The sequence below is a fragment of the Lissotriton helveticus genome, chromosome 3_2, assembly GCF_964261635.1.
Source record: "Lissotriton helveticus chromosome 3_2, aLisHel1.1, whole genome shotgun sequence".
Taxonomy (NCBI): Eukaryota; Metazoa; Chordata; class Amphibia; order Caudata; family Salamandridae; genus Lissotriton; species Lissotriton helveticus.
Window position 1 is genome coordinate 270825337 of NC_136062.1, and position 72089 is coordinate 270897425.

Sequence of the window (72089 nt, forward strand, 5' to 3'; positions counted from 1 at the left end):
GTGAACCCCAGCCCACTTAAAGCCCTGCTTGAAGGATTCCTACCGACCTGGTGTTGTTTCGGGTGTTGGATTACTTTTGTGCATGGTCATCCTAATGGCAATGCTATAGCACAAAAGAATCCTGTAATTGTATTATTAAATGTTAGGGCATATTATTCTGCGTACAATAACCCAGTATTTTTGCTTGCCAGCGAGTTGGAGCACCTCCTTTTCACAGGGGGCTCTACAACTGCGCTTCGGAATGGTGGGTGGGCGAGGCCATTGTTCGCCACTGCCTGAGCCTACTGGAACCTGCGTTTACATACTGCTAGATCCCCATCTACGCACCAAAGCACTTTTGGTGGTTGGAGATAAAATTTGTGCTTATTCTGTCGCTTTTAGTACTGGTTTCAGCTGCTTTTAGGTCAGTTCTATTTTTACAGCGAGAAGCTGACCTTGTGGGGAAATCCACTATCATGAAAGAAAACGCTGTTTCTAAGCAGAAAAATTAATACGTGGGGCGCTTTGTCTCCTGTCCCTCAATCCCAAAACTAGGCCTTGGGTAAGTTTTGGGCTAGAAAAAAATGTGGCTGCTATCACCTACGTGCCATGTGCTACTGGGCGGAGATAGAGGGGGTGGGGGGGTGTTAGAGGGGCTGACAACTGTTCGAAACGTTCTACACAGTATATTCATTACAAACGGAACAGCCGGTTGTAGCAACAAGCCCTCCACAGATCTCTGAGCATGTTTATACTCCGGCCTCAGATTGTAAATTCATCCCTGGAAATGAGGCCCGTGCAGATTTTCAAGAGGTTATTCTAAAGCAAATATTGCTCGCCGTTGTGAAACACGATTTAGAAAGTAGTTCCTAAAAAAGGCGTCTTATTACCCATTTCAGCAGCTTGAATTATTTAGCCAGAAGCCGGCCAAGTTTGGCAATAACACAAGAGAGACCGTTGTTTCTCTCTCGCGTTAGAAAGTTTATTTAGTCCATGTTATTTTTATTATTTTCAATCTGTTTTTCAGTGTCTCTCAATGCGTGGTAAATTAATTTCATGCAGATCTGGGATCATTATAATATTTTATCGTGGACATTTGGATGCAATTAAACTAACGTCATTGAGATTTGTGGTTAAGAATAAAACCAATGATAGTGGTGTCACATAAAGGGGTTCCCTCGGGTTTAGGGAGACGTGAGCGGCTTGCACGTGCATTCTTCTATTTTTCTTCTTAATAGAAATGAAATATTTAGGAAGGGCGAGCCACACTCACAGGGGGTGGGGTTCGGGGGGGGGGGGAATTCACGCAAGAATCAACGTGCAAGAACATGGACGTTTCTTTAGCATTTAAACTCTCTGGTTTTTACCTGGATGGCTGCACACAATTAGACGAGGATGATAATTAATAATTGCACACTCCAGTGGACTGCGTTTCTTTCACTTTCTCTTTGCAAAAATGGCATTGTTTGAGTTTTCCCTGGTTCAAACACTGAGATGACGGTGGGGGGTGAACGAGTGCCTGGGGCTCTTTTTTATCTGCTACACCAGTTGTGGTCTTAAAATAAACTCCATTCCTCGACCATATATGTCCAGGCGTCCAGCGCGGCCCTGGCAGGCGCAGAGCACTCCCAGCCGCACAGGCCGCAGACAGGCTGCTCCGGTGCAGCCCGTCCTTCGAGCTGGCACCGTCTGCACAGCAAGCCTCTCTCTTCCGTACAGACGCCTCTCCTCGCTTGGAGCCCTCACTGCTGTGCTCATACCCCGTCCTATAGGCCGGTCGCTGGTTTCTACAGGACTCCCTGCGCGCGCGGTACAGACTCCTCTTGGGTACCAGTACTCACTGCTCTGCACAGGCCTCTCTCTCTCTAGGCCGGTTTCTGCAGGCCTCACTTCCCTGTACAGACTTCTCTTCGAGGCCTCACTGCTCAGCACCTACCTCTCTCTAGGCCGATCTCGACTTTCCGGAGACCTCCCTGTTAGGTACAGGCTTCAGGCTGCGCTGCTCTTTACACACTCGGGTCTCTTAGTTCAACAGGCCTCTTCCTCATCCAGACCAGCTCTGCCTCCAAGCTGTGCCCCTTTTAGTGTCGCATTTGTCTTCGACCCTCCTTGCCACTCCAAACCTTCTGTGCCTCATGGTCTCGCCTTTTCTGGTTTAGCGCAATCTAAGGTAACACTTTCCACATAGCGCCTAGTGCTGTGTATATGCCTGGTCGATCACGCGCCTGCCCCGTTGAATGCTATAGATTGTTCAGCACAGCAGGGTTCGGGTCACTGGGTCAGGCCTGTCCCATCTCATTATAGGTCTTCCCCATCGTGGGGTTCTCCACAGGCCTGGTCTCCCTCACTCCCGCCTCGAGAGTGACTCGGCCCCATCCTCGTCCCGGCATCTCCTCTCGGCCCGGCCCCCCTCCGGGCCCATCTCCCGGGCCATGCTCGTCACTCAGCTGAACCGGGAGTGCCTCCTGCACGTGTTCTCCTTCCTGGACAAGGACAGCCGGCGGAGCCTGGCGCGCACCTGCCGGGACCTCCTGGACGTCTTCTCGGACCCCGCCCTGTGGCCGCTGCTGAATTTCAACTCCCCGGCGGAGCTGCAGAGGAACAACTTCGTGCTGGGGCCGGCTCTGAGGCACCTCAACATCCGCTGGCACTCGAGCCGGGTCAAGGTGTGCAACGTCGAGGACTGCATGAAGAGCGCCTTCCAGAGGAACATCTGCAGCCGGCACGAGCAGCTTGTCAACCGCTTCCTGGTGCGCGCGGCCCGCAGGTGAGCAGGCGGCGCTGACAGCAATTCATGATGTGTGCTAATGGATAACTTCCTAAATGTATCCTAAATAAATGTTATATATCTCGTCCCCATTTCACGAGCACAGGACATGCGCAATGCACGCGAGCATGCAATGCATTAATATAGGAACTATTTAATACACGAACCAGTTAATCCATAACCCCCTACTGCGGTGCACTGTCAGCTTCCTTAGTTGATGGTATTTGTTTACATTCCAGAGAATATGTGTTTAAATGCTAGAGATTATATTTTATGGCTAATTAATTTTTGTATCTTGTTGACCATTACCTGAATAAACTATATATTGTCAGTGTATTAACAGCTAGTTTATGCCATATATCATGTTTGTGTGAACCTATTTCACAATATTTGCAGAATGTTCTCTGCTCTTGAAGATCACTATTTCTACTCGGTTTCCTGCATGTGCATAGCGCCTAGAGGTGCTGCGTTCTGGCCTATGGTGCTCATAATGTACTCACTCCTATAAGACTTGTTACTGCTGTACCATAAGCAGAACCCCCTCTGAGGCTTTCTGGCTAAACAGGTGATCGTTCTTCTACAGTCGAGTTAGGAGCCGCATTTTCAGTTTTTGGGGAATGGTACTACCATGTGCCACGGGTGTTGGGGGAGGAGAGAGATTTACACACCCTTGGCCTACATTCTTGAAATCATCATTGTGCACCATACGGCCGTGGATTTCAATGAATATTCCTGGAAACAAGCCTTGGGGATTTCCAATTAGCCCCATGCGAAACCAGTTCCGCGTGCATCATTTTACATGGTGTACAACTACTCATACGATTAAAAAATGCATTTGCATTAGTGCAACTGCATTTATATTTTTGTTTTCAATGTTGGGGGGGTGTCCTGGAATAGTTTGTGAACACCATCATTTATGGGTGGCCACAAACTTTCCAGCATTTCCATGTAATTCAGTACCCCTGGTTAAACCTTTGCACATATTTAATACTACATCATTTGGGGGTGACATTATGCATGATTAAATCCATTTATGAGTGTAAATACACATTTTGTGTATTCCAAAAGTGAATTAGCACCTCTGTGTCAAGCCATTTGCAAGTGTAAGTTCTATCTGTAAGCATTAATGGCTTTGTGAATGGCTTGTCTTGAGTAATTGAGCTGTTAAGCAGCCTTCACATTTTTGAGCTTCTATGTGCTGATATATCGAGTAGATTTGGGTTTCAGAAAGAACTATTTTAGTACTTAGGCCCTCATTGCGAGAGGCCTCTCGATTCCGATTGGCTGGTAGTAGAAGTTATCGGCCCAGTCGTACTTAGGCAGTGCAATGCTAAATTCGTAATAGAGACCAAAGCTGTGCTGTGAAGCCCGCAGACGGCCTTTTAAATTTCAGCGCGTCAATTACCAAGGCTGCGCAGTCTTCGGTCCCCCTCCCGCCTCTTTATTCAAGTAGCAGACACCCCTGACCATTTCTTTAAGGCTATTGATTTCTTCTTTTGGGGGTGGGCGGGCAGAGCGGCCGGATTTCAGTACTTCGGAGTTCGAGCCTCTGCGTCCGCTCAATATCCTGTGATTCTCGGCAACTCACTTAATCTCCGAAGTTGGTCATGCACACGTGGCGGCCATTTTGTCAATTTATTTTTAATTTACCATTCCTAGATTGCAGTCAATTAAAATAAATATTCCCGGAGCAGTAAATTAAAAAATAAAGTATGTACACATCTCAATGGCAGTGTACACTTTTAAGCATCAGGAAAAAGCCTGAAGTCTTACCTATTTGGCTAGACAACATGCAGACCAACACTATTAGACCCCCAAATGGTGTGTGATAGATATTCTGGCTGTCAGTCACTCAGAAAACACAACTAGTAGATGCAGTAACTGACCAAATCCTTAAGCGGGGTGAGCATGGACGTCATTTAGGGGTCGAAGTTGCAACCCCTGCCTTGCCCCTTGTGACCCCTAGTACTGCCTTTGTGACCCCAGGCCTCGGATGTGGCAAAATCAGCGTCAGGAACATAGGGGCAGCTCGTCCTTAACGGCGCCCCACTTTCCTTGTTTTCAGTAATTTTTAGGTTGAGCCCTGAGCCAGCGCTGCTCTGGGGTTGATCTGTGGTCGTTCACTACGTGAGGGAGCCCCGCCCACTCCCTGCCCATCTTTTTCATTGGCTTGTTTCTTTGTCCTTCCTAAATGCTGCCTTCCAATTGGTTTATAGGCTTGTTAGTTCCTCCTTATGACGGCAATGTTGTCATTTGTATCCTTTTATGGCTCTTGGCCCCTTTACTTCAAGTATTGGATGGTATGTGTTATTTAGATTGTGAGCACTATTTTCTTTAATGAGATTCTCTTACTGCCCGTACATTCTACCCCCTCCCGCAGTCATGCCTTCTCGCCCCCTTTACTCCCGTTGTTCGTGCCTTCTCGCACCCCTGCCCAACTGCCCCCGCACTCCAAATGCATGTTTTATTTCACTAGTAGTGAATAGTATTACATTATTCACTGTTAGTATAATAAATAGTGGAGTGCAATTAGCTGGAATATGACCCTCCCTGACAGCTGAAATATGTAAATAAATGTATATTGTGGGCATGCTTGAGGGTGAGTGTGTTTATGTGAGAGTGTGTGTATATTTGAATGTATGTGTATGTATGAGCATGTGTGAGTGAAACTCAAAGGGTTTGTGATGTCACTTCTGCTACCCCAGGCATTTTGGTGAATTGACGTTCATGGGGGTGAGGGTTGTAAAATACATTGAACTCCAGACAGTCTCCAGAACAGAGCTCTTCTCAGGCCACTGCACAGTCTACCTTAGAAAGATGTATCTTTTCATCCTCTATTTCTCGCACTTAAGAACATTGCTCCAATCATGTCAAAAGCAAACTCCCCCTCCCTTTCTCTTAGAAAGCAACTACTTCAACGCTGACTCGCTAAGGGGTGTCACAGATATATAGAAACAAAACACAAACCCGTCATAGACACACTCTTCTAACCAGTGCATGTCACATCACCCCAGGTATCTTCATTCACTCCAGCCACGCAAGGATGGCCATAAAGTCACCCATCTCCACTCTCCAGCCTATCCAGACTCTCTCTGGGTAACGCTGCAGATGACGCCCTACTCCTGACTGACCCTACTGTAGCACCCACGCAGGAAAAATCTAGGCAGGCACTCTGCAACCACTAGTCCCAAATCCTACTGAAAAAGTCACTCGAACTTGATAGATTCCTTGGTCATCCATCTCAAATGATGAAAAATACATCCAGATGAAAAATACATCCACACGCTCACCACACTGACAACACTAGCCATCAGAATAGCTTGCTGCTGAACCTCACACTTGCTTGACAGTGGCTGATTCCTACATGGCACAACGTATAATTGATCCAAAACAAACAAAGAAACAAAAAAATCTAAATCCTTCCCTTCTAACCCTCCACTATCCTTTTCAATCCAAATAACAGACTAACGTATGCACCACTCAAATTAATTTCATATTCCAGTATACTAATTCACCACTAATTCTTTATGGGGTTCGGAGTAAAGTATTTAAAAGTGTGTAATCATCAACACTGAAAGAAAAATTGTGCCACTGGAATCAAAGTACCAAATGTCATGTGGACCATTAGCCTGATTCATCCAGTTATTTACCCAAATTCTCATATATCCGTGTTCTTAGGTAAGTACATCCCTAAGGTTAAGACCATATCACACAGATTTCAGCCTCTCCAATAGATGTTGTGTTTAACTAAGGATATAAAATTATTCCTTAAAAATCCACTCCTGGAAACACTCATGTTGGGAAACAAATCACTTAGCAATGGTTAATGACTTACTCCTAATGCGCCAGGTGGAGATCAAATATCTCGTTAATGCGAACACTAGCCATTTTGTAGTGTCTGATCTTAACACTTGTAGAGCTTCTGCTGGCCGCGTAAAAGATAAAAGACGACATGCCGGCATTATCAACTTTTTCCTAACCGGTGCATAGGAGGGACAGAAGAACATGAAATGGTCTACTGATTCAGAGCTAAGGGTGTATACAGGGCACAGTGGGGTTACAGTGGCCTGCTTCCATTTACTTCTACTGAAATTCAGAGGCAAGGTTCCGTACCTAAATTGTAAATAAAGTGCAAGTGCATGTGGAGGTTCGATCTCGTCCATAACAGCCTCAAATTAAAATATATATTTTGGAATCTTCCGGTTAGGGTACCCAGAACTACAGCATTAAAACAGGAATCCTTATTGTGGTCCCAAAACTTTGCCTTTTAAAGAGGTACTACTTCTTTCGTCAGAGATTTGGGGTCCTCCCACGTATACCTCAGCCTAAATCTCAACAACCATTGCCTAACCTTTCTGAACCACGTCACTCGTCTGGCTGCTTTATCAAGAATATGCACTTCAGTTACGGCTTCTTTGACTGGAATCTGAGTTTTACTATTCCATAGTCTAACCCACAATACTAGAGCCTTCAGCTCCCCTATATGCTTAATGCTCTTTAGCCCAAGATCTAGCCAGGCAGCGTAGTAGTGGGGTGGTAATTGGAAGATTTAGAAGTGATCTTATACATTTGTTTTCTACCAGCTCTAGGCTCTTCGTCTGTTCCATGCCCCACAACTCTGCACCATAAAAAGCAACGCCCAGTCTTCTAGCTCAATGTATTTCAGTCGCTCAGTTTTTTTACAACTGCGCTGTCAACGTGCTGAAGTTTAAGACTACTCTTTTTGATTTGGTCAGTCCATGTCTGGGGACTGTTCAATCTAACCCATAGGTAATAAAAAACCTTAACTTGTTCAAGGGTTTGAGTCCAGCCTCAACTTCCCTTTAAAATCTATGGGGGGTATAGGCCATAAATGTAGTCTTTGTGCAGTAGATCTCGAGGCTCAAATCGATACAAGCTGTTTCAAACCTATTTAATACAATCTGCATACCCATTGGTGTTTTTGCGATCAACAGCTCACCATCAGTAAACAGGAGTGAAGGAATTTGTCTGCCAGCAAGTTTGGGAGTGTCATCCCCACAGTCAAATAATGCATTGATTAGCCCATTCATATATAAAATAAATAGGGTTGGGGCTAGAACACAACCATGGCGGACTCCTTTTGCACACTTATCTAGCGAGTTCCCCAACTTAGTTCCACCGAACCAGAGTGTAATTATCTTAGTGCAAACGCACTATAAGTTGTAGCAAACCATTGGGCAGCCCTTGATCCCTCACAGTGACCCTGAGTTTGGTCCGAATTATTTATGAGTCAAATGCTTGTTTGAGATCTACAAACACAACGTAATGGTGACCCTTCCTGATAGTAACTTCCTTCTAAATGAGCAATGAAAAAAGGCACACCTGATCCAAGATGCTTGTGGATTCCCTAAAACGCACTAGCAAATGTGACAATATGTTATTATTATTAATCCAAGTGTGTAAATGTGTCAGGATCAGTTTGCAAAAAACTTTCTGTGCAGTATCTATAAGGCTGATTGACCTATAGTTGGAAAGGTCCCCTTTATCCATTTTCTTAAATATCGGGATGATTTTAGCGCCCTTCCAGGTGCATGGAATATCCTCCCATGAGCAATAGCATTAAACGCTGAGTGACATACAAATCCCCATATGATGGGCTCTGACTGATAGAGGTCTCCAGGTAGTCTATCAGGCCCTGGTGCTTTGCCCTTGTGTTTTGCGGATTGCAGACACGGTTACTTCCAGTGTAATAATGAACTTCTTTGGTAGCTTCTATTTAAATTGGCTGATTTGGCTCGACCTTAATAATCTCAGTATCTGTTTCACCTTTCTCCTTTGAATACAATTGGATAGAATGCTTTTCCAGACATGAATGAATAAAAAAAGTCCTCTTTTTTTTACCATATGCTCTGCTCGTTTGGCCAGTAAGTGCCAGAATAACTTGCAATCTTTCATTCTAGAAGCTTCAACTAGGATGCACCAATTTTCTTCATCCCATCTTTTCTTGACCTCTAACTGTGTCTTGCTGTAGGCTCTTCTTCTCTCAGCTATAGCAGTACTGTTTCCACATCCAATGTACCAGGGCGCGTCTTTCCACATAACACACATGCTTTGGGATTTTTTTTTACAGAAATAGCACTAAATGGCCTTGAGACGGTGGGAAAAACTAAACATAGTTCTTGAGTCAACGCAACCAAAATTACTCAAGATAAGGAGAGTTGAGACTACCTCGGAGTATATACTTTTGCCTAAGTGTTTTTGTACATTTAGGATGGGTACATATTTAGTCTATGAGACTTATTACTTTCTTGGATCAGATTTATTCACAGGCAAATTCACTGAATATAACAACGAATAACAATATCCAGTGACCTTCTCTTATCTTTAAAATGTGTTATTTGTTCAAAAGAATTCACAAAATGCTACACAGTGGTAGGGAAGACGCACTTACTGGTTGCTCTCAGACAAGTAGAAGTGACAGTCTCTGAGCTGCGATTTTAAGCTTCTGAGACTTTTTCCAGTAGCCACTGGCCAGTACCTGACCTAGGGTGTCTGGGAATCCCGGTCACTTCAAGGTAAATCTCGCATGTGAAAATTAAGAACACATTAGCAGGCTCGGGTCTTTGACATTTCTGGAATTATGTTGTGGATAGTCCAAAAAGGTCACCTAATGCAGAGGGGGAAAAAGGTCTCCCTTCACCCAGTTTCGCAGCTCTAACAATCAGCAACAGACGTCTCAGAATGCTCCTTCGTTTGATGATATCTGCTTGGGCTTTGAGACCTATGGTGATATTCATCGGATGGCCTCTTTAAGAAACAATTTTCATTTTAATCAGTCCGAGCCTAAGTGAAGGGCTGAAGTTTGGAGTAATCTGATTGCATGAATCTGCATTAATCTGTTGTAAAACTGGCACAGAGCGGTGCTGTACAAGACATCTGGGGTGAAGGTTCCACTGAGTAATGCTATTCAAGACTTCTGTTGTCAATGTGCCACCCAGTTGTGTTATATCCACGTGCCACACTGTGGTACTATGTCCACATGCCACACTGAGGTGCTATGTCCACGTGCCACACTGTGGTACTATGTCCACGTTCCAAACTATGGTGCTATGTCCACGTGGCACACTGTGGTGCTATAGCCATGTGCCACACTGTGGTGCCACGTGCACATGCCACACTGTGGTGCTATATCCACCTGCCACACAGTAGTGCTACACAAGATATGTACAATGAAAGCTATACAAGGCACATAATACATAAATCCCTGAGTATTTTTTGCAAGATACCTGTTCCAGAGGTTAAAGTACCACAGATAAGTGATACTAAGATAGCTACATAAAGAGTGAAAGTGATACAAAAGATCATACATGGTGAAAATAACTGTTCTGCATTGTGAACATGACACAGAGGACTCTTATATTAGCTTTCACACAAAGTGAATTACATACGGCAATATTGACCCAATTGTTGATGTAAATAGCACAAGTGGCACAGAGGCTTGTTAATCCTGGTGAAGGTGACACCGAGGGACTATGTTGTGTCATGCAGTTTTTATTAGGTCAAGCCTAGCGCAGGGCGCATGTGCTGCTCTAGGAGATTACCTTTTGGAATCGGTCTGCACTTTTTCAAACACTTGTGCTTGTGGCGGCATCCACCTTGCGGGAGTGAGCAGCGGCGCGCAAGGATCATCTGTTTCCAATTAGTGTGGCCGTGTGCGCTTGTTTACATTTCTCGACTCTCTCTCCCCTGACTGTCTCACCTTCGCCCTCCCTTGTCAACCGTCTCCTCCTAAACAAGTTTGTGGCTTGTTGATCTCCGTCTCCTCCTAAACAAGTTTGTGGCTTGTTTTTTTTTATCTGCCCCAAAGTCTGTTGGCTGGAATTCTGCTCCTTATTAGCACTTCAGTTCAGACAGAAAAGGGAACTTAATTCGCAAGGAGTTCACACAGGTTTGCCTGCCGGGGATTAAACACGTCCCCTAACTCAGGTCCAGTGTAGGGCTAGACCACAAGACCACATGCTGCTCCGCCCACATTGTGCAAACAGACCCGTGCAGCGGTCCATCGCCACTCCTCGCCGTTGTCGTCGCCAGACTCTGAAAGGTACGTGATTGCGCCACCAAGGCTGCCGACTTTGTAAAAGGAGAAAAAAAGCGGCTCTTTCCTGTTGGCATCGTCCTGCCCCTACATCACAGAATGGAAACTGAAAGAACTCGCAGAGTCAATTTTGGACATAGGACACTTAGAGGGACTTGTAGCTGTTCGAGGCACATTGAAGTAACCAAGGCGTCCGGGGCAGCACAGGAAGATTGAAAGAAGATTTGGCACAGAGGGAAAGCAGCTCAGCACAAGGCATGCAGTATGGCACAGACAACCTCCACAGTGCAGGGTTGGTTTTTGTACCCCCAGTCCCACTGCAAAATGTGTAACTACGTCCATAGAAGTGAGAAAGTAGCAGCGGAATAGTGGCGGAGAAGGTCATTGTTAATGTTGTGTAGGATTCTCAAGGCTAAAGCGGTGACATGATGGATTGCCAGACTGTTTCTTGTAGACATGATGCCGTGTTTTTGGTCTTGGACTTTTGCTTATTTGATGCATTTTGGAAGTGGCAGTCTTTCGGGTCTACTTGGTCACAGGGGGCAAATGTACACAGTGATAATGATTTCTTAATGGAACAAGCAAATGGTACGCGCGAAAGTGATCTTGAGCAAGAGGTGCGGTCGCGACCGAGAGTTGTGTGCGCGCACACGCGCAAAAAGGAAAAAAAAGAAAAAACCACAGGCTGGCGAGTGGTGTGCATGCACCATGACAAGAGAGGAAAGCCATATGGCACGCTCTATGCCTGCCAAAAGAGTGTGGTAGGACGTTTAAAATCCCACACACTAAATGTCTTGCAGAGCAGCGCATGCGCTGGCTCAGGGACACCTAACAATAGCAGGGCCCCAAATTATTTCTTTAGCAATCTTCAACTTGCACTGCCCCCTTCCGCTACTGGCACTGCCCCCTCCTCCACCACTGGCACTGCCCTCTGCCTACAGAGACTTAAAGCTGGATTGCCACGAGAACCACCTATTTTCAGCTGAAGTTTGAAGGGATTCTCCCATGATAAAAAAATAAATAACACTGGCACACTGTCTCATCCAATAAACACATCTGCTTGACATTTACAACACCCATGGCCAAATTACATGACCCCATGGACAGAAGAAATCAGCATTCTTTAGGTGTACATTTCACAGCCTTAGTAACATGTTTATACTCCAACCCTCCCTTGGAACTGGCTGCTTATTGCAAGCACAGCCACGTTGTGATGTATGAAGTGGCTGGGAGTCTGAGATGGCGAGACACAAAGCAAGAACAAATAGAGGGCAGGGATTCTTAATGTTGAAAGAAACTAGTGCATCTCCTTACAGAAATAATCATGAAATCTGCAAATCACACGTTTTCATTTGGGCAGAGATAACCCAACCCTTCATCCTTCTGAGGTTGATAAATTAACTTCCATTAAAAGGGTACTATCAACAGCTGCTGGTCAGTTATTAGAATCATCAAACAATTATTGATTAATAGGAGTGTAAAACAAGGTACTATCATTGTCATCCAAGGTTGATCGCACAAACACAACTGTCTTTGAGAGTTCAGGTAGAAGGTGCATAAAGAGGAGAAGGTATGAAAACCTCCCCTGCGGACCGAAAACTCGGCCGCCAGGAGTTTCTTCCGGCCTGCATACACAAGAATGGAATCAGACACCTCTTGTTCGGGCTCCCACAAGCATTAGACTTTCAACACTTTAAAACTCTTTCACAATCCCAGGATGCTTGGACAACCCTGAAATCCATCTTGGGGAAGGTCTACGCCCCCAAGTGTGATACCCACCAAGGTGGAATTGATAGGAAGGCTGTGGTGTAGGACGGGGAAATGGTGTAAGCACAAAGTTTCCTTTGTTGGTCCAGGAGAGCAATTTTGCTAAAGTTTCCACACTGGTGTTGTTCACTAGGAATTTTTAGATCATCGCCATTCTTCCCTGGACCATTAGATCAGCTCAACCACCAGCTCTTTCCTTTACTCATGCATCATTTGCAGTCTCCAGGCTGGTGTGGGCAAGTGTCCCTGTAAATTCTGGTGTCTCTTTTTGTGGATGTTTTTCTCACTTCAGGCAGCTCTTCCACTCTCAGACAGGCATCTTGGCCAGAACTCTTTGTCAAGTGGAGGTAGATGAGTCACAAACAGTTCGACATCTTGATGGCAGAACAAATCCTGCAGGAGATCAAGTTGGCGGTCAGATGCTCCCCCCGTCGGTAGGTTGGATAGTCAGAAACTGAGCAAATGGCCTTTCGCAGAGGCAGATTGTTTTAAAGTGTTGTGCCTAAACTGGCACATTAAAAATCAGTCTCTACTGGAAATGGAAGTTGACTCCTTCTTCCATACCAAACAGTTGCAGAATAAACGAATCAATTATTCTGTACTTCAAATGATGTTGCGAAAACGCAAAAGGGTACAATGGAAAAACAACCCTTCATATTGATCCAACCACTTGAATAACATGCCGCTCTTCCGATGCTCCTCAGACCTGAAACAGCTCCAGATTTCTTCTTCTCCCACTCATTCAGCCCCTCTCTTTCATTCTGTCTCTCTCCTGTCTTGTACAGACAGCTTTGTTGACAGGAGATGTTGCAAGACTTAGGATAATGTGCTGCATGGCTAAATACTTCTACGCCAATGCTTGTATCTATAGCACACGTCCACCTATTACTTAGACCCTGAACATTATTGTGAGCAGACGCATATGTCTGCACTTTTGTGTATTACATGGTGAAATACGTAGTGAACGTGACACCGAAGGTTGTTATACATAGTGAAAGTGGAAGAGAGAAGCATCATACATGGTGAAGTGGATGTTGTACCTCGTGAGAATGCTATTTGGTGAAGTGATAGAGAGGGGTGTCATAGATGGTTAAATATACACTGAAAGTAAAGGTGCTATCGAGGGTGTTATACATAGCGAAAGTGATACAGATTAGTAAGCCTAAAAAAATAGATGTTTTACATAGTGAAAGTGAGGAAAATAAATGTATGCTCAAGTGATACAGAGGACTGGTGAAAATAAAAAGCTGAGTTTTACATGCTGGAAGTGCCAAATGGGACGTTATGTGCTGTGAAATACATAATGGAAGTGACAAAGAAATTTTATGAATAGTGAAATCGACACAAAGGAGTGTTATACATAAAACATAAATGGGTGTCAAACAAAGTGATTCAGTGGGCGGGTCTGTTGCTTGCTCACCAATCCCACAGCCTACTTGGTCCCCAGCTTAGCCCTGGTTACCCATTCCAGGACAGTGCATAAAGTGAGCTATGGCAAAGTTGATAGTGACTTATGAATGATGCAGTTGATAGTGACTTAAGAAGCAGATGATATAGAGCAGCGAGGAATCAAGCCACCTTGACAGGCTTAAAAATGACGGAACTAATTTTTTTCTATGTCTTAAATGCAGGAATTGGTTCGTAAAAATGACTGTTGGACTATGGTGACATCAAGAGGTGCTGCATGTGTTAAGGCTTCAGGTCACCTTTCTGTGGCCCTAGCTTTTCAGCTAGCAACACACTGATTTCTGGGATTTGTAGTTTCCTTTTCCCATCTTGGGCCTGCAGCCTGCAAGCAGCGTGCTGTTGGGTTACAAACAACATCAAACTAGCTACATTAGTGACAGAGTTCGAGTGCGTGTCTAAGCAATTGGCAGTCCATAATTGGCAGCAGGATCGCGCACTGTTGCCCCCGTTTAAAACAGGTTATCTTCACCTGACACTTTGTGATCCTCAGTAATCCCAAATTGTTTTTGGTTGGCGAATACTGCTAGGGCCTGATGAGTAAAATGATGACCCCCCTTCTTCATGCCTGTTTAACTGCATTTCCTGCTGAGTGGCAGGTCATGCCCCCACTGAGCACTAAATCCCGGGCAACAGCCAGCTCAAGGAGGTCAGCTGTCCGAAAGCAGCTGCACGCGCACTGGGCCTCGACCTGTCACTGGGGGCTGACACGAGTATCTGCACTCTGTAGTCTAAAAATGGGCACGCGCTATCAGCCGGGCTACTTCACAATGGCTGCCACGCTCCCCGCGTGCAAGGCCAACCTGGGCCTTCGATCCTGATAGGTCATGGCCTCTGTCGGGAGTGAGCTCCTGTGGCACCATGCCACCAAGAAGGCTATGCGGCAGGCCTGGCTCTTTGCAAACCATTGTTTTCATGTCTGTTTCTCTAATTGGCTCAGCTGAAGAGAGTGTATCAGGGCTACAACTTCCACAATACAAACTGCTGTTAAAGGGGCCGGAATCACGAAGGTGTACGATCATGCAGCACACAGCTGTAAAGTAAGCCTGTTTTTATACTACTGCATTGTGTAAAGCTTATGCATGAGCCGGTTACTTACTGGCAATCTTCATTACAGCGAGTCCAAGTCTCCCTCGTCACTATGCTTGTTTTCTCTCTCTTCTTTCCCATTGGTGAGCTCCCTCCGTGCTTACAAGTTAGTTGTTGACGACAAGTGATGTCATATGATGTGGCTTTTGTTCTATCTTTTGGGGTAGAGTCACACTTCGGCACTGGAGGTAAATTTCAAGCTTTTTGCCTAAATGCAAAGTTTTCTTAGATAGGGGAAGCCTGCTGATGCATGGGATGAGATCTCATTTGGGAAGGACTGGGACGTCCATAAGAAAGGACTTTGTTGTTTTGCTAACAACTTTGGCTCCTTTTGACGAATCTTCACAAAACTTTCAAAAAACATGCTACATTTTGACTAGTTTGTGCATGGAACATTTTGGGGTGATCTGTCAAGCAGAGGATGAGAAAAAGGTGGGATCCAAAAACACAAAATTCCCATGCACCTGTAATAGGCTTTTTTTTAAGAAGCACTACTGCAAAAACTGCTGAACAGAATGACACCACATTTGGCAGGAAACTAGATCTTGGTCCAGAAAACATACTTTTTGTTATTCTGGTGTAAATCCGTTCAGTAGGTTTGGAGATATTACGCTCCAAAAATATTTGTATATCAGGACGGTTGGGTTCAAGGGACTCTGAGGAGAGTCCCGCACACCCAGTTAAAAAAAAACCAGAGCATTTTTATTGACCCAGGGTTTTTTGTTCCCCTTCGGACAAGCTCCCTCCCTTGACAGACTCTGCCGCAGAAGTGAGCGGTTGGATTGACTGCCATTAACATGGATAAAAATGATGATGGCAGCCATTACGAAGGCTCAGACACTTAGTTCCCTTGTCCTGCAATTAAAAAAAAGAATATATATATATATATATATATATATATATATATATATATATATATATATATATATATATATATATATATATATATATATATATATAACATGGAAGTTTAGCACCTAGAACGGGTCCGTGTCTGCTTGCTGTAAGGCGATTTGGGAACAGCTTTTTGAAGCAGCGCTTTGGATATTGGACTGGCGAGGCTTTGACCAGTTTTACACGGATCCCCAATCAGAAAGCGGCAACTGTTAAGCAAAGCCATTACCTCGGTGCCTCGGCACAAGGAATTTGCGATCCGGAAGGATTTTCTCAGCCAGTCCCCCCTCATCCGTGATTAAGGTGCCCGGGACGACCCGCTACGCTCGAGGTGTCGGAGGACACTCGGGACAATTGCAGGACGCGAAAGGTAGGACCTTTTGGATTATTGAGGGGTGACTGGAGTGCAGGGAACACGGAAAACGGGAGGTTACTGAACACTTCTGTCCGGTGAATATCCCTAATCAATTACCAGTTTAAATACCATGTCGGCCGACACGCTGAAAGACCGAGAAGCGGCAGCTTTGGAGCTATTTGACTACGTAGCCCCAGCAAGTAATCAGTTAACACAACCTGGACAACCAAATGCGAGAACTAACGAGGACTTAAAAAGTAAAATGAAGGCATTGGAGAAGTTGATGCGCGGGGAGCAGGCTAAGTGGTGGGAAAACAAATCACTACAACGCTACTTGGATACGGGGAGAACCCCAGAGGACTGCGCATCCTTTTAGCCCCCAGCTACGAGCAGCCAAACCCCGACATGATGGAGTGAGCTCAACGCAATTTGGACTCCTCAAGATACTTAGTTGAAATATTGGTGAAGTACGCAGAAATAGACAGAGTTGAATTACAAAGGCAAATTGTAGTGCTTACTGACAAGATAGCGCTTATGGGCTCTGTGGAAGAAATAAACAAATTAAAAGCAGAAATGACGGTCCGTCTGCGCAAAGAAAAGGACAAGATTAAAGAGTGCAAAGCTTTTAAATTCCACCGAGACCGGGTGGATTATGAATGCAGACGCATTTTTACCTTTTCCCGGAAATATGATGTCATAAAGACTGCTAAACACTTAGGAGCAGGGGCGTGGCTAGCAGCCGAGCATGGCGGCAGCCTAGAAGGACAGCTCCGGTAGAGAAGCGACCTCTCCTACGATCCGTGACATAATCCGTGGCTGAAACCGACCTCAGACGGAGGGACCGGAGACCCGGGACCGGGCGGCGCAGGCGGCAGGATCCCCGACGCGACTTGGACACCGGATGGCAGAGCTACGGCCGAGTGTCGGCGCAGCCTAGACAAGGGCCAGGATCCGGGGACTCCAGCACTCAGGGGTGCCGACCGGAAGAGCTGCTGGGCCGGCAGGGGCAGACCGGAAGTGGCCGGGAACCGAGGAGCGGAACCAACAGTAACCCTCCAGACTACAGCGCTGACCCCGAACGAGGCGTGGACACGATCCGAAGACCTCAGTGCTGCCGGTGCGACAGCGGAGGACACTGCCGGAGCGCTGCATGAGAGCAGCAATCGGAGGAGGGGTGAGGCACTGTTGCGGGACGCGGCGGAGCGAGGGAGTGAGTCGCGGGGGCAGCGGACGGCCAGACGGGCTCTCATCCCCCCCCCCCACGCCGGAGCTGGCATAAATCGGACCTGGGTAGCGCCTGGAGGCCGCAGAACCAGCGCGGACAGAGAAAGCAGTGGTGCGGGACACTGGTGCTGGGAGACCTGAACGATTCAGTCGTTGTCTGGCCCTGTGCTCTGGAACCTTGATTCACACTGGACCACAAAGTGTTAATACCCCGCTGGGCCATAACGGGGACGCAGTCCAACTTCACAAACTATAGGACGCTGTCATCGCTGAGGAAACTAAAAAAAAAAGCCCTACGCTGCAAAGAGGGAGATTAGTGTGTGACTGGGGGAAACAGATCATCGCGCTTCACGTAAGCACCGCGGCCAAGGCTCCATAGTGGTCCAGAATAACTTGAGCTGGAGGACTATTTATAACGCTACAGGGATTGCACTGCGATAACACTTGGGCCGAGGCCGCGACCACTCCCTTACCCGGCCCCTACTGCAGGACATCCCTCCTGACGCCCAGCGGAAAGTTGGCAGACAAGATGGCGGGAAAAGGCACCAGAGGCGGCGCGACACAGACGCGTATCGAGAGGTACACCTGCGATACGTCTGCATCCCCTCCAACGGATGGAAGGCAAAACTCCATGAAAACAGTAAACGGCGCGGGAACGAAAAAAGCGACACTGGATGACGTAATGCGAGCGCTCTCGCAGGTCCAGACCACGGTGGGCTCGATCTCCACTGAAATCACTCTCATTAGAGCAGATCTCCACAAAATGGCTGAAAAGGTGGGCTCGCTGGAGCTCGTGACGAAATCACTGGTGGAGGATGTATCAGAGCTTCAGACGGCGATGGAGAAAGTAGTAACAGAGAATAAACTACTAAAGGAAAAGCTGGATGACCAGGAAGGGCGCTCTAGACGGAATAACATCCGAATTCTTGGGGTCCCTGAATCGGAAGGTACAAGGGCGACTGATCTCTTTGTGGAAGAAGTCATCAAGACACAACTCCAACCTAAGGGCCTGTCGACATTCTTCTCGGTCGAAAGGGCACACAGAGTGCCGGGTGGTCAGCCAAAACCGGGGGCGACTCCAAGACCTATCCTGGCGAGACTGTTCAATTTCCGGGATAGAGATGCCATCCTACAAGCGGCGCGAGTATCCCCCCCTGTCAAGATCCAGAACTCTACGTTGGCCTTTTTCCCGGACTACACGGCGGAGGTGGCCCGTAAACGAAAGACATTTCTAGAAATCAAAAAGGAACTCAGAAGGAGAGAGATCCCATACTCCATGTTATTCCCGGCCAAGCTGCGGGTAGTGGCAGAAAATAGGACATGGTTCTTTGATAATCCGGACATAGCCCGAGACTGGCTGGATGGCTGGCGACCAACCTCTCAACCCCACCGAGCGGGACGGAATAAGAGAGGCCAACGAACAGGAGATCATGCGGACAACCGGGCGGAAGGACCGACAGAAGGAAGAAGCTCGCCACCAAGAGACAATGATAATGGAGGTCTGGAGGTGGACGAATATCACTCCGGCAGCTACGAGACATTTATTGGTAGTGGGACTGCGGCGTGGGCCGTCATGGACACTGGGCTACGGACCTCCATGGAGGGAATGAGGGGTCGCTGACTCCGAAGCACTCTTCACCCCCAACGTGCAAGTAACGATGTGTTTGTATTTGGGTGGGGTCAGGCACTCTGCTAAATTGGGGTGGCGGGCAGTACAAAGTCCGAGTAGCAGGGGAGCAGGGAGGGGGGGAGTTGGGGAGATAGGAGGGGTAGAAATGTTTAGCTGTTTGAAATGTTTGGCTCTACGGATTGCACGAAGAACCACAATAGTCCCAGAGACAGGGGGGTTAGAAATGTTTACTTGTTTGACATGTTTGACTCTACAGATTACACGAAGGACCGCAACAGTCACACTAAGCCGGAACATGCGCACCGGGCGAGCTGATGATAGCCAGGGGGTAGCAGGCCCATCACTGCATGCACACCCTGCAGGGCCCATGTCCACACTTACAGGCACACAATGGCACAAAGGGTGCAGTCGGGTAACGTAGTAAATGGTCCCGACACCGGGCCGGTGCCACCTCTACAACTAATGTCATGGAACGTCAGGGGTCTAGGAGACAAGGTGAAGAGAGGGTTGGTGCTCCAGAGTATTAGGAGAATGAACCATGACCTGATCCTCCTCCAGGAAACACACCTAGTGGGTACGACCAGTAAAGCTCTGGATAGACGGGGTTACCGCATGATAACACACTCAGACTTCACATCGGGGTCCCGAGGAACAGGCATTCTAATGAGGAAAGCGTCCCGCTTCATTCTGCAGACCACTAAGACCGATAGTCATGGCCGCTTTGCAGCAGCTTGTGGGCAGTGGGAGGGCACGTCCATTAACGTAGTGTCTGTGTACATCCCGCCGGCATTGCATCCGACTGCACTTCCGGACCTCGGAAGGTTCCTATTAGAGCTCCCAGAAGGCGATTTAGTAGTGGGAGGGGACTTTAATGCGGTAGCCCACACTACGCAGGATAGGTTCCCGGTTAAGGCGCAGACACCTGGCCCGTCCCGTTCCTGGAGGCACAGGGACTCGTAGATATATGGCGGCGCCTGCACCCCGAGGATCAGCAGTACTCCTACTACTCAGCTACTCACAACTGCCTTTCCCGTATTGACTACTTCCTTACACTGGGGGACGGCCGACTCACGGTAAACGATGTACAGATAAGACCCCGAGGTATATCGGATCACTCCCCTTTGACAATGAGCCTATCGTGCTCGGCAATTGCCCGTAAACGAATCTACCCTCTTCACCCGGGGTACCTCAAGGTGCCTCGTATCCGTAAAGACCTAAAAAAAGCAACTAGGTACTATTTTCTGGAGAATGCTGACTCAGTATCATCCCCGACGACCTTGTGGGAAGCATACAAAACAGTGTTAAGGGGGCAGGCGATAGCGACAATAGCGGGACACAAACGTACGCAAAGACAGGAACTGCTAGATCTGGAACTAAAGCTAGAACAAGCAAACGCGGCCCATATGACGCACCCGTCAGAAGATGCACTTCACACACTCCACCTTTGCCAGCAGCTGCATGGCGACCTCCTCAGGCGACGGACAGTAGAAAACATTGAGGCAACCACGCAAAGGGTTTATGATATAGGGGACAAAGCCAGTAAATTGTTAGCATGGCTAGACAAAAAAAGAGAGGGCAGCAGACACATATTGCAACTGATGGACTCGGAGGGGGTACCTCATTCGCGCCCCTCTGAGATTGTAGACATCTTAGCTGACCACTTCCAGGATGTCTATACCCCAAGAGAGGCAGTCACAGAGGAAGCGGCGATATAGGCGCTTCAGGATGTGCAGGTCGAGACTCTGTCACCGGAGGCGGTGACTGAACTGGAGGCTGATCTTACAGAGGACGAGATTCAGACAGCGATTAATGCGCTACGCACGGGGAAAGCGTTGGGCCCCAACGGAATCCCGGTCGAGTGGTTCCAAACTATGGCAGACACTCTGAGCTCACCTCTGTTGGCCATGTTCACGGAGTGCCGGGAGGTAGGGACACTGCCCCTGGACCAACGGGTGGCGACCATAGTAGCCATCCCAAAACCGGGTAAACCGCCCGCAGACTGTGCATCATACCGCCCGATCTCGCTGCTTAACGCCGAGGCAAAGATTCTGGCGAAACTCATAGCAAACAGACTGACCCCGCACTTATCGCACTTAATTCACCCGGATCAGTCGGGCTTCATGCCCCATAGGAGCACAGCACTGAACCTCCGGCGTGTGCACGGAGCACTGGCACGGGCCCCCCTGCTGTCAAACCCGGCGGCCGTACTATCATTGGATGCCAGAATGGCGTTTGACATGGTGGAATGGCAGTGCATGTTCGCAGTTCTGGCCCGTATGGGCTTTGGCCCCAAGTTTATTTCCTGGATTAAACTGTTGTACACGAACCCTATAGCACATATTGCGGCCAATGGCCACATCTCCTGAGCGATCCCTCTGGCCAGGGGGACGCGCCAGGGGTGCCCATTGTCCCCCCTACTGTTCGCGCTGGTCCTGGAACCGCTGGCTACTATCATTAGGACCACTCCACTATTGAAAGGACTGCAATGGGGTGATGGCTGGGAGGATAGGATCTCCCTTTATGCCGACGATATGCTGGTCTACCTGTCCGACCCTGAGGCGGGCATTCCGAAGTTGTTGGCAATATGTGATGCACATGGCCTAAATTCCGGATACACAATCAACTGGACGAAATCAGTCCTTTATGTACTGAAAGGCCCTGCTCCAACTCTTCCTGCTAACTGCCCATTGGTGATAACCGATACCTCATTTAAATATTTGGGTATACACGTCGCTTATGATGCGGATGTGTTTTATGATCAGAACTTGCTGCCCCCGCTCAATCGCCTAAGGGCGGATGTGCGACACTGGAAAGCCCTACCTCTCACCCTGTTGGGACGTGCGGCGTTATTTAAAATGATGGCGCTGCCACGCCTACTATATGTACTGGAAAATATCCCAGTCTTAATACCGCCTTCCTATTTCCGGAAAGTGACAGCGGTGATGACCGATCTGTTATGGGGAGAACGCCCACCCAGAATAGCGCATGCTAAACTCAATCGTGGATGGTACGATGGGGGGATAGCCTTACCAAATATACAGCTTTACTACTGGGCATCGCAGCTCAAAGTAATCAACCAGTGGATCCACGCCCCGCACAATGACCTGGCATATTTGGCGGATAGAGCACAATTAGGAACGCACAGCTTGCTGGCCCCTCTATACAGCCCAGGACTCACGGCGAAACTGGTCGGCCCGACCAAACACACCGTGTCACTATGGCACAGGGCGTTAACGTGACTTAAATGGAAGGGGGTCATAACCAAACTCACTCCCTTGTGGGACACCAAACGACTAGGTTGCCTTAGATCCAGCAAGGGGTTTACCCAATGGGACAACATTGGAATCTCGACAGTAGATGATCTGTGGATCACTGCTGGAATGATCCCTTTCCCACACCTGCAGCAACAATACGCATTAAGCCCCACAGAAACCTACAGGTACATTCAGATAAGACATGCCCTAATGACAGTACTTGAGCCGGGTTCGACTGTCCCAGACTCTTCACCTCTGGAGGACCGACTGCTCACAGACTTTATGCAAATAGGCGCCACCTCACTCACCTACCGCAAAATACTGAACAATCTCCCGGACCCTTTGCTCAAGCTAAAAGAGAAGTGGGAAGATGAGTTGGGGACTATGGATGAGACAGAGTGGAACGCTGCTCTGGCGTCACCACGAGAGGCGGGCATCTCGGCTCGGTTCAGACTGATACAACTCAAGATACTACATAGGGTATATTACACTAGGACCACCCTACATAAAATGCATAGGGCAGAAAGCTCATGTTGTCTTAGAGGGTGTGGAGGAGAGGGGACACTGATGCACACTCTTTGGGAATGTCCGGCCATTTTGGCCTACTGGCAGCAAGTCATGCGTACCATCTCTCAAGCACTTGAGACCTCAATGACGCCGGACCCGCGTGTGTGCCTGCTGAATGTGTGGGATGGAACTGACTTGACGCTAAGGAAGAAGCAATGGGTCACTATCGGGACCATGGTGGCCAAGCGAGACATCGCACAGAGGTGGGGAGTGGCAGAAGCGCCTACGCTAGCACTGTGGTGTAGGACGATGGACAGACTTATGTTGACTGAGCGTGCAGTGTATAGAATGAGGGCCAACCCTCGCAAGTGGAACAAGGTATGGGAGGCATGGAATAGATATAGAGGGGACCTATGCGAACCTCTTCCCGAGGAGGAGGAAGACAGTTCAGGTGATGAGGATCACATGGATGAGTGAGACCTTGGGGGGTGGGCAGGAGGTAGGAGCAAGTTAAGGACCACTGTGATAGAGATAGTGCGTGGCCTGGGACTTAGAGGGGATGGGATGACAGCTTGGGAACTCTACACCGGCTAGTGACACTGAGGGTACGGTATTGTGACTAATAGTGACTACTTAAACTGCATGAGTCTAAAGTTTTTGTTTGCAATTATATAAAAGTAAGACGATCCATACTCTACAAGTAATCCTTGAACGCCTTATGTGATATGCCAACTTTGCTGCTGAACCGGAAGGTTGTCGGCTAAATAGCTGTGTAACACTGTAGATATGCTCCTGGTCATGAAGCGACAGTCCTTTGTTTCCCTGAATACTGTAATGCACTAAAGGCAAACGTGAATAAAGTCTTTATAAAAAAAAAAAAAAAATAAACACTTAGGAGCAAACACTGCAATTGCAGGCACTTCAAGTAACAAACAGCTGACGGATTCTTCGTATTCAGAAAACAGCTCAGACATCGAGAGTGACACTGAAGGTGATGCTAATAGAGTCCCTTCTGCCATGTCTCGTGTTGCCCCTACTCCAACTGAAGAGATCCATTTTTTAGTGGAAGAACGTATGGCAACTCTGCGACCCTGGACACGCCAAAATCCAGCAGGCAGAGGAGAAACTATAAGCGTAGACAAAGTCGCAAAGCCCAAAAACGGCGCGACCCCGTGAAACAACAACAAGAAACGCGGGAAGGGCTGGTGGAACCGTCGGTAAGCGCAGGTATACCCAATGAAAAAACTGTCATTAATTTAACTGAAGCAGTCCTGACTAAAGCGGAAACACAAATACTAGCTCTGGGTTTATCATTTTGCAATGAGTCCAATTTTGATTACCCCAATACCGTATGGATATTTATCAGTTTGTAAGAAAGTTGAAATTGCGTAAATATCATGCCTTAAACAAGTCAAAAAAGACAGTAGATGAAGCAGTTCCCGCTACACAAAATACACAGACATTCAAATCCACCCCAATATCGGGTACTGAGCAAACATTACTAACGGTACTGACGGATTTGCACAATGAAAATAACTCTGTGGAAATTGACCTTTTATCCCCTACATGTTTTAGCCAACCAGTGACTAACACCAATATTGGCATAAGAACAACTCCTTTCAAGAAAAAATCAAAGTTCAATCCCATATTGCTGCGAGATGGTATTGATATATTCAATGAGCACGTAATAGAAGAAATTAAAATGCTCAACCACAGAACTTGTAAAACAAGAAAGAAAATCTCAAATAAAAACAGGCAATACTATAATCTGATTTCCAAGTTGCAAAAAAAACATGATGTAATTGTGAGGAACTCAGATAAAGGAGGAAATGTGGTGCTGTGGTCCAAAAAGGAATATATATGTGAAGCATTATCCCAACTCAATGACTGAACCTGTTACAGAATTAGCAGTGCAGCGGCCATCAGAGAGACTGCCAATGTATTTTACATGAAACTGGTTGCCTGGAAAAGTACTGGATTAATAACAATGGATGAGTAGCAGTTTATGAGGAATGACCATCCGGTCATTCCTAACATTTATTTCATACCGAAAGTACATAAAAATGACACCAAACCTCCAGGACGTCCTATTATAAACTTTCATCTTTTGACTTTAGATGTGTCTTCTTTGTACACTTGTATTGATCACAAGGATGGTCTACGTGCTTTAGAATATTTTCTTAATAAGAAGAAAGCCATTTGCCCCCAACATGACATTATGCTTTTGGACATAATCAGCCTTTGTCTTAATAACAATATGTTTTCATTTAACCAAATGTTTTATCAGCAAATGCGGGGTGTGGCTATGGGGCCAGCTTCTCCCCCAGTTATGCCTGTATATTTATGGGCTGGTGGGAGGAGCTGGTCCTTAAAAGCACGCACAAAAAGCTATATGATGACCATATAAAAATGTACTATAGATACATCGATGACCTGTTTTTGGTGTGGGATGTAACAATTGAACAAGCCATGAATTTTGTTGAGACCATAAATTCAAATAATGTCAACTTGCACTTTACTTCTACTATCAGTAGCATTAAAAATCAACTTTCTAGATGTAGAGGTATATGTGGCTGGAAACAAATTGGAAACTAGACTTTACAGAAAAGAGACGGCGGGTAACTCCATTTTACACTTTTTTGAGTTTCCATCCTAGGCATTTGGTACGCAGCATCCCCTATGGGGAGATGCTGCGTATCAAAAGAATCTGCAGTAATCAAGCAGACTTGGCTGAGGCCCAACTCCAATGTAAAAACAGGTTTCTTGCAAGTGGATAACCCCTTAACATCATACAAACTGCAATAGACAAAACTTTGGAGTTGGACAGAGACATTCTCCTCATTCCTAGGAAGACTAGAGAAGCTAATGCTAAGGAGATGGGTAGCTCTGAACCAGTAAGGTTAATAATTCCTTACAGCGCCCAAGAAAAAACCATCACTAGGATTATAAATAAAAATTGGGCTCTGATTAAAAGTGACCCAATAATAGGCGCTGAGATGCCAGTTAAACCCAGCATCACCTTTAAAAGAGCACCTTCAATGTACAGTGAATTAGTTTCCTATAGTCCTGAAATATCACCCTCCGCCAATTGGCTGATGGTATCCAATGGGTTTACTAAGTGCAGAACCTGCAAGGCGTGCCAATATGGCATCAACAAAAAAGCTATTGCACCGCTTTCAGTGGAAAGGAAACTAAAATCTCCAAGCCCCTCCACTGTAAGACGGAATATGCAATTTACATTTTAGAATGCACATGCCCTTTAAAATATGTTGGCAGCACGAAACTACTGGGCCACAAAAGGGTCTTGCAACATATTCAAGCAATCAATAACAATGACCCAACGTATCCTGTTGCGAGACACTTTCGAGAGGTCCACAATAATAACCTTCAAGACTTCTCGTACTATGTCATTGATGCCATCCTTAAAACTAAAAATGGTGGTGATAGGGAACACAGGATGCGAAAATTGGAAACCCGCTATATCCTCAATTTCAATAGTAAAACCCCAGGGGGTTTAAATAACACAGAGGATTTGCACACATGCTTGTAAATCATTTAAAGTAGTGATTTGTGGTTCCTCACCGCCTTTCCATGCTCTGCGTATCCTTCTTCAATGCAATGGTCAGTAGCTATATTTAACTGACACTTACCTCCAAAATAAATCCTTTTATATTTAGTTCTTGCATTCAAGTACATTTATGGTTCCTATAGCTGCTGAAACTGCTTTTAACCAATGATCATTTTGTTTTTGTAATATTATCTTTTTCTTCACCTTATGCACTTTCCTCACTGGTGACACACTGTGTCTCCTAGATGCCTACGGGTATAATGCTTGGAAACATCATTTTCGGCCTCCAATTCATGGTATACAACTAAACCTCGATCCTGTAGGAGTATAAACTGCATTTAAGCAGTAATAATTTGAAAGTTGAGGTGGTTTAAGATTTGTATAAAAATAAATATGACTAGATGATATGACAACATGATTCTGAAAAGCTATTTTTTGCACATGTTCATGAGGTTTTTACTCAATTAAAAATGAATTGAAGTAATTTAATTAATATCATTCTGTATTAACATAGGTTTTAAGTTTTTTTTATAGAATTTAGATATATATTTTTGTATTTTCATATAGTATTTTTATATGTTGATATAATATATTTGAGTCATATTTAAAATGATTTAATGAATTTTAATAATAACCTGCCTACATGCACATTTTGCTATTATATTGTATAACATCTTTTTTACAGAACCATGTATATATCGTATCTTTTTAACACCCTCTAATCTTTTTGGTTAGTATGGCCGTAATACCTGAATGCTTCTTCTATGTTCACTTAAACACACTTATCACGTGCAAAGGTGTAGCTTCTAAACTGGTCTGTGATTGTTCAAGCGCTGTCATGCGATCAAGCCACTTCTGGTGGTGAAACGCGTAATGGCCGACAAATAAACATGGAAGTTTAGCACCTAGAACGGGTCCGTGTCTGCTTGCTGTAAGGCGATTTGGGAACAGCTTTTTGAAGCAGCGCTTTGGATATATATATATATATATATATATATATATATATATATATATATATATACACACACACAGGGTAAGGATACCCTGCCCCCCTAGTCCTTGTCGGGGGCAGAGGGACCCCCAGGGCCTGTATGTATGTATGTATGTATGTATGTATGTGTGTATATATATATATATATATATATATATATATATATATATATATATATATATTCACTGAAAAAACCATAGGTTATAGACCATATATAGTTAGGAATTAGCATTTACAAAACCTTGAAAATTCACTGAAAAAACCATAGGTTATAGACCATATATAGTTAGGAATTAGCATTTAAAAAACCGTATTTTACTCACACAAAACCATTGAAATTCCATATATAGTTAGTTGCACTAACTATATATCGCGCACCCGCAATCCACTGCTGATCATGTCACATATTACATCATTCATGACATGGTCAGTGACATCACTGATGACATCTCAAATGACATCACTGATGACATCACTGATGACATCTCAAATGACATCACTGATGACATCACTGATGACATCTCAAATGACATCACTGATGACTACATCCAGTGACTGTATAATTCTGTAAAGTTAAAATATGTCTTACATATTGAAGAATGAGTGGATGTATAAGTGTCTTGATGAAGGATTTAGTAGGGGCATGGCTGACTGTATGAGTGACTGATTAAATGTGTCTCACTGAGTGCATGGGTTAGTGACTAAACTGTCTTAATTTGTGCATCATTATGTCTGTTGTTCTGTAAACTGCTGCATGTGTTGATCATTAGCTATATGATTAACTGTATGGGTTATTGATTGGTTGCCCAAGCATTTGTATGGGAGACTGAGTGTGTGTGTGGGTGGCTGGGAGGTGTATGACTCTCTGCATAGATGTGTGAGCAGTTGATTGACTAGATGTATGGGTTCAAAAGTGCATGTGGAAACAGCTGTATGGGCGGTTGACTGTGTGCATGAGTGTATTGGTGAGTGAATGGATATCTCAGTGCTACATGTCAAAGTAAGTACATATGTAAAACACAGTACATGTGAGAGTTGACATATATAAATAACTGTGCATAAGAGCCAGTGAATGTGTGAGTGGCTGTATGGATCATTGTGAACTTGTATCCAGGATTGTATAAGTGAGTAAATATGTTTTAGTATATGTTTGAATAAGTAAGGTGTGTATAACTGTATAGTTGAGGAAATGGAGGTGTGATTGATTCTTTGCATGACTGACTAAGTGTCTGAGTAACTCCATGGATGAGTGACAGTCTATGAGTGTCTGTTTACACTGAGTGTATCTAAGGTTATATTAGAGTCTGAAGAGGTTCATCGTATTATCACATGAATGATGTCATCAGTGATGTGATCAGTAATGTCAAATGAGATGTCATCAGTGATGTCATCAGTGATGTCATTTGAGATGTCATCAGTGATGTCATCAGTGATGTCATTTGAGATGTCATCAGTGATGTCATCAGTGATGTCATTTGAGATGTCATCAGTGATGTCATCAGTGATGTCACTGACCATGTCATGAATGATGTAATATGTGACATGATCAGCAGTGGATTGCGGGTGCGCGATATATAGTTAGTGCAACGAACTATATATGGAATTTCAATGGTTTTGTGTGAGTAAAATAAGGTTTTTTAAATGCTAATTCCTAACTATATATGGTCTATAACCTATGGTTTTTTCAGTGAATTTTCAAGGTTTTGTAAATGCTAATTCCTAACTATATATGGTCTATAACCTATGGTTTTTTCAGTGAATTTCAATGGTTTTTTAATAGCAAATATCATAAGCTGTCGAATGTCAAGTACGTGGTAAGTGAAAACATTTTCGTGTTTATGCACACTGATCTGCTTTGAATGGTGCCCCCCCCCCCTCATTTCTATTAGGAGTACTCTCTCTTTGCAGATAGTGAAAGGTAGTTAACGCAGGCCTTTGCCCCCGTTGTAATCCGTCGTGCCTGCTTCTCTCTCCATTTGATTGATTGTTATCCAAGTATTTACTGTTTTAGAATTAGTTCTCTTTGGTTCATTCTCTATTTACAAACAAACACAGAGTCGCAATACTCTGTTTAGTCTTTGCAGATAACGAAAAATCGTGTAAAAAAAAAGAAAAGGAATCGAGCAAAATCAGTAGGCCACTAATGGGATCTCTTTTTGACCTCGCTAAAATAGAAACATTAGGAACAACCCCTCATGACAAATACAAAACTAGTGAGATGAACTGAACTCCACACAATGATGGCTGCAAAACAGCTCGGCTCCGCCACCCACCCCGCCCAAAATAACGATAAAGAGCGGCTGCCATGATTGGTTGCGGAATGGCCACGACGGAGCTACGAAATGGTGCTGCTCTCATGCTAACCCCAGCTTCAGTCTGAAACATCCAGAAACACTGTAGACTACCAATTCGATCAGTTCCGGTAGCGCCCCAATGTAACCCGGTAGAGAAGAACTAGCCCTCCCCTCTTTGACTGATGGTTCTTGTTGCCTGTCCCTTCTGTTGTCATTTAACAGAACTATTTAGCCTGCTGAAAGGGGTTGTGTTCCGACCGCTGGTTGGTGGAGACATTTTGACTATATTCTGGACCTGCGTTGTCGCGTAATGCGTCATATGACGCGCCGCGTTAGCGCATCCGGAAGTCATCCGGGGCGCGCAGCGCGTAACGTAAGCATAACAAGTCATGTGACTTGTTAATAAAACTTTTCATTGGTTCATTTTACTTTTCTTATTGTAATGATGAAAGGCTTGGTCATATGACCTAAAAATTACGCTTTTCATTACTTCCGAACATTATTTTTTCTTAAATATATGTTATAATGTTCCAGGCTAATGTACTTTCCCGGAAATTTTACAACTGTCCTGCAAGTAAAATATATTCTTTTTTCGAGAAAAAGAGCGTTTCTTCGTCCCATTACGGAGCCGTTGAGCAAAAGAGGGTCGACCTGCTGTCTTAGTCGCCGATACGCCTGAATATGAGATTCTTATCGATCACTTTATGTTGCAGGAATAGAAAACACAACAGCCCTTGACCATTTATCTTTACTGCGTTCCTTCGTATTATACCTTTTACCCTTCATGTAATTGGTCTGCTTTATTTCACTTGCCTTTTAATAATTCTAAAACAGTGACTATTATTAAAAACTTTACCAATGTATATACTACTACCATGTTTTCTTTTAAAAACCTTTATTGTGAAAATTTCATTATACAAATACGAGCCTATAACCACGTGGGCCTGCCACGGAGCAAACTGTAATCGTATATGATGAATAGACATTTACACTGTAGAGGAACGTAACGGGCGGGCCATTAGGTTGCAAGAACTAAGGTGTCTAACAGTTACGGAATCGGTGGACGTACATTTTATAATTAAAATACGACAGGGCCAGTTACAATAAAATTATCTAGATATACATTTGCGGGCAAGTACAATGGGTGACGTTAATTCGAACTTTCAACAGTACAGTAATCAATAACACATCAGAACTTAATATCAATAGGGATGTCGAAATATTCAATCAATTCTTGTCCCCGCCCGCCATGTGCTTCAAAACTGCATACGTATCTCGTGATTTCAAGGTTCTGCAACCAGTACACAACAAGGAGTTACGAGTCCCATTTATTCCGGCGCCATTTTGGGCGAGGACGGGCAGGTCCAGGATATAGTCAAAATGTCTCTACCAACCATCGACTATGATGATGTTCATATGCTGTATTTATTAGAGTAACACTCATCTGTCCACATGAAATTAATTTGCCACAATCTAAACATGTCATTTTAATCTTTCCAAAGTTCTTCTAAATATTTGGGACCGTTTCCCTTGCCTCTGAAGCTCTCAGTGCCACTTCTTTGATGAATGTACTAGCAGGTCAGGGGTTCTCCTCCAAATCTCTCTTTTATGCAGCACTATAATTAATTGGTGCCACCTCTCCATATGACGATGCATGGTATAGTTACCACAACTATATTTTTTTTCGGTTCCTCTGGAGAGTTCATCGTGGCAGATGAAGCGTGTAACGTACCGGGCATTTACCTTTTTTTGCATGTACAGGAAAGGAAAAAAAAATCGAGCGTCCGAGTTCTAAGGTGTCCCAGGGCCATTTTAGTGGACCAGGCCCAAATCCAAAGAACAGGCCGCCATTTTGAGAGTCCTCTTGCAGCCGCCTGTCGCTGTAGCATCAAGAGCAGCCGAAACTCAGCTGAATGGCAACTGAAACGGTAAAGGGGCGCCCCACTACAGCAGACGAGCCTCCACCTAGGAAGGCCCATTCACGCCGCCTCCCCCCCCCCCCTTCGGGCACCCCACGCCGTTATTCGGAGCAGTATTGTAGGATGGCCACACCAGTGCGGCAACTTGCTAGACATCACCTCGGTGGTAACCGAATCTCAACGCCTTGTGGTGTCTTCTATTCAGAAAACATTGTTATGCTGCCTTCGACCTATTCGCCGCAAGAGCGCACACAACTCAACTGCATAGCTTGCTAGACACCACCTCGGTGCCATCCGGATCTTGGAATGTCAGCGCCTTTTGGTGTCTTCTCTTCAGAAAATATTGTTGCGCTGCCTTTGGCCCCATTCGCACATCAGTCCGCTACTGACGCCATCTCACAGGCTAATGGGGCGCCCCACGCCGACTTTCAGCATTGTAGGATGACCACACCAGTACAGCAACTTGCTAGACATCACCTCGGTGCCATCCGGATCTCGGCGCCCCACTGCAGATGAAGTGCCTCTCAACTATGAAACCACCACGGTGACATCCGGATCTTGGCGCGTTGTGCTGCCTTCGGCCTATTCGCACATCGGTCCGCTACTGACGCCATCTCACAGGCTAATGGGGCGACCCACGCCGAGTTTCAGCATTGTAGGATGACCACACCAGTACAGCAACTTGCTAGACATCACCTCGGTGCCATCCGAATCTTGGCATCTCAACGCCTAGTGGTATCTTCCATACAGAAAATATTGTTACGCTGCCTTTGGCCCCATTCGCACATCAGTCCGCAACTTAGACATCACCTCGGTGCCATCCGGATCTTGGCATCTCAGCGCCTTGTGGTGTCAGTCAGAAAATATTGTTGCGCTGCCTTTGGCCCCATTCGCACATCAGTCCGCTACTGACACCATCTCACAGGCCAACAGGGCGCCCCACGCCGACTTTTACCATTGTACGATGGCCACACCAGTGCCACAACTTGCTAGACACCACCTCGGTGCCATCCGGATCTTGGCATCTCAGCGCCTTGTGGTGTCTTCAAATCAGAAAATATTGTTGCGCTGCCTTTGGCCCCATTCGCACATCGGTCCGCTACTGACGCCATCTCACAGGCCAACGGGGCGCCCCACGCCGACTTTCAACATTGTAGGATGGCCACAGAAGTGCGACAACTTACTAGACACCACCTCGGTGCCATCCGGATCTTGGCGCGTTGTGCTGCCTTCGGCCTATTCGCACATCGGTCCGCTACTGACGCAAACTCACAGGCCAACGGGGCGCCCCACGCCGACTTTCAGCATTGTAGGATGGCCACACCAGTGCGACAACTTGCTACACACCACCTCGGTGCCATCCGGATCTTGGCATCTCAGCGCCTAGTGGTGTCTTCTATTCCGAAAATATTGTTGCGCTGCCTTCGCCCCATTCACACATCGGTCCGCTACTGACGCCATCTCACAGGCCAACGGGGCGCCCCACGCCGACTTTCAGCATTGTAGGATGGCCACACCAGTGCGGCAACTTACTAGACACCACCTCGGTGCCATCCGGATCTTGGCGCGTTGTGCTGCCTTCGGCCTATTCGCACATCGGTCCGCTACTGACGCAAACTCACAGGCCAACGGGGCGCCCCACGCCGACTTTCAGCATTGGTGGATGGCCACACCAGTGGGGCAACTTACTAGACACCACCTCGGTGCCATCCGGATCTTGGCGCGTTGTGCTGCCTTCGGCCTATTCGCACATCGGTCCGCTACTGACGCAAACTCACAGGCCAACGGGGCGCCCCACACCGACTTTCAGCATTGTAGGATGGCCATACCAGTGCTGCAACTTGCTGGACACCACCTCGGTGCCATCCGGATCTTGGCGCGTTGTATTGCCTTCGGCCTATTCGCACATCGGTCCGCTACTGACGCCGCCTCACGTGCCAACGTATTTTCTCCGCATTTTATACCCTATGCCGCATAACAGGTCATGTGACTTGTTTATAAAACTTTTCATTGGTTCATTTTACTTTTGGTTTCCTAATGATGGAAGGCTTGATCATATGACCTAAAAACAACACTTTTCATTGGATGAAAACTTTTTTTTTTCCCAAACGATGAAAGCCCCACCTTGTTTCTGGATGTTTCAGACTGAAGCTGGCGTCAGCATGAGAGCACCACCATCTCGTAGCTCCGTCGTGGTCATTCCGCGAGCAATCATGGCAGCCGCTCCCCACCAGAAGCCTGCAGGAGTCGGGGCCCCCAAAACTTTTGATGAATTCTCAAGGCGGAGGGGACGCTTTCGAGAATGGGGTCCAAGACCTAGCAGACAAGCGTCCGATTTCCAAGGTGTCCCAGGGCCATTTCAGTGGACCAGGCCCAAAAAGGAAAGAGCCTGCCGCCATTTTGAGAGTCCTGTGACAGCCGCCTATCGCTGCACCGCAAGAGTGGGCGCAACTCAGCTGAATTGCGGCTTTTGACACAGTGGACCAAAAACGGACGGAATGGCAACTAAAACGGTAAAGGGGCGCCCCACTACAACAGATGACACTCCACCTGGAGAGGCCCGTTCACGCCGCCTCCCCCGGGGCGCCCCACGCCGTTATTCGGAGCAGCATTGTAGGATACCAAAACCAGTGCGGCAACTTACTGGACATCACCTTGGTGCCATCGTTCTGCTGCCTTGGAACTATTCGCACAACAGTTTGCTACTGATGACCCACCCCCCGCGACGCCCCACGCCGTTATTTGCTGGGTGGCAACTTACTAGACATCACTTTCGTGTCATCTAGATTTCAGCGCGTTCTGCTGCCTTGGAACTATTCGCACAACAGTTTGCTACTGATGACCCACCCCCCGCGACGCCCCACGCCGGAAATCTGGACGTTGTGCTGCGTTGGGACTATTCGCACAGCCGACCGCTACTTCGTTGTTTTTCCCTAAAAATGTTTATATGTTATTACTATTTTTGTTTTCTTGTATATATTTATAAATTATTAAAGTTTTATAATCTTACTACTTTGTCGGAGTGCTATATATTTTTAATGTGACACATAATTGTAAAAACTTTGATGTACAAAGAGTCATCCCTGGAATCTTCCGCTTCAGGCTCGGTCCCCTCCCCAATCACAATACAGGATGGTTTTCAGATAATAGCAACGCTTCTGCTGTGACGGATCTCATCGAGTGTGGGCCTTGATCTACTATAACTCCTTTGAAGAGGGGTGATTCTTTACAGCTGTGGCCATAAACTACATCTGCAGGGCTAGCTGATACCCTAGGACCAGCCTGGACAATCGGACACAGAGGAAAAGGAGTGTCAGAGCGTGCGGTAGTGAATAGGGCGAAAGGGAGGTGTCGGGCGGGCACAGGGTGTGATTCTCAGGGAAGAGCAGCGCAGATGGGGGGAGGTTTATTACCCATGCATAAGACAGAGAGCGGGGGTGACCACTGCCTGGGGGAGATGCTTGCGAGGGTGGGGAGCCATGCTAAGGATCGAGAGCGTGCACAGAGTGGGTCTGGTCAAGGCATCTAAAATGGCTGCCGTGCACGACAAAAGTGTGGCATTTGAAAAAAGACAAGATGGCGCAGACAATGTTTTTCAACACTTCCTGATTTCCTTCGAATCGAACGTTAACAGACGTTGGGGCATATTACCAAAGTTAAGCGATATTTATCCCTAACGATGCTTAGCAACGATTTTTTTACCGTCAGAAATTATCGCAGATAAACCTTGCTATTATCAAGGTTTATCGCAAATACGATAAAAAACGACCGCAATGCATTAATATCGCTGAAAACTCAGCGATATTCATGCATTACCGAGCTAATGCTCTTAGCCATGTTATCCACCTCCCATTTGATAACATGGCTAAGAACTGCTCAGGGCAGGTGCTAGCTTTTGGAGATATTCGCGCTTATCTCGAATATTTCCAAAAGTTGATAATAGGAGATAGCGATGTTAGCGACTGTTTCCAGTCGCTAACATCTTGGCATGCCCACTTTGCATGTCATTAGTGATAAATATCACTCACATGCAAAGTGGGGCCCAAGATGGTCGCTATCTCCTACTAGCCGTCGCTAACTGGTGTTAGCAACAGCTAGGTAATACAGATATAATTTTATCTCCGCGAAGCGGAGCGCTGTTACAGATATATATCTTGTTTTTGAACGTTAATTTCTCAAAATGCACTGAAGCACATATATTGAGACCTAGCAAAGGCACATCGGGCTACCAGTCCCTAATATTTTACCAAGTTTCGTGCAAATCCATTCAGCCGTTCGATTATTATTATTATTATTTTTTTTTGCCCCGCGGGGCCCTTTTAAAACCTCCACATCAAACCTAGGGGGTCAGCGAGGATCTACTATGCCCCCTTATGGTCATTTGCCCCTTCGCTTTGGCCTCCTCTTGTCTCTCGATCCTACCGAGAGACAAGATGGCGGCCGCTACGGACTGTTTGGAATGTTTACAGACACCGGAGAGCCAATCAGCTTCGCTTCGCAAAGCTCCGTAACGCGAAAAGTACGCGAAGCGGTGCGCTGTTACAGATATATATCTTTTTTTGAACGTTAATTTCTCAAAATCCACTGGAGCACATATATTGAGATCTAGCAAAGGCACATCGGGCTACCAGTCCCTACAATTTTGCCAAGTTTCGTGCAAATCCATTCAGCTGTTCGATTATTATTATTTTTTTTTTTTTTTGCCCCGCGGGGCCCTTTTAAAACCTCCACATCAAACCTAAACGGTCAGGGAGGATCTACTATGCCCCCTTATGGTCATTTGCCCCTTCGGTTTGGCCTCCGCTTGTCTCTCGATCCTACCGAGAGACAAGATGGCGGCCGCTACGGACTGTTTGGAATGTTTACAGACGCCGGAGAACCAATCAGCTTCGCTTCACAAAGCTCCGTTGCGCGAAAAGTACGCGAACTGGAGCGCTGCCCGGTCCGCTGTTACAGATATATATCTTTTTTTAAACGTTAATTTCTCAAAATCCACTGGAGCACATATATTGAGACCTACAAAAGGCACATCGGGCTACCAGTCTCTACAATTTTGCCAAGTTTCGTGCAAATCCATTCAGCCGTTCGGGCTAAAAGTGAGGCCAACCACCCTATGGAAAACTCAATGTTAAAAACACGTTTTGGGACCCCCCTTTTTTCTCGACCCCCCCTGGACGAACCCCCCCCAATTTTCAGGGGCTGCTCAGAAACAAAATGTGCCATTTTCCTGAAAATTTCAGCCAATTCCGTCCACAAACGCCAAAGTTATTAGACATAGAATTTTCAAAAAACCCATAGAGAAAAAATCCTAACTATATATACCTACTGGCGACCGCCAGTTGGTAATATATATATATATATTTTTGAACAAAGGGAGCAGCACATCCAGGATATTTTTCAAAGCTACTTTATTAGAGCTTCACCCCACCAACGCGTTTCAGCCTCAACAGGCTTTGTTCACGGTCAGTTAGTCCTTCAACTCTTTTTACATTTATACTAGCCCATTTTAGCCATTATGAGGCATTATGGGATACGTAGTTTTAACTCATTTTCAAAAAATTATTTACAAAAAGAAAGACTGGTGTTTTTCACAAATTTAACTTTTTTAGGTGTTAAATGCTTCATATTCAATTCATATGGGCAATTTAAGTTTGCACAGTTCATGAGGGATTAGTTCCCAATCAGTTTTCAAGGTTTGTTGGGTATAGTACCCTGTTGTATTTCAATAGACTCAGATGGCCTTTAGTAACAGTCACTCCAAGTGTATGTGAAGGTCTTCCCCAAAGTTCATACCTCTTGGCATTTTGGTTCGAAAACGGATGATTAGGCGGGACTCCATCTGTCTCAGTTTCCTGACTGTGTCACCGCCTCTTTCCGTTTTCGTGAGCATTTTGAGTCCGTAAAATCTCATGGTTTTCCAATCACCGTTCTGGCAAGTGTTGACATGCTTTGCTGTGGCATAGAGCATATTTTTGTTTTTTACTGCTCTAATATGTTCCAAAATTCTTTTTTTCAACATGCAGGTCGTGCTGCCTATGTATTTGCTGCCACATTTGCACTCGATCACATATACAACATTTTTGGAAGTACATGTGATCTGTTGGTCAATCTGCATCATCTTGCCGTTGGGTTGGAACCCTACGGCAAGATGATGCAGATTGACCAATAATAATACTTGGGTCTGGATCCGACCCACACGCTGTGGAGCGCTCTCAACTCCTGCTGGATCACATTGTACTGGGGATATATATATATATATATATATATATATATATATATATATATATATATATATATATATATATATATATATATATATATATATATATATATATATATATATATATATATATATATATATATATATATATATATATATATATATATATATATATATATATATATATATATATATATATATATATATATATAGGCTCGTAGTCCCCTTCACCTTTCAGGAAAGAAGAACTTAAGCACTCCGGGTACGGTAACAGAAAAGTTTATTCCAAGTCTACGGCAAAGATGACAGACGCGTTTCCGACAATAGTCCTTCCTCAGTGTCAGCACCATGCTGCTTGCGACTCACTTAAGTAAACGCCCTCATAGAGATTGAGGGCGGACATGATTTCAATATCTGTACATTTTGTACGAAACGCTGGTAAAACGTGGCGGCCATATTTACATATTTACAAGTCCGGTCATTCAAATAACCTTTAATCATAAAGCACATTGCATTAAATTCATGACTACATATTATATGAGATGCCAGCCACTGCCAGAAAATGAAAAAATATCGCCGTGTATCGGCGTTGAACTCCTTAAATTTACCAAAAAGAATCATTGTTCTTCAAATGTCAAATCTGTAACTCTTTGCACCATAGACTTAACCAGAGATACTGTACAATCTAGCCGTGTATCGGCTTAGCTCCGAAAAGACAAAACATTCTGTCTTCCGGAGATAGATTTTCAACAGAAAATTCATACAATCAACTTCTGGAATGATTCAATTTGAGAAAAGACATGCTCACAATTATATCCCGACATGACATAAAATACTAGTTTTCATCATTCTATCTACAATACACAGTATTCATACTGTTGATGACCTATCAGCCTCAAAAATGAATTTGTAATACAAATAAGAAGATCAATAAAATTAAAAAATTGATTGAAAAAGTTTGATTGAAAAAAACTAGAAGAAAGATTAATTAATTTTGCATGTCATTCCTAATAAACACAGATTCAGAATCACATTAGGACATTTCATTATACCAGGCACTTTTCGGACATAGGTAATAGATTATTGCTGAAAACATAGTCGCAGTGTTTGATTGAAAACATGATCAGAATATATTCAAGATGCATAATTGTTGAGTGATCATCTCCCCAAGTGTACTGTTAATTCTTCTCCCATATTGAGTCCAGATGGATTCCTAGTTTGCAAGTCTATTATAAATCTTGACTCTAGTCTACGGAGACTCAACAGTCTGTCCCCCCCTCTTGGATGTAGGGGCACATGATCAATGCCAAAGTACCGTAGCAGTTCTCTGTTGCTACCATGTGCTTTGGCAAAATGCCGGGCAACCGGATAGGTTATATCCTTATTGGTGATTGCCCTTTGATGTTCCAATATACGGAGCTTCACATTGTTGATTGTGCTACCGATATATTGTAATCCGCAGGGGCAGACCAGACAGTACACAACATAGGGGGTCGTACAAGTTATGAATTTATTGATCAATCTGGGTTTGCTAAGACCTGGAACATTGTAGTTCAATGTCCGCCTGCTGTTCTCACAGGCATGGCATTTCCCGCAAGGAAAGAACCCCCTCATGTCTTTTAGGGTCCCCGTAGATTTAGGGCGTGGTGACATGAGGTGACTTTGTACAAGATTGTCCCTTATTGACTTGCATTTCCTGAACGTCAACAGAGGTTTTTCTGGGACATCGGCCCCTATTATTGGGTCCGTACGGAGTATATGTCAATTCTTAGTGAGAATCTGTCTTAATTTATATGCTTCATCAGAGTAGGTGGTGATCAGTCGAAATTTAGTATTAGACTCTAGGGTATCATTGGTTGTTGACGCTTGTGCTAGTTAGTGTTTCCTAGGAATTTTCAGCACTCTCTCGAAGGTATCATCCAGTAAAGATCGATCATATCCTCTTACTAGGAATCTAGCTATACATTCCTTGGCAGCTAAGATGAAATCAGCTTCCAAAGAACAATTGCGTCTTAACCTCAGTAGTTCCCCGTACGGGATACTACGAATTATATATATTACAGGAACTTTGTCTTCTTCAATGCTTGCCGCAAAAAGAACGAAACGGACCCAGTCAGGTTAATTTGCTCTATTTATTTAAACAAGTGCATCTCTCCGTCCGCCATGACGCGTTTCGGGCCCTGAAGCCCTTGATCACATTATATATATATAATTTTTTTATTTAAAAGATTCACGATCCTGAGGAATTATTCAACTTTAAAAAAAAAGAAAAGAGAAAGCCCGTCTGCATTTTATAATTAAAAATATTTGAGGAGGAGGCATGTGCCCACCCCACCCCAAGCCACATGTTGGTCCTGGATAACTCATCCCCGGGGGCCCAACTCATTAAAAAGGGGAGAGGGCATGCACCCCTGCTTTCTGACCCTTAGGAGGCCCCAGGCACCCCATTCCCTGGGCTGTAAATAATCAAAATAGAGAGGCCATGCACCCCTCTCCTATAATTAATGTGTGAGCCTTGGGCACGAGGGGCCTGGGGCCCCCTTGGGCTGGGGAGGTTTTTTTTAGCCCTCTTACCCTAATACTAACCTATTTGGCTCTTGCGGATGGGGTCCCCGGGGCCAATAGTGGCTAGGGGAGGGGGTGGGGGGGTCACGTGCCTCCTTACTTCATTAAAAAAACAAAAAAAACAGCCACAGTGGCTTTAGCACCCAGGGCCAATAGTGGCTTTGCGAGGGTGCCACGCGCCCTCTCCCCTTATCAAACAAGAAGGCCCAGGGTTTGGTGTTCCCGGGTCCCTAGTGGCTCAGGGAGGTGGAGCAGCGTGCACCCCCCTTTTTCAAAATCAAAAGGCCCTGGGGCCAATAGTGGCTTTGGGAGGGGGCTGCATGACCCTCCGAACCCCAGCGAGGGGTCACAACAGGGGGTTGGCGGTCTATGGGGGGCCTGCACCCAACCCCATACAACGCATGTGTGCAGCGGTGGGTTTGGCTTTACGTATAATAATAAAATATTACTACATGCTTAAAAACCTTAGAAATTCACTGGGGAAAAAAAGAGTTTACGGTGATGGTATTGTTAGGTAAAAATGCCACTCCCAATGTAATGTTTTAAATTTTAAAAAAAGACGGAAATTTTGCAGCTGTACTTATCTCTAGTAAGTATAACTTTCACCCTAAGGTAACTACAACTCGCCCCATCGCCATGTACTGCTAATTTCCACTCATATTACATCACTCTTATTATTTACTTTGAGGCACAAGTTATAGTTTCCACAGATAACTATAACTAGTGAATTTCTGTGTTTTTTTGTTTAAAACATTACGTTGGCACTGAAAATTCCACCTAGCTAGAACGTCAATGTAACCTTTTTTTCAGGCAATATATACATATGTAGATAGATATAAATATATCACATATGTACATCTAAAGTAGTAAACCCTTACTTTTCCAAATGTCAAAACCAGGATTCTTCTGTAACGGCTCCCTCTGGCAGATATCTAGACTCTTGTAGAATCGGGCACCCCCAAAGTGTGCCACGGCATCCTCACCAGGCTATTGGAGGAGTGGTGGCTGCTGGCATTAGGAGTTGGTTGCAGTTGTACAGAACACTTTTTCTCTTCATGCCTGTATGACGTGCCTAATGGGAAGCTCCGAATAGTCTAACATCACTAGGACTCGCTGTGTCATACAGGCTGCGAATGTGTTTATTTGCAGTAAATATTGGCTGTTGTTCTTTTCAAATGGTACAATGACTGTGCTCCAGAATGCTGGCCCTACTGAGGTGTTAAAGACACACCTAAGAGGGGCTACCTACTGACATGGCCCCACTAGCAGCATCTCTCCACTTAAATTTGCTTCTGATGTTAGGGTGCTTACAAACATCAAGCTCTGCAGCATTGCCTCTGGCTTCTGAAATACCTAACTGCATTTTGTCTGGAAGCACCTATACTTTTGAGGTCAGTGGGTTTTAAATGCTCTGATAATAACGTGAAGATACACTATTACTAAGAAACTGTATTTGAGGTGACATTTAAATCAGAACTGGGAGGGTACCTATACTTAACGAAAACTATGACAAATACTACAAGAACATTACCTGCGAGACATATACCTTGTTGAAGGACGCGAACTCCTTAAGAATCCTTTCCTTCCTACCTTTCATGGGCTGTGCTAGCCTTTCCATGGTATTAAATCGTATAACAGGTTCGTGCCCGAGACCGCAGACCAGAGCCAGCCGAGCCAAGGCTGTAGCCGTAGCTGTAGCGGCGTTGGCTAAACGCCGGGAAAGAATTCTGAAAAGAATGTTGGGAGATCGCCACCAACCCCCGACGAGCTGAACGGTAGAGCGGTAGTGCCTCGGGTCCGGCCCCCGCTCCCGTCAGGCTCCCGCTCCTGCTCCCGTTCCACACTGCTCTGGTTCCCAGCGGCCGCCATAGTTGGCGCCAGCCTGCCTTGGACCCGAGAAACGTCGAGGGGTAGAGCAGCAGAGCAGCCGAGCTCCGGTCCCCCTGCAGGTAGGCTCCTGCTACCGCCCCCCCCCCCCCCCCCTCGCACGTCGGACCTAGCTCCTCGCAGCACTTTGCAGCTTCGCTGCCTCGGAGTAGGCAACGTTTTGTACTGAATATTGATCATTGAGACAGCTTCCGGCCGTCTGTGAGTGCCTCTACCACTTGGTGAAGGGACTCAGGACTAGGAGTGCCTTCAACGGAAGCCGGAAGCCGCAGAGGAGCAGAGGAGGAAAGGTGGAGCACGACCGGGTGAGCAGGGAGTCAGCGAGTACACCTCTCCCGCCACCGCCGCTGCAGGCAAGCAAGGGGAAGGCTTGCGTGGCGGAAGGCAGCCGGGGGACGAGCCGCTGGCTGCGAGGGAGAAGCGCGGTGCAGGGCAGGGCACCAGTGGAGGCTGCTGCGATCGGCGTTGAGGGCTGTGCCGCCGCCGCGAGACTCACCAGGACCACCGCAGTCGGGTCCTCTAGCCACCCCTTCCACCACAATCACTGGAACGCCGACGCCGTCGCCGCAGGGAGAGTGATCGCGGCTGGAGGTGAGGCGTGGTGGGGGACGTGCTGTGGGACAACCGCGGGTCGAAGACAACCTGCAAGTGGAGTTGGGAGTGGAGTTGGAAGCACAGAGGGGGTCGTGAAGAGGGATTGAAGAGGGATTGGGCCGGGCATATTGCTCAGGATAGTGCCTGCTCTCCCACCCCCGACCACCCCCACCCTCCTCCCCACACCACCAAATAATCAAAAAAATTAACTAATAAACAAATAAATAAATAATAAAATAATCAAAGCAGAACAACAGAACTACAGAATAAGCAGAGCCTCACACCACAATGCGGTCTGGTAGGCTTTAAACAAGCATTAGAAATGCAATAGGTCTCGCAGCATTAGAGTTAGTGCTTTTAGAATTGTTAATGGTTTTTTTTGTAAATCTTTAGCATGAGGTTGAGGGTGAGTGAGGGTGAGTGAGGGTGAGTGAGGGTGAGGGTGAGGGGTTGAGGGTGAGTGAGGGTGAGGCTGAGGGTGAGGGTGAGTGAGGGTGGGTGAGGGGTTGAGGGTGAGGGGTTGAGGGTGAGGGGTTGAGGGTGGGTGAGGGGTTGAGGGTGAGTGAGGGTGAGGGGTTGTTCCTGTTGGGCCAGCCCTGCTGCTGGCTGGGGGAGGGCTGGTGAGACTGGTGGAGGGAGTTGATGGAGAAGGGGTCGAGGTGTGAGTAGGGGTCTGCCGACTGGGAATACGACAGGGGCTGGTAGGGGGGCGGGAAGTACGGAGGCTGAAAGTCAGACGAGCCAGAATGAGAGAGAGGAGGGGCCGGGCTGTACAGGTGCTGGCTCATGGCCGAAAGGTGAGGTAACCTCGGGTTCCCGTTGCTGCTGCCATCATGTCGGTCCAGAGGAGAGAGGAAAAACACAAGATGTAGGTAATTGAGAAAGAAAAAGGACTCAAAATCCGCGCGCATGCTTCGTATATTCAGTTTTGCGCTTTTCACTTCAATTATCGAGTTTTAAAAAAAAGAAATTATATAGCTATATTTAACAGATTAATCGTAAGTCAAAATCGCTGGGAAAAAATATGCATCAATAAAATCAATTATCCATCTAAAAATGCACTATGGAATGGACTCCTTGCGTTTTTTTAGCGCCGGATACTTCCTATCCAATACCTGCGCACTATTGGAAGTTCGTAGAATAAAGACAGAAACACGATTTGCCCAGGATCACACAATTTTTATGGCGCTGGAAAACATTGTAAAACTCTGGACTCAGGATTGCGTAAACTACAATGTAGCCTTGATCACATGTATGACAGCTCGTTCCATGTGCATTAATGCTCAAAGAGTGCTTCTCCAACACAAATGACATCCCCAGCTCACGGTAATCACCACAGGCACGCCACATCAGTCAAACAGAGCACGTACCCGAGATTTTAAAGGCATTTGAGCACCAGTTTCCGGGTGAAAAGAATCAATTAATGACAGCGAGATATGTATGAGGAAAAACACATTTGGCAAGCAATGCAATTCAGCGGTGTGCTTTGTATATTAGAAGAAGTACGGGGAAAGCTGCAAAGTGTGTTTTTTTTGTTTTGTTTTTTAGGGGTGAGGGGTCCCACTGCGGAAAAATACATAGATGTTTTTGCAAACGATTGCTGAATTTTAAAACATAGACGGGTTGCCTAAAGCAAAACGTGAGTCACCAGTGGCACAGCCTGTCATCCGAGGGCAAGGCGCTTCCAGTGCGAAGAAAAACAGATTAACATATTTTCTCACAGAAAGAAACTGTGCCGTGATTTTACCGCTCCATGCTTGCTGGAATTACACAAATACTTAATTAAAGATAGTCACACACATACTGCCGTTACGACGCTTGAAAACGACCGTTTCTAAATTCGTTTTACGCAAGCACCAACCAGCTGACTAACAGCTCCGCGACGAAGAAATCGCAGTTTTGTGCACCCACTGGCGTCCCCGCGTTACACTGTTCATGTGGTTCAAAAGCAGCTGACATAAGCAAAGTTCTGCGTTTAGATTCCACCCTGACAAGCACATTTATCAAGTTAATGCAAATTGTTATAGTGCGTGCCAGTTTTTAAGTGCGGCTGCGAGTGAAGTGGGCTTTATGTTAATAAATAAAAGTATTTGCGGCCGTGCACATTCTAGGTATTGCGTGGCTGTGAATATTATAGGTATTGCAAGGCTCTTAATAAAGCGGGCGCCATGTTAATAAATAAAAGTTTTCAGCAGCCATGCATATTATAGGTATTGCAGGGCTGTGAATAAAGCGGGCATCATGTTAATAAAATAAAAGTATTCGGCGACCGTGCACACTGTAGGTATTGCGTGGCTGAGAACATTATAGGTATTCACTCAGCATGGTGCCCTTGTTCACATTGCCCTGAAACTGCGCTTTAGATCTTGTTTAATTTTACATACACAGGCTGATCAAAATTATTTGAATAAACAACTTACCTCTGGTTAACTGTGCAGTTGTGCATTTATTTCATGTAACACAGTTTTAACCAGTCTTTTTTAAAAGCAAATAAACCATTGAAACAGGGCTGTCTACGGGATAACATGATTAGTCTACATCATACAGTGTGTTTGAAATATGCGTTACAGCAGTTTATCTAAGTACTGCCTTGTGAAAAACTAACTACAGAACCACTGAGAGCTTTATATTGTCCAGCATTTAAATCCGGCCGTCATCCATAATGCTTGGTAGCAGGCTCTGCACTCTGATTACAGAACGCCGGTGTCATTAAGTGAGCAAATTAAAGACGTGAATAATTCACTGGTGCGGCTGATTGTTGTGCTGTTTGCACGCAAGATATAAAAGAAGAGAGGGAAGTTGGGCGCGCCAGAGCTGGATGGGGCTAGGAACTTGTTCACTTCACAGGCGAGCATGTACGTCGGGCACAAACTGTGCAACTTCTATTGCCCGGCGGGTGTCTGTATGTTCCAGGCTTACCGGTACTTTTATTGCGTGGTGGAGCGGTGAGGCGCCCGCGAGCGGAGGGAGGAAGTTGGGCAGAGCAGCAAATGCTGCAGAGGGAAGTGTGTATTAAAGAAGCGTTGCAACCTTAAGGGAAAGATTGCATGTGTGCCAAGCGTGGGGGAAGAGAGGGGATTCAATGCGAAGGGCAGGGGAGCTTGAAGGAGCACGCCGCGGCGTATAAAACAAAAGAAAGGAGGCGCCTGCTTCATGCCGGGTGAAACTGCCACGCATTAATGCACACTGCCCGGGCGAAACTGCCACGCATTAATGCACACTGCCTGGGTGATACTGCCACGCATTAATGCACACTGTGAGAGCCATCTCCCTCCCTGGCTTCATTCCCATATGAAGAGAAGCACAGGGGAAGAGCAAATTAAGTTGTGCGAGCCGGCCTAAAAGACAAGACGGAGGGAAGAGAGGGGAGGGGGGAGGAGAAATGCGACACGGCGGGAAGGGGCAGGCAGGATGACTCAGGGGAGGGGGCGGAGCGGGGCAGAGCGGCATGTGGGTGTGAAGAAGCCGGGCCTTTGAAGTGAAGCTAAGCTTCACTTCAAAGGTGTCGGAGGAATGCGGGCGGCTGTGCACGCGCTTTTAAGCTCAATGCACATGCGCATTGAGCTTAAAAGTCACGGGCACTGCAAGGAATCGCCACGATTCCTTGCAAGTTAGATAAAGAGTCGATGAGCCCCTATAGTCTCGCTTGCTCGATGCGCATGCGCATCGACAGGCGAGACCTAAAAAGAAGCAGCAAAAACGCGTTAGAAGACGAACAAAGACCTCATAGAATCACCCGGGGAGCAGGAGACGTTGCAGGTGCTATCTCCACCCTCTTCACAGCACCATGGTTACGAATCTGGCCCTTCTGGCCATACTACTAAGATGGAAACATCTATTTCCCCAGCGACTTCCATCAAACATCCCAATACGCTGGAAGAAATTACCAATGACGCAAGAAAGAGGACTCTCAGAGACTTTTTTAAGAAACCAGGACTCAAAGTCAAAACTTTAACTAACCACAAAGAATCATCGCCTTTACCAGCCCAGTCCTTTCAAAAACCTCTTGACGCTACTCCTGTTCAGATTGAAGTACAGGCACAGATCCACGAACAGTCTTATATTCCGGGTACCATCATATCCCTAGACAGTGACTATACAAGAGACGAACCCTGGACGTCAGAACAAAAGGGGCCAACACCAGCTACTCAGCCCGTTGGCATATTCCCCACTATACAACAAGCCCATCAACCAAACAAGAATCAATGCTTATCGCCAATATCAATTTCAAGTGAAGATGCCCCAAGCAACACCGTATCACCCCTGCAGCAGGAAGCCAATCTACACGTAGATAACCCATTATCTTTAAGAAACAAAATACAATTCACTCCACAAGCAGCACAGTGGACCAGGACAATTCCAGGCACTATCAAACCGTTAACACCAACGACACCACCGGTTCTGGTCCTTCAAGAATCACCAATAGGCAAGAAAGGAGAGCCTAACGATCGCTCCCTGTTAGACCTATCCTTTTTTAAAACAGAAGCAAACAATACAGAAATTGAGACTGAAGGTTGCGATCCCACAGCGGTTGACTGCATTACTGTCTGGCCCCAGCTTCTGCAAACCCTACAATCTACAGTATCCGCATTAAACTACCACTCAGATAAACTCGATTTACAAGTCGACCTTTTAAACACATTAGCTGTTTACACAGCAGGGATCGACAACAAACTGGAAGGCCGAATACCCTAATCACAAAAGCACAATCTAAAGTTAACCTGACCCAAGCAATATGCTGCTGCTCTCCAATTATAGACAGCTTGTCTACGCTTCCCCAGTTTCTCACCATGGTACTGACAGAAATAAGGAAATTACCATCAGGTGCACATGAGACATCACATCGGATATGTTCGCCCAAAAATAGCGTAAGCAGCCAAAAAATTTCGGATCAAAGCACAAGCAAGGAAAAAACAAGTAACGGCATCAAAGACCTACCAGCAAAATCCGATACTCAATCAACTCAAGTTTCAGCTACAGTAACATCTCCAGATAAGCAATTGGCTCCTAAAGAGTTCAGTATCTTTCATACCATCAAACCAAATAATAAAAACAATATTACGTCAATAACAGAAACAACGCCTACGTCTGAGACAAAGCTAGACAATGACACCGGAGACATGGTCCCGTGACTGAGACTAACGACTAAACCCCCTCAAAATCATCATCTAAGCAAAGGGAAAGGAAGAGACTAAGGAAAACACATAATAGACACAGTATAGAGGTCCCCCGTTATGTCGAAAAAGACATTACATGTCGCAGCTCAACCAATTCAGTGAGCCTAGACAGCACTCTTTTACCATCACAAAATTCCCCTTTGCAGGCGAATACTGAGGCAACCAGTAAGACGCTACTATCACCCATCCTCAGCAAAACCCATAAGGACTTATCGGCAGCTAGGGGCGAGGTCCCAGTAAAGTCTCTACACCCCCCGATGTCCGACAACCCTGAAAGAACCATCAAACCAGAAACACTGCCCTATACGGCTATTATCAAGCAAGAAGACATGACAGCTACCACAAACACGGCTAATACATCAAGGGAGAACAAAAACAGGGCACTGATAGTCCAGCACGAGGATGAGCACAGGCTAATACGTAAAGAGAACTTTCAAATAACACTATTCAAGAATCGGGACACAATACAAATAGGTAAATACCCCCCAAGAATCGAGGACCCACAACCCCAACAAGTGGGCCAGAAGCAACAGTTACCCCACACCCGAAGAAGAGTTGATTCACCACTGGTAATAGTCAAACAGGATTATAAGACCCCAGGTCAGGTCTCTACAACCACAACCCCAAACATGAAATTGTTATTTATTCCTGAATACTACACCAAAGGACCTCATGACATCTTGAATAGAGGGAACATTTTGAAACTTTTTAAAAATATTCCCGAACTTCACCATATTGAATCCAATGACATACTCTTAATTGAATTCACACCTACTGAAGGTAACCAATTCTCTGAATCAACGTTAATCACTTTTTCATCTACAGCAATCATGGAGCAAGTCTTATCAATGTCTGACCTATTCAATTCATGGGGAATTAAAATAGTCCAACAGCCCGAACCACGGTATCCGTCAGTCCTTGCAAAACCACCGACCGTATCAGATCGACCAGGCCCTTCAACTATCTCAATACTACGATCTGCAAAAAGACGATCCCCAGGAAAGACAATACGCATTGGAACCGAGGACGTTAAAACGCCGGTGCCTGACTGGGGATGGCTGCCAGGGGCTCTGAACAGGGGTAACCAAAATTGAACCAGTACCCAGTCCGGTCTCTCAGTATGTTCATGGAACATCAGTGGTCTTACCCCGAAACTCCAATCCATCGACGTGATAAAGTTCCTAAAAAACCATGAGATCATACTACTGCAGGAAACATGGTCCATGGTTAGCCTCCCAATAGAAGGATAACTGGAATACAGAGTCCCAGCCCAGAAGTTGCACAAATCCGGTCGACCCAGTGGTGGTCTCTCCATCTACATCTCAGTTAAGCTAAACGTCAACATCGTAAAAACGACACTTAAGGAAGACTGGATCCTCGGCATAAGGATAGATAACACCGAACACACCGATACACTGTTCTTGATCAACGTTTACATTTCACCAAGCACCAAGGATAAAAAACCGAAGTTTAATCATCTAATCCAGACCTTGTGTAATCTGGAAAGCAATCACTACAGCCCGGCCTGTCTAGTATCCGGCGACTATAATACAAATCTTTTTCAAGAACTCCCAGAAGACCATGTAGCTCCGTGGCCCGACATCCTTGAACAAACAAAACCCCCTGGCACTAAACATAGCAAAATTGGTGAATATATGGTTCTTCAATTCAGTGCCATAGGCTACACAGTCTTGAATGCTGGCTTCCCTAAGGACAATCCACCGAACTGGACAAGGTAAAACGGGCGCATCCACTCCTTCCTAGACTACACAGTTTGCAACAAGGGAATCCTCCCCCTGATCGAGAATTATACCATTGCCGCTCGAGGTGACAGTGACCATCGCCCCCAAGTGATCACATTGTCATTTAATCCAGCATATCATGCTACAATCAGCCAAACTTCAAGAGGAGACCACTCTGAAAACCTCAAAAGGCTGAAATGGTCAGATCCAATAATACCGGCAATAATGACAAAATGTAGAGACCTGCAAAACCAAAGGAGCACTAACGAATTATCACCAGTTATAGCTTGGGTTCACTTTTCCGAGGAACTGCTTAAAAAGTTTCCCCGCACCTCGGGAAACACCATAAAATGCAATCTAGCAATAACAACAGATGAAATCAGGGAACTAAAATCAAAACGTAATAGCACGTTAAGACAAGTTTGTAGACAAGTACAAAGCTGCCCAGAAAGCAGTTCGACAGGCAATATTTCATGAAAAAAATAAACGCTCTGAACAGTTCTGGGAAAAATTGTTGCATGCGAACAAAAGTCATAATCCAAAAGCTTTCTGGTCAATCCTCAACTCCAAAATACACAAGCAAGGAGGACTAAGCAGCGCCAACATCTCTGAAGCCGAATGGGTACTTTATTTAACAGCACACTTTGAAGAGCACGAGAAAAAAGCCGGCTCACCCGTCAAATTACCGGCAATGGCTCAACAACCCAATCGCTACCGAGCGCTGGACATCACGGAAGCAGTTCAATTAAACAAATTAGTTGAATGTAACCCAAGAACTCCACAGGCATTCAACACTAAATCCTCGTTTCAGATTTTCAAACCATCGGACAACGCATTTACAAATCCGAGAATTACGAGGGACAAAACAGCCCGAGCCATAACAGAGGGTCGCGCTGACGGAGCCCCAAGACACGGAATTCTGGGCCCATCAACTGGCACCCCTTTTTTCCCAATGCTGGTCTAATTCCGAACTATCCGAATCATGGCGCGGCGCCATTATACATCCAATTTTCAAGGGAGGTAAGAGATCAGATCCAAAAAACTACAGGATGATCACCCTATTGGATGTAGAATCGAAATACTACGCCAAACTGCTCCTTCACGACCTGGCATCCTGGGCAACAAAAAAAACACCGAATACCTTTTAACCAGGCAGGATTCGTGCAAAAATCAGGCACAATAACCAACTTACTCGCAATATCGATCCTGATGGACAAAACGGCTGCCTCCGAAATGTTCATGCATGCCTGTTTCGTGGACTTCAAGGCCGCCTTCGATCGTGTGCCTCGAAGCCTATTATGGCTCAATCTACGGAAATGGGGGATTCCTCCAACACTGCTACGAGCCATAATTGCGCTCCACACCAATACCTGGATCCGCATAAAACTTGGAGACGGATCACACACATCAAGGAAAGTATTAACATCACGTGGAGTGAAACAAGGCTGAGTGTTAGCGCCTCTTCTTTTCAACCTCTTCATTTCTGATCTGTCAGAGTCACTCAATGAAGTTAACTCTCATCCACCAAAACTCGCTGGGGTAAGAGTTAGTAATCTATTGTATGCAGACGATCTGGTTCTGCTGAGCCACACCAGGTCTTACAAAGACTCCTTGATCAATTGTCCCTTTACACCAGCAGAGACAAATTAGAACGGAATCTAACGAAGACAAGGGCAATCACTTTTGGGTCAAGGAAATAAAGAGGCGGCGGCGGTTGGTTATACAATGGTAAGAAGGTAGAAAAAGCAACCACTTACAAGTACCTGGGGGTCCACATGGACAGAAGGGGCTCCTTCTCTAAACATAGAGATGAGGTAGAAGCCAAAGCTCTGTCTATCCAGGTTGCATTCAAGACACTCGCCCGACAACTCTCTTGGCCATCCCTGACCCCGCTCATAACTGTCATGAAGGCAAAAATCACTGGCTTTCTCACCTACGGCCAGGAGATCATGCAAGGGAAGGACAACAGTCTCGTGAATAAAATAACAACAAGAACTTTCAAACAAGCGTTGAACTTGCCGAAATCCTCATCCCCATCTCAAATACGCCTTGAGTTCGGCCTTCAAGACCACCACGCGCTAGGGGCAGGAGCATTCATTAGGCTGTGCAATAAGCTGCGTAGTTCAAGAAAAGGAAGCCTGGAGGCCCTCCTGTGGCAGGAAATTTCCGTTGGTCAGCTAGGTGGAACATACCGGCGCTATTTACATGATTCATTAAAACTTCTGGACTCGGAGGAAATTTGGAATCTGATTCCATCACAGCAGGCACTCAAAATCTATATCAAGAGGAATGTTCGCCTATAGTCCTTTCACTCGGACAGAGCTCAACTTGCTAAACGTAAGCACGCCTGGACAATCTTTCCATGGTTTAAGACAGGGGTCACGGCCCCATACCTGTCATGTACCTACTCCGTGTTATGGAAAAAAAGATTCATGGCCCTCAGAATGGGCAAATGGCCATTCTTGTACCACCTGCCGCGTTGGAAACGTGCAAACACCGAGGTAGCGTGCAGGGGGTGCGGTAGTGACAAGTAATCAATCGAGCATGTGGCATGTCACTGTCCAGTACTCCTCGACGACCGGAAGTCCATGTTAAAAAGCGAATGGAACAAACGGGGCATACGTACATGCAGACAAGCCATACTCGCATCAATGAACCCGGACAACACAATGCTTAACATTCGGTTTACCAAGTTTATGACAAGAGCAGCAATAAGATTTTCAACCGGGAATGCCAACAAGTAAACAATGGTCAACATTAAATGGGATGATCTACCCCTTTGTACCGTGAAATAGCAGCCGATCGAGGCTGCATTCTTTATATAGACAATTTACGGACACTACGTGTCTCGGGACCATTAAGTCATCATACGTAGTGTTCTTACTGTTTTAACAGATTTGTGTTTTTAGCAGTACCTACTATGTATCTTCATAACCCTGGCTTTCGCCTTGTGTTAATTTTTTAGTAGACCCTAACTCATACAGGACAATAAACGGCTCCCAAGTGTCCTTTTTTAACATGACTAATAAGTTGCTCAATCATGTGAATTAATTTTATATCGTTTTTTTTTCTTTCTTTATAACCTCAAATGAATGCTACTTTTAATACTCTGTGATGCTACAAATGGATGATTGTAATGATTTTAATTAATCAAACAATAAAGTTTTACTTGGTTCGTGTGCTTCCTACTTCCAAGCCTACCTTGCCATCGATCTGGGGATTTGGTTATAGTAAACTACTCAGCCTACGCCCCGGGCTTTTGGTTAATGGCGTCACGAGAGCCCCTCAATAGCATTTTAGGTGGTATTTGTTGCAGTCTGTCATGTATTTGCTATATAATTGCACTGACCATAAATATATTCAGAATTGAAGTAATGTGAGAGACTTTGTCCTGGTATGTGCAGTAGTAAATGTGTTGGGAAATACATAAACAAATAAAGTTTACTTACGTGAAATTCCAATATTTTTCAGCTGTCCAAACCTGCAGTCGCTTACGCTGTCCGGCTGCGGCCACGTGACGGACGAGTACGTCACACTGATTCTGCAAAGCTGCTCGAAGCTTCGAACCCTCAAGCTGGAGAACTGCGCGCGGGTGACGGACGCGCTGCTGCGGGCCGTGACTGCTTCCGGAAGGGCCGTCACCACGCTGCACCTGGACTTCTGTCGGAACATCAGCCAAGCGGGGCTGAAGGAAGTGCGCCAGAAATGTCCTACTGTCGTTCTGAAGGCCGAGAGAAGTGCAGATATGATTCCCGACGTCAAACCTAGAGAAAAGCTGGCACTGCAAAGGACTTTCAGAAAATTATTACAGTACTAAAGGACTATGGGAAAATATTGTGGCCCAAACTCCCCAGACATTGATTTACATATGTTTTTGCAACTGAACATTCAAAAAACATTTTACAGATACCTAAATATTGTACTGGACCATTTATGAATTATAGTCCTTATACCATAAAGCAAATCCACAGTATCACATTTCACCAGATCCTCGGAATGGCAAGTTATTATTTTAACACTAGATGAAACGGGAGAAGAGATTCGGGGTCATATGTATCAAAATCCTCATTTGCGATTCTCAAATAGCGATTTTTTGCGAATTGCTATTTGAGAATCACAAAATGCTATGTATGTAGGATTGCAATAAATTTTGCGAATCCTACATAGTCCTTATTTGCGAATCTCAAATTGCGATTTGCAATTAAGGAATACCTCCCCATTCATTCCTATGGGCCTAGAGGCCCATAGGAATGGCCTAGAGGCCCATTGGAATGAATGGGAAGACATTCTCAATTTGCGATTAGAAATTAGAGAATCGCAAATTGAGAATGCAATTTCAAAGGTGTCAAAAGGACACCCTGTTGCACCCCTGAAATAAGCATGGGTGCACATGTGGCGCACAGGCATGTATGTGCTTCACATTGCACTTTGAAAAATGCAGAAATCGCAAATTACCACCAACTTAAAGTTGGTGGTAATTTGTGATTCCTTAACGCCAAATTGTAGTTTTTTGGTGCTTCTAACATTGCATTTAAGGAATCGCAAAATTTGTGATTCCTTAAATGCAATTGCAAAATAAGGAATCGCAAATTTTGCGTTTTCTTTTTTTCGCATGCAGATTTGCCTCACACATACCACTAAGCAAAATTGCGATCGCAAACGCCGAAATTCTTCTCGGCATTTGCGATCGCAATTTTGCTTGATACATATGGCCCTTAAACCTTTAATACATGTTTGCCGTATATCACATTTATGGTCTGATGAATTGAGCTGGGAGCCTTCAAAAAGTTCTTCATTTGAGTGAAACACGTGCCACCTTTTTGAAGATAAATAATTTATTGATTTTTACAACAAAGTATGATTACAAGATCATTCATATAAAATAAAATAAAAAATCAACAATGAACCAGAATGCATCCTTTGTCAGATAAATGTATGTTACCCCTCGTTTGCCCATTATCTGCCTGTTTTTTCACTCATTGACCCTATGTCTGCAGGTTTAATTTTTCTCCGCCCTGAATTAGTAAAAATCATTAATAGGTATATTTTCATAGCTTACACTTTTTAAATGGCAGCTTTATGTGCAATAACAACAACTACAATTGTAATATTTAACTATATTGATATCCAACAACAATTTTAGATTGACAGACAGTAAGGACCCATATTTCTCTGGAGCTGGCAAGTTTTGGACGCAGCAGTTAAAAAAATAAGATTGCACTCTGCTTTTCTTTTTGGAAAAGGTTTGGGTTCCATTAAATACACCACCGGAAAGGAAAAAGTAATATATTAAGTGAAAATAAACCATAAGAACATTCTCACGTTACAGTTTGAATGAGAGCTTCACTGCACATACCGCAAGATGGTGATAACATTGAGTGGTACCCAAAAATAAACAGACCAAGGGTCCCCTAAACTGCCCTCAAGTACGCACTGTAGGTGGCGGAAGGTAGACAACTAAATATAAGGCCCAGCGCTATCAAATGACCCAGTAAGCATTGGAAATGCACCAACACAGGCGTGCACAGATTATTTGTTTGGTTCGTCTGTGAGACCTGCCGTTTTCTATGTCTGTCCTCTATATTGTACTCCTAGAGCTTGTGGTGTTGCATGGCACCAGCATGACAAGCTTAGGAAATAAAAAAGCAGCGCCTCTATATTAGGTATAAAAAAAAAGCACACAGGACACAGGTTGCAAAGGGACAAGGCACAAATAGTCTGTGTAAATTTTGATGTGGATACATTTGTATGGGTGAGCAGAGTATATTCATTGAGTCTGCCAAAATATGTTGTCAATGTGCTTGAGGGCTCTTGATTTTACTATTTGCGGTTCCGGTTTAACAAGAGGAGGCTGTGCTAAAGGTCAAGATCATGAAAAGGAAGAAGTAGTGTGAACAATCTAATTTAAGAGGGTTGGAGATTTCCATGTGGTATTTCTTCATTTTTTGGGACAGGAATGTTCAAGAAGGCTCCCAGATGGAAGCTGAATCGAGGGGCAGCGGTGGCTACGGAGAGGTCTGTGTATTGGGCCATTGACAGCATTTTCGTCAGTGTTGAAATAGCAGTAGCTTTTTTATTGGTAATTGTCCAGACAACTTTAATTTATGCTTCTGATTTCATTCTGAGAGGGGTGGGTGTGTGTGATAATGAGGAAATTGTGGAAGTGGCATAGGATGAGCTAGTGGTGTCGTAGTGAATAAAGATGGTGAGCCAGTTATCAGTGCTAACGTCCCCATTACGTAAGAAGCTTTTTGGGGCCACCAGAGTACCAAACAATATAGTCAATCATGGAGGCCAGTATCCTAGGATTGGATCAGGACCTTCCCATGTTCATGCAGGATTATATGTGCAACCTATATTTCTGGTTATGGTAACTGTTAGAAATGGAGGTCTCTAGTGGGCAGAGGTTTGACCATGTAGATATAGGCACCCTTGATTCCTTAGATACTTTAGATAACCCTTGCTCATCCCCTTGGGAGCTTGGCATGAGCAGAAAGGCTTATCCCAAAGGCAATGTGTAAAGTATTTGCACCCAGACACGCAGTAACACAGTGAAAATACTACAAATGGACACCACGCCAGTTTAAAAAAATAAAGTATCTTTATCTAAACCATACAAAACCAAAACGACAAAAATCCTATATACACAATTCAAAATATGATTTTTCAAAAGTTTCAAGCAACTCTGTCTATAGAAATCTACGGATGCGTGATTTTACACAATGTGTCTTTAGGTGCGTCAAAACAGCTGCAGAGAAGGGAAGCATCGAAAAACACGGCACTGCGTCAGTTATTGAGTCCTTATGATTGCGATGCAACAGTTCTGCTGCACGCACGAGAAGTGATGCATCAAATCCGGACTGTTGGGGGTAGTGATGCATCGATTCCATGACGGTTCTAGTTTTACAGGTGCTGCGTCGGAAAACTTGCTGCACAAGTGCGCTGCATGAAAATCCAGGACATGCTGGAGGTCAATGTGGTAGTTGCAAACAGGCGCTGCGTCAGTTTCTTCAGCCACAGTCCCACGATGCATCGATTCTTTCAGCCGCACAGCAGGGCCTGCGTCGGAGTCGGTGCAGTGATCTTTGACTTCGGTGGTCAGTGCACTGGACTCGACATGCAGCGGATTGTTCAGCTGCTGGCTGGCGCTGTGTTGATTCTTTGGCCTCACGGTGGTGGTCCGTGGAAATTCTTCCCGCATGGCGGTGCGACATGAAAAAAACAGGCGCTGGAAGAGCAATGCATCAATCTTCTTAGTTTCTTCCAGCTTTTTCAGCTCACAGCAACAGGAACAACTGCCAGAGGCCCAGAACTGCCACATGACCACGTGGCAGGTCAGAACTCCCAGCAGAGGGGTCAAGGAAGCTGGTGGTGAAGTCTTTGTGTTCCTGAGACCTCAGAACAGGAGGATAGCACACACAAGCCCTAGGAGATTCTGCACAAGCAGGTTCACAGCAAGGTTCCAATCTTTGTCCTCTCCTTGACAGAAGCAGAAACTGCAGGCTAACCCAGCAAAGCAACACGCTGCAAAGGGGCAGTCTCCTCCTCACAACTCTTCAGCTCTTCTTCCTTGGCAGAGGTTCCTCTTGATTCCAGAAGTAATCTAAAGTTCTGAAGCTTTAGGTCTGCTACTTATACCTCATTTTCTCTTTGTAGTCTTTGTTGTAAGAGTCTCTGAGCTCAGGAAAAAAAAGTTCAGTCCTCCCTGGTCCAATTCACTACACAAGTTGGAGACAGATTTGTGCAGAGCAGACACGGCCTATTCAGGTGCTAGTGAAAGCTCCTCCCACGGCTCTAAATGCAGAAAGGTCTATTGAGCCTGGCTATTTGTCACACAGAAAAGGCAGGACACACCTCAACCCCCCTTTGTGATTGTCCAGAGTGAGTGCACATCCCCAGTTCCTGTCACTCCAAAACCAGACGGCGAATACTCAAACAGGCAGAGGCACACAGGACGGTTAAACAAGAAAATGCCCACTTTCTAAAAGTGGCATTTTCAAACACATAATTTAAAAAACACCTTTACTAAAAGGTGTGTTATTAAATTCTGAGTTCAGAAAGCCTAAACTCAATTTCTCTATCTTGTTCCAACAGCAATTACACATGTAAGATTTTACAAGGCAGCTCACATGTTAACCTATGGCACAGACAGCCTTTCAATAGTGAAAACGAAATGCACAGTATTTCACTATAAGGACATGCAAAGCACACCAGCACATGTCTTACCTTTCACATACACCCCTATGGTCCCATACACTGCACCCTGCCCATAGGGGTACTTTGGGCCATCCTGAGAGGTGCCTTACATCTAAGAAAAGGAAAGGTTAGGGCCTGGAAAGTGGATACACCTGCCAAGTCGACATGGCAGTTGAAAACTGCGCATGCAGACACTGCAGTGATAGGTCTGAGATACATTTACAGGGCTACGCATGGGTGGCACAACCAGTGCTGCAGGCCCACTAGTGAAATTTGATTTACAGGCCTTGGCACACTCAGTGTACTTTACTAGGGACTAGCCAGTAAATCAAATATGTCACTCATGGATAACCAATCAAAAGTACAATTTACACAGAAAGCATATGCACTTTAGCAATAATCAGCAGTGGTAAAGTGCCGAGAGTCCTAAAGCCAACAAATACAGGTCAGAAAACTAGGAGGCAAAAGGCAAAATGTTTGGGGATAAACCTGCAAAAATGGCCAGGTCTAACAGTGACCTAAGACAGTACGATTTTTCCAGTAAAATATGTTTCTAATCCAAGTAGTTAAAAAGAGAAAGCACAGTGTATGGGGCCAAGAGGATATGTCTATGGTATAAGAAATTGTGGTCAGTTTCAATGGAACCTAGTGTGAAACTATGGTAAGGTATACAGGTTGGCCATCATAGCTTGGTATTTGTTGTATTTGTGAGAAGTTTAGGATATGCAGTGGTAGTATAGGATCTCTGAGGTCTTGTAATGTGCATCCTGGTGTTTGATCTGATATGAAACTCACTTTATTTTAGGTTTCCTGACATTAAAAAGTTTTTGCAAAAAATGCATAGGCTACTGAACTTCAGAAGCACAGTATGGCACACTATCAATACATTGCCAAGCAGTAGGTATATCTCCCAGTACAAGGAGAAAATGCAGTAGTAAGGTCTCAAATTAGGTGTAAATGGCATGAGTCACATGACTTCACACATGCTTGAAACCACATCATAGTGTAAAATCACCATTGGTGAAACATCACTATGTTGCATCAACTGTAATTTAAAAAACGTTTAGGAGCACAATTCACATTAGTCTGCATAATCACATTTATGAGCAAAAAGGACATTTTAGGTGCAACATCACTCTAGGTGTACAGACAAAGTACTATGATACAACATTTAGTAAAAAACATGTATAGGTGGTAAAAGATGTTTATATACAACCACCTCGCTTTGGTGCAACGTCAACAGGACACAAAAAACATTTAGGTGCAAATTCACTTGCAAATTCAGGTGCAAATTCACATTTAGATGCACAATCACTCGGTGCACCGTCAACAGGAGTGTGAAAACACATTTAGAAGCAAACAGACATGTAAATGTAAAATCATCCTTGGATCAACATGGGAATGAAAACATACAGGCAACAAATCATATTTAGATGCATAATGACTTTAAGATGAAAAATCACATTTAGGTGCAAACACACCCTCAGTGCAACACAAGCCAGACTGTGGAAACAGTTTTAGGTGCAAAATCACGTTTAGGTGCAAAATTACCCCTTGTGCAACAGGTGTGTTGCAAAACTGTTTGTAGTACAATCATATTTAGAAGCAAAGTGACATGTATATGCAAACCCTTTGTGAACATATCAAAAGAACAATTCTATTTAAACAAAAAAGTCACATTCAGATGCAGAATTACCCTTGGTGCAACACCAGCAGGAGTGTGAAAATGATTGCATGTGCAAAAACACTTGTAGATGCACAAACACAGTTTGCTGCAAAAATAATCCTCAAGAAGTCAGAATGAGTGTGGCATGACATTTACATGCACAATCACTCAATACAGAAAGAAATGCAGTTGTATGATGTCACATTAGAGGCAAAAGGTGTGAATTATTATAATGTGAAGAGCTTGAAAACACTTTAAGGTTTAAAATCCCTTTTGGTGCAACATCAGTATAAGTGTGGAAAACGTTTAGAAGCACAACGAACAAGTTACTTTCCTTTGGTAATACCTTATCTGGTATAGACTCCATCAAGCTGCACATTTCATTACAAGACCGGAGGCTACCATTATGCATATCACTTTTAATGCAGACCCAAGCAGCCGCATTCATCATAAAACAAAAAGGTTCCACAATAGTACATTAGGAAACCTATAAAAGGCGTGACCACATAACAATCAGCCTCTTTTAAATGCAGCTCCAAGCAGATAAGTTCATTATTTCTTTACTCGTCTTACTGCCTCTCTTAATTAAGCCTTGATAGTTTATCTTGTTAACTTATGCCTTTTTATTATTGGCTTGCCACTTATGCTTTATTATGCCTTAAATTGCTTACTGTGGATTTACTCCCTCCCCACCCTCCTTCCCTACTCGGTCAACCGATCTCCAATTTATGGAAATTGGCTCCCGACCTTGTCCATTTGTTCCCTTCTTGTTCTGCTCTATTTTCTAGTTTGCCTGTTATACACCATTTCGCTTTAAAACACTATTGCGCTTTAAATCGATCACTACGCACCTTATACCGAGCGAGGAACCTTTACTCCGGCTCCGCTCTTACCGTCTCCCCTGCCGATCCCTCTACTTGGGATCGCTTCACTGAGCGCACGATCTCCCCGGGGATCTCACTTCATTGCGCCTTTGATGCCTCCCCTTTTTTCTCTGGAGCGGCATTAGAGGAAAGACCCTTGGCGGCACACTCGCAGAGTCGCCACGTTACCAAGGGTCTTTCCTCCTTTCTCGGGCTTACATTGCCCGTCTCCTAGCGACGAGCCGATCGTGTTCGGGCTCCCAACAGTTACTCAGCTCAATCAGCTGTCTTCTCATCAGACGCCCGTTTTGTTTGTCTAATTCAAGGATAAACTAAGAATTACTTTAGCGATCTACTTACTTTTTGGCTCACTCATAAATTAAGAATTATTTTATAGATTTGTTCACATATTTGCTCATTCCTTCTCCTTCTGGTGCTCTCTCCTAATTACTCCTTAGCAACCTTTTAATTCCCCCACTTTTCTCACATTATCTAGTTGTATTACATTTTTTTTTTAAAAGGGTTTATATCACATACTTACCAAAAATAAATAAATAGGTAAGAGATATTCTTTTACTTACCCTAATATCCATCCTTTAGTATTTAATACAATGTCTGACATAGACTTGGATGAGGCTAGTGCCTCCATCCCTAATATGGAGAATGAGGCAATCAAAAGCATGATTCAGAATGAAATGAGATCCTGAATGTTGACAACATTATCTAAGGTTATGGCATCAAAGAGATCACTCCCTTCTGAGGAGGATGATATTGTTGAAGTCCAACATACCCTGCCCAATAAAGATAATCTCATTGAAATAGAGGGAAAGAGAATTAAAAAGGTTAAAAATATCGATTGTATCCCCAAGAGCACTATGAGGTCTCAGCACCTCAGAATGTATGGGAGGTCCCTGCACCTCAAACACATCGGGTGTCCTTGGCGGCACAACTTTTAAAGGTGTCCTCAGCTGCACAAAATATCCCGGTGTCTCTGGTGGCACAAACTATCGAAGTGCTCAAATTAATGATCTTCATTTGGGAGAAGATGATGAATTTCACGACGATGATGCCTCTGAATTCCCTGATGAATATATCCTCGACTTAGATGGGGACGACCAGGAGTTTAATTCTCAACCCTTTGAGGAATATCTCTCTTTCTCTTCTAAAGACAGTATTGTAGATCCCTTAGGCGAGGAGATGTTCTCGCCCCTTAAAATTAAACACCCAAGGGGTTCTGAATGGGTCCCCCATGATTATGTGTGCAAATGTATTGCGAAATGGTTGAGAAACCCTCTGGAAAGAGACACCCGCAATCTTTTAAGAGCGGAATGCTCGAGACCTTCCATTGAGGGTAAGGTCTGCCAAACCCCAAATCTTGACCCCGAGCTGATTAAATATCTTTTTAAGCTTGGGAGAGATCCCAGGAAAGGAATGGAGAGGTCCCTTAAGATTTGCAAAGAACCTTTAGCTAAAATCATCGATGCTGCTGAGGATTGTTACATCAATGGCTTCCCACTGAACACCAATGTTATTCGAGGATGGAGCCAAAAGGCCTTAGTCTTATTGGGCAACGCCAACCTCAATTCTGAGAGGAAAAGGGTAGTTCTCACCAAAATCAGCCCCAAATTGAGCGACCTGGCAGACAATGAACCCTCTCTCAACCGTAAAGGTTTGCTTTTTGGTGAGGACCTGATTAAGACTCTAGGTAAATACGTATCTACCTTCACGGCATTAGACAAAGCCCATCAAAATATGAAGAGAGTCTTCAACTCTAATAACCTTTTTGGCAGGGCCGGAAGAAGGGGCCAACCTTCCGGCCGCTTCAATCCCAGGCCCCACTCTAGATCCAGAGGTTATGGTGGAAGAGGTTACCAACCCTCCAATCAATTGCAATTCTATCCACCAAGAGGAAGAGGCTTTCGTTCAAGGGGCTTCAGAGCAAGAGGAACATCGAGTGACACCGACCCTCAAAGTGAGTACTACGATTCTTCCCCTCCCCCTTCTTTTTCCCCAAAAGTAGGAGGCAGACTAAAATTATTTTCTCAGAACTGGAAACTAATCACTCAAGACCCTTTGGTTCTCAATACCGTGAATGGATTTACTATAGATTTTACAGAAATCATGATTCAAAGTTCCTTTCCCAGGGAAATTCCCCTCACTTTAGCTCAAGAGAAAATAATAGAGGAGGGGATCTCCTCAATGCTTCTGAAAGGTGCAATTGTAGAAGTCTCTAAGGACATGTTAAGGTTTGTAAGCACTCTCTTCTTCGTAGAGAAAAAGGACAAAGGCTGGAGACCCGTCATAAACCTAAGGGAACTCAACAAATTCCTTGTTTACAGACACTTCAGGATGGAGGGCATCCATCTTCTGAGAGACCTATTGTTAGAAGGAGATTGGCTGGTCAAACTAGACCTAAAAGACGCGTACTTTACCATTCCTATGGCCATGGCTCACCAACCCTTCCTTCAGTTTATTTGGAAAAACCATCTCTTTCAATTCCAAGCTCTTCCTTTCGGGTTCTCCTCAGCCCCTTGGTGCTTCACCAAGGTGATGAGAGTAGTCGTCTCCTCATTACGAGAAAAGGGTATTCGTCTCATTATATACCTAGAAGATATCCTCAGATTATTCAAGAGCTAGAGTCTAATAGACCTCTTAGAGATCCTAGGATTTATCATAAACAAGGAAAAGTCGATACTATCTCCCTCAAGGACCATGGAATCCCTGGGTTTCACAGTGGACACCACAAACTGCCTCCTCCTTCTTCCTCCAAAGAAACTTTTGAAAATCAGGAAAGAGATAAGACACGTCCTGAAACAACAAAATCTTTCCTTAAGGGAACTAGCCAGGCTTCTGGGTCTTCCTTTCTCTTCTACACAGGATATTTTATCGGGCCCCTTAAACTACAGAGCCCTTCGAAGGATAAAAGCGAGGGCTCTGAGATCAGGCCTCTGGTATGGAGATCGTATTTCCCTAAACCAAGAAGCCAAATTGGAACTGACCTGGTGGTTAGAGAATTTGGACGCTTGGAATGGCAGAGCAATCTTTGGTTCAGCTCCAGACTTTGTCTTAGAATCAGATGCAAGCCTTCATGGCTGGGGCGCCTGTCTCCTAGATCAGAACACAGAAGGGGTTTGGTCGCAGGAAGAATCTGCACACCATATAAACTACCTAGAACTGACCCGCGGGCTGTATGCTCTAATGAGTTTCAAGTATTCTCTTCAAGGCAGATCAGTTATTCTAAAAATGGACAACATGTTTGCTGTTGCCTACATAAATGGTCTGGGAGGCATCAAGTCGGCAGACCTCTCGAACTTAGCCAAGAAACGTTGGATGTTCTGTTTGGAACACAAGATCTAAGAGCAGAATATCTCCCAGGGAAATCAAACCTTTGTGCGGACTGGATGTGAGAAGTTGGCCTGGTATATGATGCTCACTAGTTCTAGTGATCACCTTGTACCATGCCAAGCAACCCTTATGGTGCAGGTTGTAAAGTCAACCTTATAGACAAGCTATCCTAGGGGTAGCATGGACTAAGCAGTCTTAGGCTAAACTCTGTAAAGGCATGTGAAGCAAGCTGTTTTACCATACACAATCCCTTGAATACCAAATGAAAGGACACCACACAGATATATATTGAAAATATATATGGATTTATTACTACAAATATCCCTGATACTCTTTATGAGCACAGAAGCAAATGCGTTAAAACAAAACACAGTTAAAATACACAAAAGTTGCACAATTATGGATGAGCCATAGGGGCCACCTAAACCATATACTAAAATAGTGGTATAAGAACCACTATGGGGAAAGTGAAGAGGCCTAGGGCCTGGGGAATCGCTGGAGCTGTTCGGGACTAACAGTGAAGAAGTCGGGAAACGCCCGCGGGACTCGGGTGCAGTGTTTAAAGTGCACGCACTCACCAATGCAAAGTCTATGGTGCGTAAAAAGTACAAAGTTAGTTAGAAAGGAACCTTCCGAGTGACCTAGAAGGATGAAACTTTAGACACAGACCCTAGAGGTGTGTACCAGTGTGGGAACACCGGCGGAGCTGAGTTACCTCACCCACAGGAAGCGGGTGCATAGGGTCGAAGTAGTGTCGGGTTTCGTCACGCAGGTCGATGGTGCTTGGAGCTGAAGAGGCTGCAGGTGGCTCGATGTGAAGAGTTCCGGTGGATCCAAGGGTGGATCTGAAGAGGTGAAGTCCTGAAAGCAGATGGGACAATGTTCAAAGTCACTAGCCAGTGACTACCGTGGAACCAGAGTGGAACCAGGCGATGTCGGGTGCAAACAGGCGTCGAGGTGTAGCTTCTCTCTGCAGCCACGTGGACACGAGGGGTCGAAGACGTCCAGGAATCGGTCACGAGCTGTCCCACGCAGGCTTCTCGCTGTTGGCGGTGTCGACAACTTGATTGAAGCAAACAGGCCTTGGCTAATGCAAGCCACGCAGGAAGCGAAAAAGGTTTGTTACTCGGACCAGCAAGGTCAGAGCAGGGGCTCCTTTTTACAGGAGCAAGGGCAAGTCTGGAGCAACCAGACCCGCAGTGAAAGTTGTAGGTTTCGTCGCCAAGATGGCCACTAGCCGCGTGGCAAGTGGACGGTTAGGCGCGTCGAGTGGCACGATGCAAAAGGACCCCACGCAGATCGTGGAGATGCTGGGGGGCTGATCTTCGGTGCAAGGGCGCCTCGAGGTTGGGGCTTCTCAAACCCCAAAGCACAGCATTGAGGGTGCCTCTGATGCTGCGCAGTCAGCGTTTCGGGGGTCTTCCAAGAGGTCCGGTCCCACGTCTCTCGGTGCCTTCACGGGTCCCTTCTTTGCAGGGACTGTGGATCGGGCTGTGAGAAGTCTGGGAGTCTGGGTCTTGTCAGGCTCTGGGCTCGGGCTCCAGCGGGAGGCGGCGGCAAAGCAGATGTCGAGGTGCTGGTTGGTGCCTGTGTTCACAGGGTGGTCACTCCTTGGCCACAAGGGAGATTCTCTTCCGTCTTCTGTGCAGCAGAATGTCGAAGTCCAGTCTTCTTCTGTATTTCAAGTTGATTCAGGATGATCTGAAGTCTCAGGACACAGCTCCCACTCTTATTCGAATCTGGGGGGCCGGATCACCTACTAGGTCCCTCCTCTGGGTGGAACCAGGAAGGGGGGTGGTTACACCCCCTTTCCTTTGTCCAGTTTCGCGCCAGGACTGGGGCTGGAAAGCCCCAGCACCGGTTTGAACTGGCCTATGCACAGGGACACCTTGTGTGCCCCAGGCATGTCTGATTCTATTCAGCCCTGTCCTACCCAATACACAAAATCCTGTCTGGAGTGGTGCTAGCACCTCCCCAGGCAGGAAACCCTTTGTCCAAGCTACCCTCGCTGGAAGGACTCCCAGCAGCAGGAGGTCAGACTTGTGTCTGTGGTGGCAGCATCCATTTTGGGATGCTAAGGCTCTGTTTAACTTTAACCGGGGTTCAGGCTAGGTACATGTCGTGTCCCTCTAGAAGGGTGGAATGCTACCCCCGTCGCCAGAACTGGCGAGGGGGTAGTATTCCAATTCGTATGACACCTTACTCGACATGTTTTGATAAAGCCAAACCTAAGATAGCATTTAACTGCGAGGTTCATAATGCACTTAAGAGTATATGGTATGGCAATATCATGAAACAGCTAAAGGACATGGTTCCGAAAGCTGCAGACAGGCTCAGCTCATGCCAGAGCACCATCTCACATATTTCCAAGCACTCTGCCTCCAGGATTGATGAGGCCTTCCATAGGAGTGACTGATAGGAACATATGTGTCCATTTTAGGTTAGGTATAGGCATACTACACCTAAGTAAGGGGTGGTTACACCGACTTACCCCAGCTGAGTGATCAGCCAGTTGTGTCAAATATGGAGGCCAGGCCAGGGGTGGCACAATACATGCTGCAGCCCCTGGTAGGCCTTGGAAGCACCTATGCCCTGGGTACCTGAGTACACTGTTACAGGGGCCAATAAGGTGAACCAGTTCCAATTTCGTTATGCACCTAAAGTACATGGGTTACAATTTAGAGAGAGAACAGCAGGCTGTGGGTCTGATTAGCAGGCCCACAGCCACATTAAGTCATAAACCAGTGAAGCAAAAAGCAAACATTTGGGGTGACCATAGGATAGCAGACCCTACTCTCCTACACAACCCCCCCCCCAAACGCAGGGACATTAGACTAACCTTGACCAGTTGTGTCTTCATGTTCTAAGTGGAAGTATCTGGAGAGACCATCTGCATTACCATGGTCAGTCCCTAGGCGGTGCTCCACTGTAAAGTCCATCCCCTGTAGGGAAATGGACCACCTGAGCAGTTTGGGGTTTTCACCCTTCATCTGATTAAGCCATAAGAGGTGCTTATGGTCGGTCTGAATCTTGAAGTGAGTGCCAAACAAGTATGGTCTCAACTTCTTCAGGGCCCTCACCACAGCAAAGGCCTCCCTCTCAATGGCTGACCAACGTTTCTCTCTGGGGGTCAGCCTTCTGCTAATGAAAGCAATGGGCTGGTCTTGACCATCTACATTAAGTTGTGAAAGCACAGCTCCCACTCCCAACTCAGAAGCATCTGTTTGGACAATAAACTCTCTTGAGTAGTCAGGACTCTTCAGGATAGGTGCAGAGCACATGGCCTTCTTCAGGTCATCAAATGCCTTTTGACAGTATTCTGTCCACTGAACCTTTTTGGGCATCTTCTTGGATGTCAGATCATTAAGAGGAGTCACAATGGACCCATAGTTCTTAACAAACTTCCTGTAGTACCCAGTCAGGCCCAAGAAAGCTCTGACCTGAGTCTGGGTAGTTGGAGGAGTCCAGTCCTTTATAGTCTGAATCTTACTTTCCAGTGGTTGAACTTGGCCTCCACCCACAAGGTGGCCCAAGTACACAACCTTACTCTGCCCTATCTGGCACTTGGTGGCCTTGATAGTGAGGCCTGCCTTTTGCAGAGCCTCTAGCACTTCCTTCAGGTAGACCAGGTGATCCTCCCAGGTGGAGCTAAAGACAGCAATATCATCCAGATATGCTGCACAAAAGTCATCCAACCCAGTAAGGACTTGATTCACCAACCTTTGGAAGGTGGCAGGTGCATTTTTCAAACCAAAGGGCATCACCACAAACTGGTAATGCCCACTGGGGGTAGAAAATGCTGTCTTGGCTTTAGACTCCTCAGCTAACCTGATTTGCCAGTAGCCAGCTGTCAAGTCAAATGTGCTCAAAAACTTGGCAGAAGCCAATTTGTCTATGAGCTCATCTGCCCTTGGAATTGGGTGTGCATCTGTCCTGGTGACAGCATTGAGTCCTCTGTAATCCACACAGAACCTCATCTCTCTCTTTCCATCTTTGGTGTGAGGTTTGGGGACCAGAACCACTGGGCTAGCCCAGGGGCTCTCTGAAGGCTCAATGACACCTAACTCCAGCATCTTTTGTACCTCAGCCTTGATACAGTCTCTGACATGGTCAGGCTGCCTGTAAATTTTGTTCTTTACAGGAAGACTATCACCAGTGTCCACCACATGGGTACACCAGTTAGTCTGACTGGGTGTCAGGGAGAACATATGTCGATATGACTGCAGAACCTGTCTACAGTCATGTTGCTGATGTTCAGTGAGGCTGCCATCTAAGGCCACACCATCAACTGAGCCATCCTCAGGGTTCTGAGTCAACAGGTCTGGGAGAGTGTCACTCTCTTCCTCCTGCCCCTCATCTGTAGCCATGAGCAAGCCCATGTCTGCCCTGTCAACATATGCTTTCAGCCTGTTAACATGGAGCACCCTGTGGGGGCTCCTGGGAGTTCCAAGGTCCACCAAGTAGGTAACCTCTCCCTTTTTCTCAATGATTGTATGGGGTCCAGACCATCTGTCTTGGAGTGCTGCTGGGGCCACTGGCTCCAACACCCACACCTTCTGTCCAGGCTGGTACTCAGTCAGGACAGCCTTTTGGTCATGCCAGGCTTTCTGTAATGCCTGGCTAGCCTCAAGGTTTTTGGATGCCTTCTCCATATACTCAGCCATCCTGGAGCGGAGACCAAGTACATAGTCCACTATGTCTTGCTTGGGCTTTTTGAGAGGTAACTCCCATCCTTCCCTCACCAGACATAGGGGTCCCCTTACAGGATGTCCAAACAACAATTCAAAGGGGCTGAAGCCAACACCTTTTTGTGGGACCTCTCTGTAAGCAAACAGAAGGCAGGGCAGAAGGATATCCCATCTTCGCCTGAGCTTCTCAGGTAATCCTTTGATCATGCCCTTTAGGGTCTTGTTGAATCCCTCAACAAGCCCATTGCATTGTGGATGATAGGGAGTGGTGAACTTATAGTTAACACCACATTCCTTCCACACAGCTGTCAAGTAACCTGACATGAAGTTTGCACCTCTATCAGATACTACCTCCTTAGGAAACCCCACTCTGGAGAAAACCCCAAGTAAGGCCCTGGCCACAACAGGAGCTGTTGTGGTCCTAAGTGGAATTGCCTCTGGGTACCTGGTGGCATGGTCCACCACCACCAGTATGAATCTGTGCCCAGATGCTGTAGGGGGATCCATTGGACCAACAATGTCAATCCCCACTCTTTCAAAGGGCACCCCCACCACAGGTAGTGGTATTAGGGGGGCCTTTGTGGTACCACCTACCTTGCCACTTGCTTGGCAGGTTACACAGGAGCGACAAAACTCCTTTGTATCTTCTGACATGTGAGGCCAGTGAAAGTGACAGACAAGTCTGTCCCATGTTTTGTTCTGGCCTAGGTGTCCTGCTAAGGGAATATCGTGTGCCAAGGTAAGAAGGAAGCCCCTAAATTGCAGAGGTATGACCAACCTCCTGGTTGTACCAGGCTTGGGGTCTCTACCCTCTGAATAAAGGAGCCCATCATCCCAATAAACCTTATGGGTACCTTGAGCATTCCCAGCAGCCTCAGCAGCAGCCTGCTGTCTGAGGGGTTCAAGAGAAGGACAGGATAACTGAGCCTGCCCCAAGTCTGCCCTAGAAGGTCCCCCTGTCCCCAGAAACTCAACCTGATCAGGTTAAAGCTCTATAGGGACAGTTCCTTCAGGGGTCTCAGAATTATCTTCCTGTGAAGGCTGATCCTCACTTGTAGGCATTTGGGAAGGCACAGCCTTTGCCCTCCTGTTCCTTGTCTTGGGAGGTACTTGGTCCATTGTTCCAGGATCCAAGACCTGAGGTTCAGAGAGGCACTTTTTGGCCTGTGACCTGGTCACAGCAAGGACATGTGATGATATCCCTAACATCTCTGCATGAGTCCTGTACTCAACTTCTGACCATAGAGAGCTCTCCAGGTCATTGCCCAACAAACATTCTACTGGGAGATCAGCACTAACCACAACTCTTTTTAGGCCAGTTACCCCTCCCCAGGAAAAGTTAACAATTGCCACACTATGTGTAGTAGTGACATTGCTGGCATTGGTCACCGGGTAATTATCACCTGGTATGTACTGTCCAGGGTCCACAAAGCTAGGCGTCACCATAGTGACACTGGCACATGTGTCCCTGTATGCTTGAGCCACTTTTTCATTAATTAAAGGTGTCTGTCTGTACTTGCCCAAATTATTGAGACTGACAGTAGGGGAGAAATCAATCTCCCCATCACAGATCAGAACAGCCTGTGTGGGGACTCTGACTAGGTCAGAATCTCCATCAGTTCCCAAGGTGATACCCACTACCCCCTTAGTCTGTGGTCCAACACTGCCAGCTGTACTAGTGGGTGCAGGTGCCTTAGGGGCTGCAGTGTTGGTGGCTCCACCCTTTTTACAATCACTTGTCCAGTGAGTGGTGTTTTTGCAAAAGCTACACCAGGGTTTTCTTTGACCTTCTTTCTTCTTCTTCTTGGAAGTTTGGGACCCACCCTCAGTATTAGTTTGGGGCCCTGTTGAAGACTTCTGGTCTTTAGCTTTCTGCTCCCCACCCTTCTGGTCTGTTTTCTTTTGGTCACCACCCTGGTTCTGGTTCTGGTTCTTTTGCTTAACTCTGGTTCTAACCCATTTGTCTGCCCTCTTTCCCAATTCTTGGGGAGAGGTTAGATCTGAGTCAACCAAATGTTGTTGCAACTGCTGGTTCTGACAGTTATTTAAAATCTGTTCTCTCATAAGCAAATTGTACAATCCTTCATAGTCTGTAACCTTACTTCCCAGCAACCAGCCCTCCAGAGCCTTAGTGGCACATTCAACAAATTCAGACCAGTCCTGAGTCTGTGTCTTCTGGGTATCTCTGAACATTAACCTGTACTGTTCAGTGGTTAAGCCTAACCCATCAATCAGAGCACTCTTCAGGACCAGGTAGTTTCTAGAATCCCCATCACCAACTGTGAGGAGTCTGTCTCGGCCTCTACCTTCAAAGGAGAGCCACAAGATTGCTGCCCACTGCTCCTGAGGGACCTGCTGTACTTTGCAAGCTCTCTCAAGTGCAGTCATCCACTTGTGGATATCATCCCCAACTTTGTAGGGGGGCACAATCTTACTCAGGTTTCTATTGTCATAGGACCTGTCTTTATCCTTAGGGATAGTGCTGCCACCAGTGGAATCTAATCCACTCTCTCTAGGCTGCCTTGCTCTAGCAAGTTTCTCTTTGGCCAGGGCAACTTCCAATTCTTGTCTCTGGATCCTAAGTTCAGCCTCTCTCATTTTGGCCTCATGTTCCCTTCTCTGAGGGCTAGTCAACTCCCTTCTGGAGTTGCCATGAGAACCTTTAGAAACATGGGAAGTATTGGATTCACCTGAGTGATTCCTCCTCCTCCTATGCTCCTGGTTAAGTCCATTTGGGGGTCTGAATGGGTTGGACCCACCTTCAGTCCCAAATAAGCTTAGGTTAGCCTGGTTAAGCCTGCTGACTAACACCTGGCTATCTCTATCATCATCAGACTCACTTTCTTCAACCTCCTCCCCCTCTTCTTCTTCCTCAGGCTGAGTATTCCCAGTGGTCTGGTTTTCCTCATCTATCTGGACGACAGGGGCAGGGGTATCAGGGTTATCATCTTCAGTGGGAGATCCTCCATCTCCAGTCCCTGAGGGGCCTGGTTTGGAGTTCCTTAGAGCTTCAGACTGGTCTAACAGCTCTCTGAGGTGTCCTGCTGTGGGAGAAGGACCTGTTTTGATTCCTCTCATGGAACACAGTTGCCTCAGTTCCTTAAATGGAAAGGTAGCAAATTTGGATGGTGCCCTTGGAGGGTCACTCTCAACAGAGATGGGTCCAGTGGATCCCTCTGCTCCAGACATTGCTCTAGTGCGGTGGATGTGTTGCAATCTACCTACACTGGTGTTTTCCTACTAAACCTATCTAGTAGTTGTAGTCAGGGTGTGCTACTCCCTATCCTCTACAACAACTAAGTTCAGTAGAACTTAAGTATATCTAGTCTTGTTTTAGTGTACCTATCAGGTACCTGTATGATCTTTCAAATTATATTTTCAAAGATTG

General features: G+C 45.6%; 1 protein-coding gene across 1 annotated transcript; it reads left to right on the top strand.

The window, feature by feature from the left end:
• The first annotated feature begins 1607 nt into the window (after positions 1-1607).
• On the top strand, positions 1608-54847 carry FBXL22 (F-box and leucine rich repeat protein 22). The gene is made up of 2 exons (XM_078685191.1): positions 1608-2746; positions 53415-54847. Exons 1-2 carry the CDS (start codon positions 2412-2414, stop codon positions 53758-53760), a joined length of 681 nt encoding a protein of 226 aa, XP_078541317.1. The 5' UTR covers positions 1608-2411; the 3' UTR covers positions 53761-54847.
• The last annotated feature ends 17242 nt before the right edge of the window (positions 54848-72089 follow it).

What these genes read in the sequence shown, in the direction of transcription:
- FBXL22 (XM_078685191.1), top strand. Translation starts at nt 2,412, where the DNA reads ATGCTCGTCACTCAGCTGAACCGGGAGTGCCTCCTGCACGTGTTCTCC. An exon ending in CTGGTGCGCGCGGCCCGCAG is followed by an intron (nt 2,747 to 53,414) that starts GTGAGCAGGCGG and finishes AATATTTTTCAG; the next exon opens with CTGTCCAAACCTGCAGTCGC.